Below are 69,950 nucleotides of genomic sequence, written 5' to 3' on the forward strand. Positions count from 1 at the left end.
TGATACAGTTAAAATGGGAGTCGGAGCTGCCGATAGCCGACATAATCGCCGATATATTTAGTGATGTAAAAATTCACTGTAAATCTTGAATTGTTTAAAAAACTTAGGTTTGGCTCTAGTGGATTTTAAATTGGGTTTATTTAGGCAACATTTATTGTTATTCTGCCTCTTTACGTCATATTTACAGACAGTAGGTCAGCCTAATGGCATTTTTGCATCACATTCTAGCTATTGGTGATCGATATTCGAGTTCTTTTTAGAGAACTGGCTCTTTTGGCTCAAATCACTAAAAGCATCTGGCTCTTTCGGCTCTTCAGATCGTTTTGTTGCAAGCAGGACTAAACCAGAACTGAACCAGGACTGAGTGTCTCTCCCTCTCTCGAGCCCAAGATTAGTCCTGGTTTTATTTTATGCTGAACTACAGCCAAATATGCAAGTTTTTTCTATCCTACGCACACGCATATTTCTGAAAGTTTCGTTTTCAGCCGCAGCCCGCTGTCAAACTACAGGTCTGCATGCGGCATGAAGAGAAAAAAAGTGAGAGAAATAGAGAGGGTGAAAGAGAAAATACAGCACCCAATAAGGAGCAGGCTCCCGTCGTTCACTTCAAAGAGCCGGCTCTAAGAGCCGACCCATCACTACTAGCCAGTAAAGAAAGTAAAGTAACGCTATTATTTAATTATATGCTAAATGTCATCATTCACACCTCTATCCACAGCTCATTTACATATCAATGCTGGTCCAGTAACAAATATATGGCCAATATAGTCACTTTACTATAGGCCAATAGAAAACAGCCTGTTTATGTGCGGGAGCTACAGCAGCTAATCGCTAACCCGTAACAAATAACCAAAACTAGCTTCAAAGTCGACATATTTCCAACACTCACCGCTCACACGGGCTCCTCCTCACATCACAAGTCTGCACTAATAAATTTCCTTTTAATCCAGACTCAAACCGATTGTCAGTAAAAAGAATATAATCTCAGTCTCTGGATCCGTGGCTGCGGGTGTAAACCTGTAAATCTGTAAACAAGAGCACGTGAGTGTCGTGACTCTGGGGGTGTGTTCAGGGACAGTACGGACACACACACAGACAAATGACTCCGCAGATAAATACTGATGCGGAGGCACATATTAGGACATTTATCTGTCTGTAAATTGGATTAAATTAACATAATGTAGAGAGTCTAAGCTTTATAACGACGTATCACATGCCCACATGAAATATCGGCCCATATCAGCAAATATATCGGCCCATCGGCGATATGCTTCCAGGTGCCCATATCGACCAATAATCTCGGACAACTGATATATCAGTCCGGCTGTAATTCATATATGTTTTTGAACTCATATTTGAGTATTATTTGACATAACACTGCTTACCTCTGACCTTTGCTCTCATAAAAGAGATCTGGGGTATTTTTTGACACCGAAATAAACAGAGAATAAGGGTAAATTTGCAAAATTGCTTGAGAGCACAACTATAACCCAAATAAATGTCAGGATGCATATTTATGTAGGAGGGTGCTCCTAGAGTTTCGCAGCTAAATTTGTTTTGTTAGTTTGGCCTTCCTGTGTTTGCATCTGTTACTTCTAGGTGGTCCAGTTTTGCACTTTCGCTGCTTTGTTAAAACACTTTGCTGCTTAAACAAAAGCCTGGGACATTTGCACTGAAGTCCCATTTGGTGCCTGCATAAACAGCCGAGAACTGCAAAAGCTGCTCTAAAGCTGACACAGCCAAGCCTTGACTATAGATAAACAAGGGTATTGCATCAGTAGTCTTTATGACACAAGACATGATAATTATAAATAAAATGTCTTTAGGTTTCCCATATGAGAGACTATTGCTCAAATCTAATGAAATATAGAGAAAGGAAGTAAGAAATTTTCATTATAAGACACATTTATTATAAAAAAAAATCTCTCTATTTTACAACAGATCTGCATAAATAACTTCATTAATGCATACAGCCGTCTAGTGGAAATATTTGAAAATAGCATTTAGTTTGAATTGCAATGTAAACTTATCAAACATGTATTAAAAGATTCTAGTGGATTCCAGAGACATTGCAAGAATACCTCTTCATTTCACAGATGTTTTTGTGGTCTTCTTTGACACTGGCCTTTTGTTCTTATTATTTTCCTGTTTTATAATTTTTCTTTGAATTGTTTCTTTATCAGTGTCTTCACATTTGATCTCTCGCTTCAGCTTCTTTGTGACTGGCTTCTGCTTCAGATTTTGAAATTTCTTGAGGTCAGAACAAAACAAGACCTAAAACAGTGTGAGAGCGTAATTATATGACCATGCAAAGCCAATCTATCTCTAGGCCAATAAAGCTGTTGTATTTACTTACTGACTGTGCCCATCCAGCATAAGGGCCCCACAGGTTTCGGAAGAAATCACCTGTATAGAATTACCAAAGTATTATTCATGTAAATGGTGTAAATAATGTTACAGATTATACATATTTAAAGCATACTGACCAATATCTCTGTGGAGTTTGTCTGTAATAGTTTTCTGACCATGACTGGAAACAAATTTATAATCACGTTTGGCAATCTGCCAGACATGTGTGTCAATAGGAACAGCTTCTGGCTTATCTAGAGACATCAGACACACACAGTCTGCCACCTACAGGTAAACACAAGCATTTTAAATTATATACAGAAACATCAGTAAACAAAGAACATTCTGTTTAATGCTTATACCTTAGTTCCCACTCCAGAAAGAGTGCGGAGAGCATCGCGTGCCTCACAATATGGAACATTTCTGAGACCACTGAGCCAGTTAGGTCCATGTGAGTCAAGAATTGTCTTAGCACTTTGTTGCAAGAACTTAGCTCGATATCCAAAACCAAGATCCCTTAAACACGTCTCAACATTGGATTCTGTAACAGAAGGTAGAAGCACATATGATCATTTAATTATCATATAATTGTTTTGACTATTTATAATTTCACAATTTAATGCTGGTAAGTTTTCAGAAGTAATAGATTTAAAATTACAAAGCTATATTAACAAATGCATAAACCACCTGCTAGAGTCGAGAGGGTGGGAAAGTCGTGATAAGAGGTTTCATCCAGTTGGCACAGCTTGGTGCCCAGTGTCTGGCACAGCCGCTCAACCATCCCTTGGATCCGAGAAATATGGTTGTTGGATGTACAGATGAAAGAGAAAAGGCATTCTGTTGGGTCCTGCCGGAGCATTCGCACACCTGGACATTTTAAAGGGTTCATATTACTCTATTTTCTGATCTATGTTATAATGATGTTTCCTAATCACATCCCTATCTGGAGTTGTGTTTTGTTTCTTTCACACAAACCCTGCATATTTGTGAGGTCAATGTGATAATACAGGAAGTGCTCCACTGTGTTTTTAAACTCCATACACCTTCACTAGAATCATTTGAATATTTTCAACCCTGGAACTGCCTATCTCTACTGACTTAAAGGTAAAAAGGTATTTGTAAACTTGAAATCTATGGCTTCATGACATCACAAGGTTGAACAGAGCATTTTGAGCTTTGGAAATGTAGACTGACAAACAATAAAGGATTACTCAAACATGTGGGAATGACACAGAAGTCCGGGTATGTTTTTGGGGAGGTAACAACATTATAACATGGCTTAAAGCTCACAAAAAATGCATATAAACTAACCTGAAAATGTATCAGCAAGCTTTTTAAAATGAGGATCTCTCTCTCCCCAGTCTTTGTATAACTCTTCAAAATTAACATTCAGCTGAAAATAGTCCCTCAACAGCTTCTCTTCCTCACTGTAGGCATGTCCTTCAGCCTTCACATCAACTTTATATTTAGTTTCAGGTTCACAGTCTTCTTCTGTCCACTTCTTATGAGCAGTGTCTTGTTGCTTTTCATAAACATAGTACCACAGTTGGTTTTTTAGTTGGGTTAATGTCCAAACCCGTCCACCCATCACTCCAGTCCAGTGGCCCTCAGCTGTTTCTCTCCAACTGTAAGGAAAAAACACCCAAAGATACATAGAGGTCAAGTAATTTTGTATGCACAACATTGGTCAAATAAAAACAGCAATAATAAAATAGTCTACATATGTGCATCACAACTACAGACTTATATATATATATATATATATATACACACTGGGTTCCCACTCTTTTTCACTAACAAAATTTCAAAACATTTCCATGACTTTTTCAAGACCTAAAGTGAATTTTCCATGACTTTATGGTACCTACATGTGTAGAATTAAACATACTACAGGACTAAATATGATTATTAACCCTTCCCACTCACCTTATGGTTTGGTTTTATAGTTTTTTAACATTCAAAATACTGTCAGTGCATTTATTACTGTGTCTTTTAAACAAAAGGCGCATACAGTCGGAAATAATCATAATAGCCTAATGATAACTTAACAGAACACTGTAGTTCCGTGAAAGAGATACTAAAATTCCATAACTTTTCCAGGCCTGGAGAATGACATTTTCAATTTTCATTAATTTTCCAGGATTTTCATGACCGTGGGAACCCATATAAACCAGTTTCGATTGGTTTATTAGGCTACTTTAAATTACACCTCAAAAGAGAAGTAAAAGTAAAACAAACATGTAGGGTGACCATAATTTCAAAATCAAAAAGTGGAACACACTCAGTTGGAGGGGTTGGTAATAATAAAATTGTGAAATGAATAATTAAGGAGAACTGTTCTACACTCGGCCCATTTATGACTAACGTGAGTCAGTGCAGTGACGTTTTCTTTGTGTTTTGGTCATTTTTAAGCAGCTTTTTTGTTTTCTTTTTCAAACCAAACTGGTCAAAAATAGGGACACCTGGGACATTTCTTGTGTAAAACTGGGACAAATCACTACTTTTGGATAAATCTGCAGGGACAGGGGACACAGGGCTCAAAACTGGGACTGTAGAGGGTAAATAGGGATGTGTGGTCACCCCACTCAAAAGAGAAGTAAAAACAAAAGTGCCCTCATTTAAGTTCATCATGTTGATTTACCAGTCTTTCTCAACTTACCGGAACGACTGTCCACAAGCGAGGGTGAGCTCCAGGCGCAGCTCGGCCGTCGCCAGCTCCAGAGATCTCCACATTTGTCTCCGTAAACTCAAATTGGCCATTGTAAGCTAGGCGTGCTAAGCTGCTGCTAAACTATCCAATATTATATAAACACATTTACAATTGACATAACAGAAAATAAAGCACGGCACTGCACTAATTACAACGTTATACCACATTGAGGAACAAGAAACCACACTAGCACGGCCACATGATTTTCACTGACTGAAGCTGTGCGTTTTGCTTCAGCTGTGCGCCGCGTGTTGGAAGTCGAAAACTTTCACGGAGTTTTTCTACACAGCTCACGTAAATAATTCAACGTAAAATGTAACGCATAAAAGTCCATGATCCAGTATATGCAACTGGTGCAATCTAAAACCTGGATTTAGTGAAAGCAAAACTGTGATCTATATACAAAAAAAAAAAAAAAAAAAAAATCTGATGCAATTTTACTCAAAAGCTCTGTAACCCGCCCCCAAGGATGTCAACACTAACGCTTATTGGCTATGTAGCTCAGTTCCCACTTTTGATTGGTCAACGCTGTTGCTATCCTCCACAATTGATTGGCTAGTTTTGATGTCTTTCATAAGTGTCAAATGTTTTACCGGAAGTCGCCCGTGCTCTTTCTCTCCGGTGAGATAAGTCGTGAGTGGTGGTGGCGTGTCTGGCACCGAGAAAGCCGGTAAATACGGTGGAAAATGGAAGACATTTTGACGCTTTTCACCTCTATTGGACTTACTGAGCAGAAGGCGAAAGAAACTGTGAAGAATGAAGCGCTGAGTGGTGCTCTCAAGGAAGCCATTGGTCAGGTAAAATAATCATGTCTAATGACAGAAGAAGTGGACGTGGACAGCTGTGACTAGGCGTGACTGACATCGAGGTTACCAGTGCCCCTTACTAATTTAGTGAACAAACATTTTCCATTTACATGTGTACTGCACTTCTGTCTTTAGTCTTGACTTGTCTAATAAAGTTATAGCAAGTTTTTGTATTACTATTGTAGATGAGGAGTTGTAAAGTTCATTAATGCTTGTGATCAAGTATTCCAATCTTTGTTTTATCATGATGATTTGTAACGGTAATGATCAATTAACAAAGAACATAAACCTCTAAACCTAAATAAAGAAAATATTTAGCAGCTTTCAAAATAAAACTAAATAATTTGTTTATTTTTTGTTGTTTTGTTCAGGCACAGCAAGTACATGGAGGGTCTGGGGTGGACAAAGCCATGGGCACCTTGCTCTACAGCATGGCTTCTCGCCTCAAAGATGGAAAACGCCTGTCATTCCTCACTGACATGATTGCCCATCGTAAAATCAACACAGAGTTGCAACTGGCAGGTAAGAGCTGACATTTCTGACAAGTCTCCACTGGTAATTTCATATTATGTTGATGATGGTGCAAAGCAGTGTTGACTAGACTATTTGACAAAAAGAAACTGTATTTTAAACCACAACTACCAGAGGAAGTGTCATGCATTCTTTAGAAGTGTACAAAAGCAAAAGGGGCCCTGTGAAATTCTGCAAACTTTTCTCATATTTGCAGCGGCCTTGGAGTATGTGAAGAGCCACCCCAATGATCCAATTAACCAGAAGGAGTTTGAAGATGACTGTGGAGTGGGCGTGGTCATAACACCAGAGCAAATTGAGGAAGCTGTATGTAAACTGGGTCTTTAAGTCACTTTAATTTATCTCTTTGCGGTATGGGATTTGCTTATGTACGTATTTACAGGTGGAGTCTGTTATTAAGAAGCACAAGGAAAAGCTTTTAAAGGAGAGGTACCGCTTCAATATGGGACTGCTGATGGGTAAACTTTATTTGCTTTTTATCAGCAAGTTATCATTTATTTAATTACTTTATTTACTTAAAATTAAATCTTTGAATATAGGATTTTGTTTGCTCAGTTGGTTGTCACTTTGCTTATTTGAGTGTAACCACACAATTCCATTGTCTTACGTTGTATTGTGTTGTGTGTTTCAGGGGCTGCTCGAGCTGCTCTTAAATGGGCAGATGGAAAAGTAATCAAAAATGAGGTTGACATGCAGGTTGGTTAAATACATATAAAATGTCAGTTTCACTATTTCACTGGCATTGTTCATAATCATAAACTGCGTTGTGTTCCTAAAGGTGCTCCATCTCCTGGGACCCAAGACAGAATCTGACCTTGAGAAGAAACCAAAGGTAAAAAAAAAAGAAAAAGAAGTCAATCCTAGTTATTTCACACATACTGAGTTTTGGGAGTCCTCTAATTGAAGAAACATTTTCTAGGCACCTAAAACTAAATCTGACAATGAGGTGAAAGTAAAGAAAGAGGAGGTTGCTGTAAATGGTAAGGAAGATATGGAGGTTAAGATTATAATAATCATGCACATTATATTGATTTTAAAATGTATGTTGATCAGGTGAAGCACCATATGAAGGCAAATCTCTCATGGAGCAGTTGAGAGGAGAAGCCCTCAAATTCCACAAACCAGGTAAACCTCCAGGTCTAAACCTATTCACAAATATTTACTTTGTTTATCTATTTTTCTAACTCCTAGCAATATTTTTTTTTACAGGCGAGAACTATACGACTGAAGGTTATGTGGTTACTCCTAATACAATGGCCCTTTTGAAAAAGCATCTGGAATATACAGGTGGACAGGTACATGGAGACAGTTTACAAATACTTATTCAAATAAAAATCATTTAAAAAAACAAAAAGCAAATGTACTATATGGCTAGGCATCTAGGCTAAAGATAATTCAGTAATATGCCGTAACTCCTTTTCTTTTTAGATTCGTACCCGCTTCCCACCAGAGCCCAATGGTATTCTTCATATTGGACATGCTAAAGCTATCAACTTTAACTTTGGGTATGCCAAGGTCAGTACGTTCCCTTTGTTTTACTATTAATCTGTTTAATTACAAAAACCCTGAAACTTATGACATATGTATCCCTTTCTTTGCAGGCCAACAATGGAATCTGCTTCTTAAGATATGATGATACAAATCCTGAAAAAGAAGAGGAAAAATACTTTACTGCCATAAAGGACATGGTTGAATGGCTAGGTATGTATATATCATTACTTTTTCAGTTACGTTTATGAACCAACTGTGACTGTTTATGTAAAATGTATTGTTTTGTGATGATAAATGGTACACTGTATTGATTTGTTATAAGTAATGACAACTGTATCACACAACAGTAAGTAGTTGAGGCTTTTTCTAAGTAATCCAAAGGTGTGTGGCTTGATCCCATCTTATGTGTGTCATAGTATACTGCCATTGTGTCCATGGGAAACACACCTCAACCTTTTGCCTTACCTGACACGGCAGGGAAGCTATGATACAGAGATGGCTTTACGGGTGTAACAGAGGAATGAATGCATAAAGCTGCAGCATCATATTGAAAAGTTTTTATGATGATTACTATTTTAAAACGTTTGTAATCCTTTTATATTGGTTTGCTCAGGGTACAAACCATATGAAGTGACGCATGCTTCTGACAACTTTCAGAAACTGTATGACCTTGCTGTGGAGCTTATTCGCAGGTTGGTATACTCATTACTCAAAGCTGTTACCTACACTATGCTCATGCCTAACTAAATCCATTATTATTACAGAGGCCATGCATACATTTGCCACCAGAAAGGTGAGGAGCTTAAGGGTCACAATCCTCCTCCATCTCCGTGGCGAGACCGTCCCATTGAGGAATCTCTGGTTTTGTTTGAGCGGATGAAGAAGGGGCTGTTTGCAGAGGGAGAGGCTACACTCAGAATGAAGATGGTGATGGAGGACGGAAAGATGGACCCAGTTGCCTACAGAATAAAATACACGCCACATCACAGAACCGGAGACGAATGGTAGGGGATATATATTTTTAGCTCATTATTTTGTGTAGTTCAATGTGTAATTAATGAATGAATTAGCTGCATAGTAATTCTTAAATTAATGACTATATTAACTAATTTCTTTCTCTCCTCCAGGTGCATCTATCCCACTTATGACTACACTCACTGTCTGTGTGATTCTATTGAAAATATTACACACTCTCTCTGTACCAAAGAGTTTCAAGCGAGGTGCGCATTATATGTTCCTAATATTGATATTTTTTCCTCAATTGACAAATAGACTAAAAATATGTTTAATTGTTTTTTCCAGACGTTCTTCGTATTACTGGCTATGTAATGCTCTGGATGTGTACTGCCCTGTGCAGTGGGAGTATGGCCGTCTAAACCTCACATACACTGTTGTGTCCAAGAGGAAAATTATTAAGCTGGTGGAAACTGGAGCAGTCAGGTGAAAGACTTACTCTGTGTATTTATGCCAAACAATATGAGGATTTATTTGTTTTTATTTGTGTATTAATGGTGCATTATTTTTTACCCATTCTTAGAGACTGGGATGATCCTCGTCTCTTCACTTTGACCGCTTTGAGGCGGAGAGGTTTCCCACCAGAAGCGATAAATAACTTCTGTGCGCGGGTATGTTGTTGTTGACAGTGATCAAATATGGCTTATCTATAATCATCTGTTAAAAACCTCAAATACTATATCTCTAACTAGTTCCTTGGTGTATTTATGCTTGACCTGTATATATTAAGAGACTACTGTATTTTTCTGTACATATTTTTGATTTATGGCCACTTTTGGTTTTACCAATAGGTTGGAGTAACTGTTTCTCAGACGACGACTGAGCCCCACCTGCTGGAGTCCTGTGTGCGTGATGTGTTAAATGAGACCGCACCACGAGCGATGGCTGTGCTTGAGCCTCTCAAAGTCACCATAACCAATCTGCCTGAAGATTTTAGGGTTTGTGGAAATATTCGCAGAAGTTGTAATATAGTAAAGATAATAAAGAGGCACTTGAATGGTTGATTACTTGTTTTTTATAGTTGGATGTGACTGTACCAGACTTTCCTGCAAATGAGGCCAAAGGCAGCCACAAAGTGCCCTTTACAAGAACGATCTACATCGAGCAGAGTGACTTTAGAGAGGTGATAGAAGGAAAAAAAAAATCTCAAAAGTTTATAAAAATGTAACAGCTTTTTGGCTTGGCTTATGTTATTAAACTCTATTACAGGTTATGGAGAAGGGTTATAAACGTTTAACACCGGACCAACCAGTAGGCCTAAGGCATGCAGGATACATCATATATGCTCAGAAGATCATCAAGGTAAGTCTTATTCTTATTTGCATTTTTATTTCTTATTCTAATTTGGAATGAATGAACTAAAGTTAACAAAGCATGCACTTGCATCAATGGTAATTTTTAAATGATTATATTGTGACACATGGTTATAGTAATTTGTAGCTAGTAGCTACATGTTACAGGTATTGTAACACTGTAATTAAACAGCTCTCACTTTATCATTTGTTGATTTTGTTCCCAGGATGCTCAGGGAAACATTGTTGAGCTGGAGGTGACCTGCTGCAGTTCGACCTCAGTGGAGGCAAATCAAAAACCCAAGGCTTTTATTCACTGGGTCAGTGAGCCCCTGGCGTGTGAAGTCCGCCTCTACGAGAGACTGTAAGTTCCCATTAACAATACTTAAACAATCATTGGCTGTGCTTATTTTGTTTGCATTGACATTTCAGGTTTTTACACAAACATCCAGAAGATAGTTCTGAGGTACCCGGTGGTTTCCTGAGTGATATAAACCCTGTGAGTATTATTTAAAACAAACTTTCTTTTTCAGCCATTTCTTTTTCAGCCATTTTTATTTTTATGTTGTTGTTTTTTTTTCCAGAACTCCCTGCAAACTATCAGCAGTGCCTTCATAGATACCTCGGTGAAGGGTGCAAAAGTATTTGACAAATTTCAATTTGAGAGAGTTGGGTATTTCTCGCTAGATCCTGACAGCACAGCCGACAAGGTACAGTAATGGCATCTTTTCATGCAGGTTTTCATTTACGATTATTTTGAACTGGTCTTGTTTTATTTGAAATTTGAACTAATAATACAAGATTATTCTTTATGCTGTGTTCGCCTTTGGGATTAAGTTTGACATAACCCAAGGCATTAAACAAAATAGTAGTTGTCTTGCTATTCTAACAGATAAAGCAAATTATCTTAGCTAGGCTAAATGTATCATCTTTAAAACTGTAATTTTTTGTGATCTTGTCATGTCTGTTGTGTGATCTATGTGGTCATATTGTTATGCTGAATAGAGTTACTTTCTTTTTTGCAGCTTGTCTTCAACAGAACAGTTACCCTTAAAGAAGACCCAGGAAAGATATGAATAACTGAGATGAAGCCATATACCACTGCCTTCCTCGAGCCTACGGTTAACATAGAGATTGCTACTAAATATGTAACATTGGACCACCATGTCTGAATAAGCATTTTTTAAATAAATAATGCTGTTAACTTTGAAAGCATTTCTGCCAATTTAAGTATGAAGCAAACTTTTATTTATATTAAACCCTTTCTGCTTCCTAAATGTTTAAATTGTTCCTATTATAAATCTCATGTAAAGAAATGACTTTTATATAATAATGTTAAAACAAAGATGTGGTTTAATGTCAATGGAGTTAAAAGAACTATATGTAGGCAGAGCATTTACTGGGTTAAAAAAGGACCTACAATCATTTGAATCTGGGTTGCAGGTACCTTAATTGCGTTTTTCAGATGCACAGTTTATGGACATGCTGTGTTTTGTGAAAGGTCAGAACCTCCAAAATTCACAAGTTTGTTCAGTTGCTTGAGGAGTATCTTTATGGAACGACCTTAAAAGAATCAGAAGTTGAGTGACCACTACGACAGCGTTTGCCCTGCAGAGCAGTGTTTTAAGGTAGACCGGCATCCTCCTCATTCGCTTCACTATCCGCGTGTAAACGTCGCCTTTAATGTGCCCCGTTCAGTAACAAATTATCGCGATATTTGCCTAAGAAGATCCCGCGACAACACAACAGAGTTACAGATCGTTCGCCTATTGGTCCATGGACACGGTTGTAAGATGGCGCCTAGCGAAATATGAGTGGCAGTGATCAAGAAAATGCATCTAGCGATCTAAAACAACGAATGGAAATACGCAAGAGACGCACTGAAAGCATACAGCACCGGGCTACGTAATTTCGGGAAAAGAAGCGCAATTCTGACGACAGAAAAGAGGTCGTGAAAGAAAAGAGGTAGCTAAGCTAAGAGTTATGCTAACCCTAGCACATCTGCATAAAAATGCATTGAATTACAGTTTGCATCTGTGTGCGTTTCAGCTGACATATTTAACATAGACTCCCCTGTTCAAATGCTATCAGTCGCTTGTTATTTAAAGCGATGGGTCTCAAACCGGTGTGTTTTAATGATGTATGTTTAAAACACGAGGCTAGTTAGCCTTCTAATGCAGCTAACTTCAGTAACGCGGATACATTTGAGTTATGGGCAAAACATTAATATTTTTTACTGTCTTAAATGTCATTTATTAAGATGTTTTTCGCCTTGCACCGCTGTTGGTGGCTGCTATGAGTAGTGTTAGTGATTTGGAAAGAGACCGCGCTTTGTCCCTGCTCGTACACACAGGACTGAGTTAACCCTTTCCTATTTCTACTTGCTGGAGCGCTGTACCTCCTGACATAATAACAAATCTATTTGATCACAACTTCAGGCGCTACACTACCTCTCCTAAAGGATTTGTCGGTTCTTTATTCCATTTTCAGAAGATTGCAAAGCAGTAATGAATAACTCTCTGGATGGTACGGGCTCCTACGAGGAGCTGGTCCGACAAAAGGCTCGTAGCATCCCTCAACATCGCATGAAAGAGTTCTTGGAGTCTTTGGCCAATAAGGGGCCTGATGCCCTGCAGGAGTTCACCCAACAGAGTGGAGATGTTGCTACTACCACTACCACTATGGTGTATCAACAAGAGGCCAACTGCATTTACACCGATAGTACAGAGGTTGCAGGATCACTCCTCGAATTGGCTTGTCCGGTAAATATCTAATCCCTAATATCCAACATCCAGTATGACATTTAAAATATAATTTGAGTGATGACATTTGTTTTTCAGGTGCAGGTTCAGGTCCAATCTCAGCAGCAACAGATACAAGAGGTAACTTCACAACAACAGACAGTCCAGGGCACAGAGCAGATTGTGCAGGTGTGTAAGAGAGCTTTGTTCGTTTAAAGGGTCTCAGATGACATAAACTCAAACTTTATAATCTATTGTTATTAGGTGCAGATTGGTCAACAACAAGGTCAGATGCTGGGTCAGGTTCTTCAGGTTCCTTCTGGTTCCCACCAACAGCTTCAAGGTGTGACAACAGCACAGCTAATTCAACCTGGGGATCTCACAGAGGAACAGCACCAACAGGTAGCTGGTGTCACTGGCATGTCCACTCAGTTCCATTTTGCATAGATCAAATCAGTAACTTAACCCAAATATCTATTTGTCAAGCTCCAAGCTCAGCTGGTGGCAGCGGTTGCAGGAGGGCAGCAGATTCAAATACAGACAGTTGGTGCACTGTCTCCAACCCAGCAGCAGGACAATGAACGGAGGGTGCTGGGGACAACTGTAGCCACATCCCAAGGAGCTGGTGTTTTACAGCCTGCCAAGAAGCGCAAGGTGGACATGCCGATCACAGTGTCTTATGCTCTGCCTGGCCAGCAGGTGGCCACAGTCTTGGCCATTCCCCAGGGCCAAGGTCAGCAGCAGAGTTATGTGTCTCTGCGGCCTGACCTCCTAACTGTGGACAGCTCCCATTTGTACAGTGCTACAGGAACCATCACTAGCCCCACAGGTGAAACTTGGACCATCCCGGTCTATTCGGCTCCCACTGGCACTGGCCGAGAGCAAGTCACACACATCGCCATTCCCCAAGAAGCTTATGGAGCAGTTCAAGTCGCTGGAGCTAATACTACAACAATGACAACAATGCCCACCCAAGTTACTGTTGAAAATGACAAACTGAAAAATAATGCAGTTCAGACTAGCACAGCTCAGGCTGTTTCCAGCATAACTAACTCTGTTGGGATGGGGGCACAAGAGGAAGTGGTGCACACACTTGCTACAAATACATTATTCCCTGCTCAGCTTATGAATGGGAACATCCACATCCCAGTTGCAGTACAGGGCTACTCCAACGCCACACAGTCCCTGATCTGGGACCCCCAGCAGCAAGTGCTGCATACACAAGGGCTGACAGGGCAGGAGGCTCAGCAGTTGCAGGTATTTGTAAGTCCTTTTCATACAGTATTCTATATATTTTTAGTATTTGGTTTGAAATAAACATTTGTTTGTGAAGGGCCAGACTGTGGCAGTAGCAGAAGTGGATGGCCAAGGCCAACAGCAGGTGCACGTTCAGGAGCTGCTGCTTCCAGCAACATTGAAGCCAGAAGAAGGGCTGGAGGTGTGGCGTCTGTGGGCCCAGAGAAAAAATGCTGATTTGGATAAATCTGATCAAAATAAATTGGCTCCTATTGGAAGTAAGTATATAGCATTTAAGTGGCTTTCTTTGTGCTATTGCTTTATTAATTCCTGCAAAATGTGCTCTCTTAAGGGCGCCAGGCCTTGCGCTTCCAGGAAGATTTAGTGTCTTGCGCAGTAGCTGAGCTCTGCTTGGGCCTGTGTTACATGACAACTGAAGCCCGTGGACTGGAAGGAGAGTCCTATGAGGCAGATGTCCTCTATTATATCTTCCTCTGCATGCAAAAAGTAAGCCCACTCACTATGGAGTTATATAATCAACTGAACTTTGTAATTGACTGCCTTTTGCTCTACAGTATCTTTTTGATAATGGTCGAGTGGATGACATTTTCTCAGATCAGTACTATACACGGTTTGCTCAAAGTTTGCACCAGATTTTGGAGCCATGGAGACCAAGTGTTCATCCGCTAGGTAAAGATTTTACATTACAAAACAAATGTATTTAAATACTGTCACCAAGTAATTTTACTGTGTGTATTTTTACACGCAGGTTATGTAATTCCCAGTCATGTGACTGAGGAGATGCTGTGGGAATGTAAACAGCTGGGAGCTCACTCACCCTCAACGTTACTTACAACGTTAATGTTCTTCAACACAAAGTAAGCAACACCATTAAACACTGCATTACCTGATGTTCAAATTCCATAAGGAGCAAATCTATTTAAATCTTAATCTCTTTTGTACATTGTTAATATTCACATGCATGAATTTCATGGCGGTCCAAAGGCCAGTCAAATCTAGGGCTGCTTGTGGCTCTACTTCCGGGTTAGTGGTTCATTATCACATACAGACAGCGTATAACGTTCTGACTCAATGAACTCAAAATAATTTTACAAGAGAAAAGATTAGTATCCCAGCTTTAAATTTGGCTTAATGTTAACCCTGCATAATTTGTAATGTAATAAAGCAAAATACTTCAAATTTAGTGATATCTGCTCACACATTATTTATCAGAATGATTCTATTATTGTGTTTTTTCAGGTATTTTCACCTTAAAACAATTGATCAACATTTAAAAGTGGCCTTTTCCAAAGTGCTGAGACACACACGAAAGAGTCCCAATAATCCTAAAGACAAAAGCACCAGCATTCGGTACCTGAAGGCCACAGAGCGGTTCATTGGGCAGAAGGGTACGTCTTCTGACTCTTTAAATGATCTGTGAAAAATTATCATAGAAATTCTGATCTTACTTTTGTCTCTTACTTAGTGACCGACGACATGTATTCAGAACAAGTGGAGGACCCTGACAATCCACTGAGATGTCCCATAAAGCTGTATGATTTCTACCTCTTTAAATGGTAAGTTAAATGTCAAAAAAGTAATTATCATTCATCATATTTCTGGTGTAAATGGTTTGCCATTAAAAACAAATAATGCTCTACTCTGTCCTACGGGCTGAAGGAACGTAAAAATTACAGTTGAAGTGGTTAATCTAATTATTTTGCAGTCACATTATGCTAGTACTTCCAAATGAGAAATAAATGAGTAGTAATTATGCATTAAAACCATGAATAACACAATCTGAATTCACTTGTCCTTGGCCTTAAACTGAAAGAACTTTACCTTTTCCTTTTTTTTTTCCTCCTTCCCCTCTATGGCTGATGCACATAAATGGCACAGCCTTGTCATAGTTAACTTGTTAGTCACTGTTGCTAGGAAACTACTAAGAAAAATGCCATTTTAAACTGGCTTTCTACTCAAAATTTGTGATTTCAATAAATGCCAAGTATCAGAACAATACTTTCAAACTACCCTTTTTTAAAATGTCATCAAGATGCTTTTATGGTATACTGTACAAGTAACAGTCAAATGTTCAGATGCAGTTCTCGCTGTAGAGCTCAAAATTGTGGTTCAGCTGTCTTTTTGCATTTCAGGTTCTTGATTTATGCCTACAGCCTTCAAAGCACAAGATTAATTTGGGATGTTTTGCTATAGTTTTTTAACTTTTAGTAACTACGCTTGTTGATGACAGACAGCCTTATTTAATATTATTAGTATATTAAATTTGTGGTGGTGGACAAATCCTGAACTTTTATCACCCTTTAATGATTGGCCAGTTCTTCTGAAAATTATTAAAGAGAATCTATGATTTACCACAGATTTGGATATCTAAGTTTTATTGGCTACACTTAAATTATTATTCCTCTTTACTTACCTATAATAATTTAAGTCCTGGCATGAACCCTATTTTCCATATTACACTATATTTTGATCTATGTTTAATGTTGTTTCCCTGTCGCAAACATACATGGATGATTCATTCACATACATTTAACACAAATCCTGCACATCTAGGCTTAGTTTTCTCAAACGGGAAACACTTTACATCACAAGGTGGAAATGTGGTAATACAGGAAGTGCTCCACTGTATTTTTAAACTGCATACATCTTCACTAGATTAATGTGGCAGTTCCAAGACTGAAATCATCCAATCTCTACTGAACTAAAGGTAAAAGGTAGCTGTTAATCTCAAAACTACCACTTCATGACATCACAAGGTGGAAGAGAGCATTTTGACCTTTAGAGAGCTAATAAACCAGGATTACTCAAATATTTGCGAATGAAACAAAACATGATTCCAGGTAAGTTTTTTGTGAGGTAACAGCAATATAACATGGCTAAAGGCTCACAAGAATAAATTTTGTATAATATAGGACCTTTAACCCTTAGTTTAATCTAGATATATTAATTCATTGGTCCTGATCTTTTTTCACACCCTTCTAATGTTTGAATATTTGTGTTCATTAGTCCACAGAGTGCTAAAGGGCGGAATGACACGTTCTACCTGACGCCAGAGCCTGTGGTGGCCCCCAACAGTCCCATCTGGTACTCCACACAGCCCATCCCAAAAGAACAGCTGGAGCAGATGCTGGCACGCATCCTAGTTGTACGAGAAATACAGGAAGCCATCACCTTATCAGAGAGCGTGCATTAATGGGACTAGAAGAGCACCGTATAAGGACTTCCTTTTCCTCTCCAGCCTTTGATGCTCAACTGTAGTAGATTTCGATCTTTTTTGGGCTCTTTAAGGGTGGTGTGTACATGTTTATATCTGTTTGTATATACACATTGACTGTACATACATATACTACTAAGAATGATTTGTATTGCTAAGGCAGTCTCTTAATCTTAACACTTTTTGGCCAAAGGTTGTAGTGTCTAATCTTACTCTTAATTTAAATGTTATTTTAGCTTTTCTCCTATTCTCTGCACCACTACTTTTGTTATGCTTTTATTTGTAATATATTTTATATATTCCTTTCCTGTCTTCATTGCTGTTTTGTCTCAGTACATTTATTTCTGGCAGCAATATGTTGCCTAAACTGCTTAATAGTTCTCATTCATGTTGCTTGAGCATTTTGGAATTTGGTTGTCTTTTGAAACTCATCATTGACAATTGTAAAGACTTGAATGCCATACAATGTCCCCATCTTTGACTGCAGTTTGAAGGACCTGCCACTAGACGGAGTCCTGGTTGGAAGTCTGCCAGAATGCATCTGTGTTCTCTGCCAGCCTGTTTCAAAATGTGTTTTGAGTTTGGCTGTGGGACAACGCAGTGACACTACATCATGTACTGATGTAAAGTTTCAGTCCCAGGGGGAGCTGCTGTGCCTGTGATTTTGAATCTTTTTGTACAAATTCTTATATGCCATGCCTCTGCCTTTCTTTTGTGGCTCTGTATCAAATGCACTTGTGAAAACAAATGGCCTGCAGTTTGTGACATACAAATGACACATGTTGTACTCCCAAACTGAAATAAAACTCCACACAAACTTTATTTAGACTCACAAAGCATAATCATACACCATATACATATACTTAGCTGCACAGGTTATCTTTAGTTTATAGAGGTGAGTCTTTATATACATGAAGGATTTGCTGACACCTCTTCATTCTCAGTCTTTCCAAAGCGAGTTAGTCCCGATTGGCAGGTTTTTGTCTGAACATAAGTACTTAGCTCAAGAGCATTAGTTGCATGTTGTCAGACCAGTTTGTCCCAGTATGACCTAAGATCAGACATTTTCTCACCTAGATGGTGAAGTAGGAGACATTTTTGAGCCTTTCTTAGGTAAGGTTGATGATGGCAGTAGCTTCCTTAAAAGGTTTGAAGGATGTAGGAAATGTGTTGTGCATTGTTCTTGATCTGATGTTGACTTTCTGCGTTGCCTGTGTTTTTTTCTCACTTTATTTCCTGTTGGTGCAGAGCTTTGAGGCTGGGACTGATTAGGGTTGAGACTGGGGCTCTGAAGTTGTAGCCTAGAAAGAGACAAACTCATTATTTCCACTATAGACTTCATGGTCATATCAGTTTTGTATGTTCTTACCATGCAGATCCTACTATTCTTGCATTAAGCCAATGGAGAAGGCACTGGTATACAAATATATACTGCTGCTGCAATTAAATTGAGAACAGAGAAAGATCTCTTGTAAATATGATATAATGACTTAATGCATGGGCATACTAGTTTGCAAAAGTAGATCAAATATTTTATACATTAAAGGGCCCATATTATGCTGATCTATGTTATAATATTGTTTCTTCATCAAAAATATGCTTGTGTTGTGTTTTGTTTCATTCATACATGTTTACCACACAAACCCTGCATATTTAAGAGTTCTTCTTTCAAACAGAACACTCTGTTCCACCTTCCACCTTGTCATGTGGTAATAGAGGAACTCCATACACCTTCACTAATATTAGGATAATTTCAGCCCTGGAATTGTCTATTTCTATTGAACTAATGGTAAAAGGTAGCTGTTAACTTGAAAACTACTGCTTCAGACATCACAGGGTGGAACACAGCATTTTGAGCCTTTGAAATTTGTAGTATAGGGCCTTTAAGATGTACTTACATCAAAATATATAATAGAAAAACATGACAGGTGAGATGTACAACTAATTACTTCTGGGCTCACTACTGCAACTAAGTATTTTTTTTAGAACAACAGTGTGAGTACTAGTACAACAGTGTAATATACTATCGTTATTTGTTACTAGGGTTTAAATAATAATTAAAATTCTGTTAAAAGTAAAGGTATTTTGTTTAACTCTAGCTGTGTCTCTCACCAGTTTTTGTACCATCCACATCCGATGCAGTCTGAGGTCCTCCACTGCAGCTCTGACATCAGGCCTGATCCCACGAGCACAGAGCTGCATGAGCCACAACAGAGCTACAAAGGTCCCTGAACGCCCCACACCTGCACTGGAGTCAAACAGAAACAACTATGAACCATATACACTGAAGAAAAAGCTAGTACAGTAGTGACAGTATATGGATAATAGTAGTAGTGTTGCATAATACTTGGATAATACTACCAATGTGATGGCAAATTTTCAATGTGGTTTTATTTAACAGACCAGTGCAGTAGTCCAATGAGATTCATTTGGTCTGCTGACATTTTATGTTATTAGGTTCTTTTTACAGACCAAGAGTTTGTTTTCATACTGGACAGTTTCGACTGCTCACTAGTAGTCTTCTTCAGAGTGGTCATGTGATGTTGCTGTGACGTGTCCAGCCAGCTGAGTTAAACAGGTTTTGGTGCTGTCTTCCTACCGGTGGAGGCGGGACAACAGCGCCATCTGCAGTCCGACTTCCTCAGGGCAGTATCCCAGGTGTGTGAGAGTAAAAAAGCCCCCTCATCCCGGTTTATAGTCCCGTAGGCACGTTTCCGTATTTCGATTGCCTCTTTAATCCAGCGTCGATGTTTGTTTTCCTTTGCTGACCGGACACGTCACAGCAACATCACGTGACCACTCTGAAGAAGACCGCTAGTAAGCAGTCGAAACTGTCATGTATGAAAAACTCTTGGTCTGTAAAAAGAGTGCAGTGCAGTGCAATGCAGTGCAGTGCAGTGTTTTCTATATTATTATCAGCACATGATCTCACAACTGCTATTACCTTTGCTGGCTCTACTGCACTTCTAATACTATTACTACTGGGGGAAAATGAGTAGAGATTTTTACTCTATAATCTACTTTCGTAAAGGTCGAAATAGTTAATCCCTCAGACAGATAGATAGATAATCCCTAAAATGATAGTATCTAGTAACATCCCATCTCTAGCTGTAGGTTTGTACTAATTTAAAAAGTAAAAGGTCAGAGGTCAAACCTGCAGTGCACCACCGTTGGCCCCAGGCGAGGAAGGGTCTCCAGGTGTTGACGCACATGCTCAGTGAAGGCGCAAAGCGACGCTGGTTCTTTTGGGATACCCAGATCAGGCCAGGATGAGTAATAGTAATGTGTGACTGTCCGATCAGTGGGAAAATCCCTCTGAAACAAAGATTTTAAAAATTATATTGGTATATTTAAACCTGGCTAGGGTGGAATTTGAACCACCAATTTCTCCCTTATAATGATACCACTTTTAGCCACTCAAGTACAATGACTGAAATATTGTGAATTTGTATCATCAAAAGTCTCACAATAAGATCATGGATTGTACCACAAGTTGCTTTGTTATATTCATTGTTATGGTGCAACAACAAACTAAAAAACAGCTAAAAAACAGAGAGAACTACATAGACCATGATCCTTTGCTCTGTTTCAGTGCCGACTACATTAAGAAAAGACATTATAAAGCACTTTCTTAATTCTGAATTATGACAAAGGCTTGTCAATATAAAAGGAAAAAAGAGCATATTCACAATTTTCTTAGCCTCCACAAAATATCGCAGTAAATATCATACCATGAGATTTGGATATCATTACATCTCTATAAAGTACACAAATGAGTGGAAGTATTCAGTGTACTAGTAGTCTGATTACAATGAGGAATAACGTTATATTCAGATCTAAAATGATGGCTACTACTAGAAATACCACTCCCAAAATGCTAGTACCATTGGCTTTATTACTGATTACCTGTTGTAATTTGAGTGTGGTGATGACACAGTCTGGGCCTTGCTTGCGGTTCATTGTGGTCACGTGTATTCGTCCATGTTGAGCTGTTCCTGGTTCAAGAGGCCAGTACTTCTCACACAGAATCTGAAAAGTCCAAATATTTACAGTATGTGTCTGTGATTCTCAAACTATGCACATTTTATACTCCTGATTTAAGTCTCTGTTACTCAGTGGCTGAGAAGTTTTTTTGTTATGAGTGTTGTACAGAGAATAGGGAGAGAGAGATGGGGTGGGAGAGTGGGATGGAAGAATTTAACAACTTCTTCCAAAAATAAAATGTAAATTACATCACATCCTTACACTACATACTGATTGACTGATACTCACTATGTCCTTGTGTCTCAAAGCCGTCACCATGACAATGATCTGGACATTCTGCTCCCACACCATCCTCCAAAAGTCCGCCACAGTGTGCGGCAGCGGGCCCTGGGTGCAGATGAAATCCCTCTCTGTCCCTCCACCCTAAACATATGCATGTGAAAAGGAAAATAATCATGAAGTTTATCCTGATCAAACAAAATTGCTTGCTGTTACAGAAAAAAATGGATAATAAGTATAAATTTAAGTAAATTACCGCCAGTATAAATTATAGTTAAATTATAGATAAATTCTATATAAATTATTAGCTTATTGTACTTAATTTACCACTAAACAACATCAAATAAAAAAAAAAAAAGAATGTTTTTTTCTCACAGGGACATAACTTGCGTTGATGTAGTCTGAATATGGATTTTGGTTTTGCACAGACAGCCTCACTCGACAATGATCATCTGCAACACAGTAAAAATATATTTTATAAACAGTGCTCAGTAGAGATGTATGCCACCCTCTAAGTGTTCATACTATGGAAATATTATTCCTTTGTGTGAAATGTCCCACAGTATGGCATGAAACTTATCTTATCTTGCATTTATTAAATAACAGGGGTTCATCAGTCTTTATTGTGAACGAGTTGCCTCTCCACAAATTTTTGTTGTTTTAGTGGCATCACCTGTTTGTATCCATGAAAATTGAATAGTTTAATGCTTTACTGTGGAACATATCAGGCAAAGCTATGGTGTCAATGATGGTGATAAGTAAGTAGTGGACCCTCCAGCTGAAAATCTGATCAGTACTCACATGGCACTATGTACGGGTATCTGTTTTTGTTCTGGTTGGCCTCAGTATTCCCAGCTCTGGAGGGTAAGTTCTGGCCAACCTCATCTAAATCCTTCAGCATCAAAGAATACATGTTTATCTGAAGCATTGTGGTAAAAAAAATAAAAAATAAATAGAATAATAATAAATAATTGAATTTACCTCAAATTCTAGTTTAAATCCGCGATTGTCATTTGCAGCAAGAGACTGGAATCGAAGAGTGAATTCCTCCAGAATCTGTGCTCTTGAAAATGTTTGGACCCTGCAATGAATATGCAACATCATTCAAATGAGGAAAACTGAACACGTCCAACATTAGATGGATAGTTATCATTCTTACCTCATGTCTCAACTCGCAGGTGACCCAAGAGCCAAAAGTGCTAATCTTCAGGGAAATAAACAAAACAATCAACACATTTTGTTCCAGTTTGGCTTATAGAATTTTTCTATATACGCCTCTGTCTTCAGAGTCAAATTATCCACATATGTCAAACAGATATAAGTGAATACTGTTGTTTGGCAATGATTGAGGAGGTATTCAAAAACTCTATTAATCAATAAGGACATAACTGAAAGGCACACTGTGTAACCTTGCTGGTGGAGGGTCCACCATCTGCTTATTTCATGGTGATGTCAATGCTTTGCGTGGGATGTTCCACAGTATGGCACAAATATATCTATATATTTATTCATTTACAGGTGTTTTTATTTCTCAAAACTACTACAAAGATTTGTACTCTTAATGTGAGCAGGCCCATATCTCCACAGATCTGAATCTCATTAACATCTACATGGAGTCAAGCGAGTGGCGGACCTTCTATCAGAAAAGTTACATCGTGTACCTTTAAATTACTTGACTAAAAATACTTAGTATTAGTTTAAAAAGAAAATTAATTATGCAGGTTGAGTGAACTTCTTGACTCAAAATGTGTTTTGCACCTCTCACTGTTAACTTACAAGCTGCCAGAACAAATGTGTAATGGACACATTGTATACTGCTTGTACACACCTATGTTCAACTGAGCTATGGTTGCCACATTTCTCTACTGTATTTCTTCTTGCAGACAATTACCTAACTAGGCAACTCAAAAACCTGTTTGAACAGGTCTCCAGAAACTGACAACAACTAGAACAATAGCACAAAAATAACACGATCGTAGTAAATCATAGTTAGTTTAGTTAGATCATTTAAAGATTACCTTGAAAGTGAAATCCAGTGATAGATCAGTTTTGTCATGAGCTTCAAATTGACCCAGATCTTAGTTCATGTGTAGTCTGATCGAATGCTCCTGTGTTTTGGTGGAGGTGTATGTATTACCTGTAGAAAGAGTAGGAGGAGACAGAGACCACAGGGAGGAGCAGCCAAATTAGAGGAAGGTATCAAAAACGAGCCACACCGGTTTTGTGCAAAAGAGTGTTCTGAGAAATACATTTTGTTCTTAGCAGGAAATGTGATGTTTTTAAAGATGACCTTGGATTATGATGGAGGTTGTGTTATAAAATATTATAAATTAATAATCATGTTCTACATCTTACACTCATCACAATAGAATAAAATATAATCGTAAAAGCTGAATGCAAAACTGTTATAATAGGCTTATTAGAGCTACAAATACTTAAGTAGGCCATTACAAAACTGTTGGCAATTATGCGACAGCTATGCTAAGGTCACCTTTGAGGGTACTATCACTGCTTCTAATATTTCCACTACAGTTAGGATGCACTTGAGTGTGATCACCTGCACAACATCACATCTGCAGAGAGGGGTTGAAAATTTGTCTCCTTGTTATTATTGTTATACAATAGCGACATATTAGAATATAAGGATTTTAGCATTTATAAGAATGTTACAGACTGTATTCTGTAGTCGCAAGACACTTAACCCATCTCACCCCACGTGTCTGCGTACACTGGTGTGTGAATGAATGAGTGCTTTGAGTGCCTAGAAGGTGGAAAAGTGCTATATAAAAATGTGACCATTTACCATTTTATTCTATATCATCAGACTAGTTTAACATTATTATTAGGCTATCAGTAAGAACAAGAAATGATCGTACCATTTTTACAGTTTCTATATGAAAATCATTTGAAGGGCTTGAGATAATTAGGCGTATTTTGCAAATATGTTACTGGCTAGTTTACTTTGAACGTGGGCTAGACAATCATCAAATCTGGCTCTCTGTCATGAGCTGCATACACTGTTTCACTGTCATCAGTGATCTGAAGCATATAGATATTCAGGAAAAGTGTGGTTAAGTCAGATATGGCAAATACACTGGTGGAAGAAGTACTCAGTAAAAGTACAGATAAGCCTACTGGAGAAAAATAAATAAATACATAAATAATATTCAAGCAAAAGTATTGCATGAAAAAATCTACCTAAATACACAAGTGGTACTTGGGTAGGGTAAAAAAGGGTAAAAAAGTAAATGTATTCAGTGCAGATTTTGAGGTCTCACAAGGTTCAAGAATGTAGTGGAATAGAAGGTACAGACACCTGCTCTTAAATGTAGTTAAGTAAAAGTAAAAAGTATCCACTTTAAAATGTATTAGATATCTAAAAATATGGCTTAAATACTGTACTTTACTACTTTTACTTCGTTACATTCCAGCATAGGCAAATTATATGTTGGCGTAAGGCTTGGTAAGATGAGCTGTGGTCAGTGTCTGGGCATGCGTGCAGTCTGTCTGATTTGTTTAGTTTGTGTTGATAGGAGCTGATTGGACAGCAGGCGACATGACAGGGGAAGTTATATTTCTCATATTTGCATAAACAGGCGTTTCGACGCCAGTGTTTTCATGTCAGTAAGAAAGAGTGTGTCGTGGTGCAGTTGTGAGGACAGGCGGCACATGGGCTTCTGCACTTCATACATTGTTAGATCATGTTCACTGTAAAGATTAAGCGTGTTTGACGGGGCCACGCGTTTCTTCCTGGTCTGGGACGGTGATAGGAGTGCACCGACGCACGGGGAAAGTAAAACTATCGTACGTGAGTTTAAAGGCTGAGATGGACCACAACTCCACACTGCACACGCCACAGAACAAGGTAAAAGCCTCTCCTCTGTTCTAGCAGGGTGAGGGCATGGGTGAGAGTCAGCAAAGTCAAAAAACTATCAAATGCATCGCATGTCACGTGGTTTGTAATCTGAAAGTGAAACTGACAGGGTACAGTTGTTTTGTCTATTTATTTACATATATATTTTAGAATACGACATATTCGACATGTTTTTGCTTTTACATTTTATCGTTATTAACCTAGCCTATTTGTTAGTGCAATTGTCCAGAATCAAAATCAGCTAAAGCTCATTTACAGTTTACTAGAGCAATAGAGTTCATCCAACCTTTGAACACATAATAGCATTTTGAAACATATTAAAATGTCATGATCCAATAGGACTAACTTCAACTTTCTTTTTCAGGTTGACAAAAGATTATCTGACATTTCAGAAACTTCAGATAAGGTCAGATCCTCTCATATACATGATTAGAGCGTAAAATAAATAAATACAGTAAATAAATGTCAGCATGAGCTTGCCTTAACAGCAGTAGTGGAAGGTAACAAAGTACAAAAATGAAAGTACAGTACTTAAGTACAAATTTTAGGTATTAGTGCTTTACTTAAGTACATTTTGCAGTGGATACTTTTTACTTTACTATGCTACATTTATGAGCAGGTATTTGTACTTTCTACTCCTCTACAGTTTAGCTCTGGACTGAAAAGTAAAAAGTACTCTTCTTTATGCTTTAAGACTTTAGTTTAGTACATTTAATTTGAGTTATTTCAGAAAATTATGAAATCTCTTAAATCACTTAAAATCATTAATTCATTCATCCTTTAATTGTTCTTAAAATCTCAGCAAAATACCTTTACTTTTTACTCTTTAAGTACATTTGATTTTTAAACAGATACTTTAATACTTTTACTTAAGTTTTTATTTCATGTAATACTTTTACTTGAGTAACTTTTGGCCCCTGTATCTATGCTTTTACTTAAGTAACAAAATAGAGTACTACATCCACTACTGCTTAACAAGTATACAAAGTTTAAAATGTAATGACAATTTCATGCATTTAAAATTTAAATTATTTTAGAGAAATATTTGAATGTTTGTACAGGTAGCAGAGAGGGCCATCAGAAGAGTCCGAAGTCCATCTAGACCAAGGGCGTGGCTTTCCCGTTCCTATAAACCCAAACTATCAGGGAAATTTCACAAGTGAGACCTGATCAGTCTATTCATAACCTATGTATTAAATTCTTTTCGATATCCTGTCTGATATTTTATTGTGTTTCAGGTTTGGCAGAGAGGATCATGCCGTCCATAAATCTGGTTTTGTGAATAATCAGAGATGGACAAAGTTCAAGTCCAAGTTTTATTTCAATCGCCGACCAAATTATAAACCACATGCTCCTGCAGACAGAGACCGGGAGGAGAGATATGAGGAGAGGAAGAGTGTGGAAGGCAACTCACCATCCAAACAGAATAGTAGGTGTAAAGTTGGCCTGTTATGATAACAAATTTTGAAGCACAATCTATACTGTGACAAACAATATTAAAACTACTTTATGCCATGGACACAATAACAATAATACAAAAGAATCCCAGTAAACCATTTTTAAATAGACAGTATCATCAAAAGGCATTAGCTGCAACCAATAATAAAACATAGAAGTAGGTTTCTCAACCCTCTGCAGCTCAAATGTTATGGTAAATGGTCACATTTTTCTGTAGCGCTTCTCCACCTTCAAGGCACTCAAAGCGCTTTACAACAAGGAACCACTCACCCATTCACGCACCAGTGTGCGCAGACACTGTGGGCAAGGTGGGTTAGTGTCTTGCCGAAGGACACAACGGCAGCATTCATCTGTGGGAGCTGGAATCACACCAGCCAACCTGTGGGTCAGTGGATCTGACCGCTCAACCTATGATGTTTATGTTGAGAGCGGGATTTGAACCGCCGACCTTCAGATCAGTGGGCTCTACCAACTGAGCTACTGCCGCCCCCATATTACAACAAATATACCTCAAATCTGTACTGAAAATGTACACACAATAAATAATGAACCCCAAAATATATTGTTCCAGCTTTAATATACTGAATGATAAGTTGATATACTTTTTATTGTGGCAGAAAAAACTACTGAAATTAGTTTTACGTTAAAGGGTGTGGAAGGCTAGAATGAAATGTAAAAATCCTTTCACTTTTCATTTCTCCTCATCACCTGTTATACTAGTCAGTGTGTTATTCTGGTACATGGCCTTTAGGTGGCGGTATAGACCATCAGTACACTTACCTTTAGCCGCACTTTGCTTCACAAATGTTTGGGGGGTGTTTGCACTCTCCTGCCTTTGTTGGAGGATACTAGTCACATTCTGGTACCAAGAAATCAATGTTACATAAGACTCAAAGCCGAACAGCTTTTCATGGACTGGATTATGTCATAGCTCTCAGCAGCAAATTCACAATACTCACAATACATAAAAATGTGTCATCACCTCTGCATAATCGGCAGTTATTTTTGTCCTGCAAATGTGAAGGTACAGTGGTAGGTGGACAATTGATTAAGTAGTTACTCAGACCAACCATAACATTATGATCACCTCTCTAATATGATGTCTGTACTGGGATGCCCAATGTAATCTGAACTATTTTTCTCTGTAACAGTGTTAAGGAATTTAAGATGCAGATTGTCTATAGTAAAAGAAAAGGAAGGTTTTGGTTTATGCCAGTTTTAGTCCTGACTTACCTTGATTTAGATCAGGTTTATGTACATTTTGAGTGTTAAGAAATTGTCTTTTTTTATCACAGCTTTGTTTATATTTTTTCATTGTGCTGTGCTGTTTCTTTGTTTGAACATATGGTATTTGATAGTGAGTGTTGTTATCTTCTCCTGCACTTCCTTGGCACACTGCAGCTCTGTGGAGGTGTGTTGTGTATGTGCCACTGTGAAGCAGGTTTTGTGAGTGCTCGAGTGATGGTGAGATGATAGTGACTCATCGCTGCCGTTTGTGTATTTAGATGTGAAAGAGAAGAATATTGTGAGGACACACAGGGGGGCTACCAGTATGTAACAGATCTGTACAATGACTTACATGACAACAGCTTATTGTTTTTATAGTCAAGTAATATCACAAGAAAAGCAAATTATGAAAATAAGATTTAGTTCCCAGTCTAAGTGATCATCCTATCTGGGTATTTCTCGATTAAAGGTCTCAAAATGGTCTCTTGTGAGTTTTAAGTCTTGTTAGAATGTTGCTACCTCCTCAAAAACAGACCTGGAGTTGTGTTTTGTTTCATTCACACTTGTTTGACTAACCCTTTATTATTACTCTGTCTACATCTCTAAAGCTCAAAATGCTCTGTTCTACCTTGTGATAACTTGAAGTGGTAGTTTTCAAGTGAACAGTTACCTTTTACCTTCTGTTCAGTAGAGATTGGCAATTCCAGGGCTGAAATTATCCAAATGACTTAAGTGAAAGTTTATGGAGTTTAAAAATACAGTAGAGCAGTTCCTGTATCACCGCATGACATCACAAGGTGGAACAGAGTATTTTCAGTTTGAGAGAAGAACTTTCAAGCCTATATACATGCAGGGTTCATGTGTTAAACGTATGAATGAAACAAAACACAACTCCAGGTACTGTATGTTTTAACATAGATGTTATAACATAGATCAGAAAATGGCATAGTACAAACCTGTTCAAAATTTATTTGAAATGAAAAAATGTATGTGGAAAATGGAAGATAGTGATGATCTAATGCAGTACTCTGTGATTCTCTCTTGTTCCAGGTACCAGAGCTTTCCAGCCAAGATCTAGTTCCAGCAGAGACAAAGATCAGCATTCTGTGAGTTCATTATCACAAAATCTAATTGTCTTACTTGTTGGTGTGTTTTCTTGGATATATAATGACCCGACAGTTGACTCCCATTTGTACTGTTGCTATGCCCTTGGGCACAACACCTTGCTCCAAACTGCCTGCATGAATGTTTTATATTAGAATGAGATAGATGGACAGTGTAGTGCAGATTGGCAGCTGAGTCTACAATGAAGCCTACCACTAGTTATGGAGAGAGAATGAATAATGCACCACTCGAAACCACTTTGTGAACATCTCAAACAGCTCGTCTTTTTTTAGCCATTTAAAATAAGCTCAGGTGCTGGTTTGAATAAGTAGCAACAAATATCTGTATTAGATTTTTCATGCCTGCCCACAATAATAAGCAGAGAACATGAGTTACTACTACTTTTATATGCTGTCATAATTGGGTAATCTGACTTTACCCTTCATCTAAATACATGGAAGTTTTTGGAGAAATCCACAAATTCCTGGCAGGGAGCAGATGATTTACTAGAGCTATGGAACAGAAAAGTCAAGTCATTAAATATGGCATAATATGAAGAGGATAATATGAAGTAGAATGTAATTTGTGTGTATGTAAGTGTGTAAGAAGAAGAAGAATTATTGGAGTTCATGTTCCAGTGTTGGCTGTCAATACACAGTAGGAAATCATACAGTCCGGTCACCTCTTGGTCATTAGCAGTTCAGTTGTGACTGGTCAGTTATGAAGACGTTAGCCAACTGTCACTGCACTGCCATCCAAAATGCATCGTGTCTCTGTTGTTTTCAGGGCTCAAAGAGTGACAAGAGCCAGAGTCGAGAGAGGGACCACAGAGCCAACAGAAGCAGAGATCCAGACACAGATCAGTCCTCTGTGAAGCAGGCTGCGGCGCGGGATAGAGCCATTCAGAAGAAGAGGAAAGAGATAGATGAGGTACATATGTTGTTAAAATGAGGAAATGCCCTGTAAAAGACTGTTCATTTAGTCACAAACTGGATGACAACAGAAATGTTAAAAAAAAGTATTCTACTCACTTGATAAACTAAGTACAGTTTATTTTTATTAAGTATTATTCAATCGCTCATCACTTGCGGTTCAATTTAAGAAGGAAGAATAGATAGAATTAGAAATGAGTACATCAGGGGGGAAATGTATGTAGCAGTTTCAAAGAAAAGGCTTCATAAATACAGGCAGTGATTCTCTTTCAGGTGTACTACCAGGAGTGTGAGATGTTTGGTTTGGTGGTGAAGATGCTGATTGCAAAGGACCCATCTCTGGAGGTCCCAATCCAGGCCTCGCTGCGGCAGAACCTGCGGGACATTGGTGCTCGCTGTGTGCAGGCCATGGAGAAGTTTATAGCAGACTACGACTCCAGGGAGCTGTCTCTCTAATAGGACATATAAGCTCCAGTTAAACGGCTGATTACTACTGTTTCCACTGATGAATTGTGAGGACTTTATGTACCCTTATTTCTTGCTTCTGAAAATGTTGCTTTCATTTCGAATGTAACTCAAAATGCACTGGCTGTATGCCTTTTATATGCAGATGATTCTTGTTGTTTGCAGTTGAATCTATATATTTTGTTTATTGTAAGTGAAATTATTGTTTATTCTTGTAAAATAAATGAAACTATACTGACTTTTTCCACTTCTTCAGTACATGGCATTATTCTTATTCTATTACCTGTTTGTTTGGTCAGAAGAGTGGATGTTAATCAACACACAGATGACACAAATTACTCTGGGCACTACACTGAGCCATCGCTGTACAATAGAAATCATCATTATCCAGGCATTGTACTCCATACTTTCTGACAATAAGGCTGTATGGGGCTGTATGGCCTGCTACTGCTATGTATTTTCCTTGTGCAAAATGTGTAACAGATATTAGCTCTATGAGAGTAGCACTTTGCAGTTTGGTTGAGTGAAATCGAGTGATGGATGTGATGTTAATTGAAGAACACTTTATTTCCAGTTTGAGACAACACCAACAAATCAACATGCAAGCCTTTGTATCCTGACGTCATGTAATACAAATAATGATTCTTTAGTTACAAAATATATAAATATTTAAGACCATATGTACAGAACATTTACATTACTACATCCATTATAAGTTGAGTGCTATATATACATTTAACATATATTCTTTTTAAGACTATAATTAATGGTGTTTTTGTTTAAGCTTCTTATTGTTATTATTCTTAGTTATCTATATCTAACTCTCAAAAAACAAAGCATGTTGCAGAAGAGAAACGGGACCATACCTGACGTTACTGTGCCTGAATGGGCGAGGGCCGAGGCTGTGGGCGCTCAGTCCTCGTTAAAGCATGGAGCTGGCTAATGTAGAGCACAATTCAACAGACAATTTGTACAAAGTGAAAACCAACATCATTTTAAGCAGCTTTACATCCCACAGAGGTAATCGTACTTTTTCACTATTTCAACATTAGTTCTTTGTCCGTAGAAGATTTTAAGAACTAAGATCACTGAATCAATAGTCCAATGTGATCTTCCCAAAGGTATAAGATTGCTCAGTCTTTCTCAGTCAAGAATGCACAAACATCACAGAAGTGTATTCAGTAGGCAGATCATCGACGCATCCAGGTAGATTGATGAGTAGATGTTCATAACAGTAAACATTGTGTTGTGTAAGTCAGTTGAGCTTCCTATTAGGATTAGATCATCCTGTGTAGGTGTACATAAACACTAGCCAGTGTAGAGTTGTATAAGCACAAAAAATAGGCCTTGTGTGTTTGACCCCACAGCACACACACTTCAAAGTTACGCTCTCCAGCCTCCTCCCATTCTGCCACAGCTCTTTACCTCTCATCCTCATCCCTCTGCCCATCTGCTCCTGTCTCTTCAAACAATGAGGAGAATCTAGGAGATGATACAGTTTTTGCTCTTCCTGCGCTGGCGAGTGTGCATTTGGCCATGTATCGGTCCATGCAGAGGTCCGTGATGTCCTGCGATCCCAGATGGGCTGTAGCGGTGGCGTAGTTCCTCATTGTTGATGTAGCAGAGTTGCACAGGGCGGGGGATGGGCTCTCCCATGAAGTAACCCTCATCTTCCTCAGACTCAGAAGAGGAGGAGCAACTGGAACACCAGGGGTCTGCCGCCTCCATGTAACCCTCTCCCCAGCACGGCCCGGCTGGGCCCATAGGAGGCCAGCCCGCATTGTGCAGAGTCAGGTCAGAGGTGGTTCGGGGACAGGGCCTCTGCTGCCTGTAGCCTGCAGAGTCCAGACTGAACAGCTCTCTGTGTCCTGGTGGGAAGCGGTCATAGTCCTCTTGCACCCTGCGGTATGGGGGCTCCACTTGGTGAGTGGGGCGGTCCGCCACCAGGTGCAGGGCGTTGTCTGAGCGAGAACGCCGTGAGCGCTTGTGCCGCCCGCTGCGGTGCTGCCCGTTTCCTCTGTGGTGTTTGCGGCGCCGCGGTGGAGGCTGCTGCTGAGACACTGAGTCCTGAGTGGTCAGACGCCGCCGGGGCATTCGGTCACTCAGTGGAGGCATGCGCAGGTTCCCACTGCTGCCCATCACGCCAACACGACCTTTACTCTCAAAACTGAGGGGCTGTGGGCCATCCCAGTACCCCAAAGGGTAACCCACTCTGAGAGGAGTGTACATGTTATTATTACTGAAAGGCCGAGTGGATGACAGGGACTCTGTGCTGTGAAACTGGACTGAAGAGCTGAGGGTGCCCATGTTGCTCTTCTCGGATACGTTCACTCCAGAGTCCTTACTCAGATCTGGCATAGAGAACCGGGACAAATGCTCCTGACGCTTACTGCCCCCATCTAGAGAGTTACCTACAAACAAAACTCACTGTTATATTTCCATTAAGTAGGGGGTATACAAGAGTATTTACTGTATTTATTGGTCTTACCTGCAGTATTGGACATAGTAATTGAGTCCATTGATCCTCGTGGCGTCTGCTCCAGAGGAGTGAGCGGCTCATTGAAGCTCATAGCTGTGATGTGGTTCCTTCGGGTCAGTGGGGGCCTGCCATCCCTCTGGAAGCCCAGGCTGATGCTCCTTTTGTCAGAGAAGCCCTGGTTCTGACTGGACGCTTCATTGAAGCTCATCTGTGTGCGGAGTTTGTTGGGCCTAAACTCATCCTGGCTGTGGTGCATCCAGTTTTCATTAAAGGAATGTCCCCTCAGTGCTGCCATAGGCGTCCTTTTGGCATTGCCCTGCTCCTTGCCCCATGAGTCTGGCCTCTTGCCTGGGTTCCCTGGACTCTGAGCTGGGGGGTGGGCATTGGTGTTTGGGTTGTAGCCTTGTCTGGGTCCCAGCATATGAATGGGTGCGGGTGTAGGCGAGGGGTCTCTTTGAGGGCCCTCATAGGCTGAAGGCACATACGGATCATCGCGACTCATCCACACCTGGTTCAGACTCGGGGCGCGGCTTGGGGTGCGGTTGGGGGTGCGGGTGGGTGTCCTGCTGGGAGTTTGACTGGAGGAGACACTCAATCGGTCCATCTGCACAGACAGTGGGTCGATCTCGGCAGAGAGACGGTCGGGCATCGGAGGAGCAGACTGCCGACCCTCGCCGCTCCTGCGCTCCTGCTCTGCGTTACGGCGTTCCTTTTTACCGACTTTAGTGCTGTGACGGGACTCACGAGACCGGGCACTCTGGAAGGCTGAGTCTGAGGAATCGGACTCATCTGGATCCTATCGAAAGAAATTCATTACTCAACATGACTAAACACACATGCTTTGTAAAAGTGTGACATTTGACAGTTTTAAAGTACATTATATCATTAGGTTACATACTTGTCCAGCGCTGCAAGACCGTGAGCAGTAGATTTGACCCTGTTTGGGCAAAAAGGGACGTCCCAACAAGGAGCGCTTACAGTGTGCACAACAGAAACACTCTTCGGTAGCATGCCAGTGCTGCCCATCGTAAGTCATCTGGCCCTGGTCAATTCCTTGAAAAAAACCCAAAACATTAGGAATACAGTAAATTTAGAGTAAAATGACTTTCAGTGCTCAGTTTTTATGTAACCACAATGTTCATGTTATAAAATATATGTCTCCATTATGGGTGTCCAAAAACATCCAAAAATGTATATATCATATCGCTTAATGTGCTGATTTTTTGGTATCTTATACTAATTATGTTTAAATAATTTTGTTACAAAGCTACAGTTTTGTTGTTTGTTCAGAAGAAGGAAACTCATTCATGCAACACATTTGACATTTTCACTGTTTTGATTAAAATGTTTGTTTCATATGAACAAAGACTTTTAGTATCACAGCCATGATTTAGCCATTATTTTTTATTGAATCGTATCGAATCAAAAGCTCACTGTATCGAGATATGTATTGTATCATAACCTATGTATCGAGGTATGTATCGTATCAGCAACTTCTTAATAATACCCAGCCTTAGTCTCCATACAGACAGGGAACCACAATAATCATTTCTCTCTTGCTCTGCTTATATTATGTGAATATGCAGCAAACATGGAACAAGGCCATCTAGAAAAAAGTTATACACAGTGTAAATATACCTATGTGCTCTCCGCAGGCATCACAGTACTCTGCGTAAAGGGACTCAAAGCAGTTGCAGCAGTGTGGTCGGCCATCCTTCATAATATAGCGCTGTCCCCCCAGCGTAGTCTCACATTCATAACAGCAAAAGTGTCTCATGTGCCAGTGCCTGCCCTCCGCCTCGGTGCATTCATCAGCAAAGATTATCTGTAAAACCAGACAATGGATGCATGAGCACACTTTCTTCCTATAGCCTCTGCTGTCTATATGATGGTTTGAACAGAGTAAGAGCGGATATTTGATTACCCTGTGGTAAAAAGAGCAATGACTATATATGGCTATTATCGACTATTCACCTGTTTCAGACATAATGTTATGACTTTATAGAAAATGTCTACTCTGGAACCTCTTGTTACAATTACAAAATATTAGATACATCTTCCCTAGAACATTAACCTGCCATAATCTTACACCTTATTGGTATGTGATTGATGATGTCTCTTATTTAAAAAAAAAATGCACACATCAAAGTATGGTATTTTCTTTGACTCCTGACCACAAATTATTTTTAAATCAGTAAACAAATCAAAGTTAACACTGACAGCTTGGTCTCATTCCTATTTATTATTTCTATTCCCATCTTTCCGTATATTACAATGGAAAACACGCTGCCTGAGAGACATGGCAGGAATACAGAGACATCTTTTCACGCCAGATTTGCCTCATGTTTATCCAAATTCCAAAGCTTTCACTGTTTTCCAGAGGCACCTCATCACAGGCACAGCAGCGGGGCTTGAGTCTCTCGGCGTGGTGTCTGCCGCAGTAGATCTTGCCATCCTGATGGAAGTAGATGAGATCGACCAGTAGTTCCTCACACATGCTGCACACAAAGCACTGGGGATGCCAACACTTCCCATGGCCGGCTCGAGCAGCGAAAACAACTATGTCCCCTCCGTTTATCTGACCGCCACACTGCAGGAGAGGGGAATATATTGGTACATAAAAATAAACTGCTATGAAAGGATAATCTGTTCTCAAGGAGCACTGCATGACTTTTGTAGTTGAGGGTCTCTCACCTGCTTTTCTCCATAAACATGTTATTGTGTTGCATGTAATGTTTTACAATATGGCATTAAAATTATGTATTTCCATGGAGATAAGCAGATGGTGCCATCAAGCCAAGTTACAGTTTAGTGGAGAGTTTCCCACCTGCTTCTCTCTATAAAGATGTTATTGCATTGTGTGGAATGTTTTACAATATGGCATTAAAGTTATCTATTTCCATGGAGACAAGCAGGTACAGCCATCAGGCCAAGATACAGTTTAGATCTGGGGAGAAGTGAGGCGTCCTTATAGTAAAAATGAATGTTGTATATAACTGTACATCAGTTGAATAAATGCAAGAGCTTAATGCAATACTATGGAACATTCAAGACATGGGAATAACAAGGAAACAGACCCCTACCAGGAACCAGTAATAAAAATATTGAAATATTGATATATTGTATCGTAACAGTATTGATATCGTGGGTTGCTGTATATTGCCAAGAGTATTTTTTGGTATATTTTACAAAATTATTTTGTTACAGTGCTATAGTTTTGTTGCTTGTTTAGAGGAAGGAAACTTTTTTATGTAACACATTTAACCCTTTCACTGTTTTGATGATTAAAATGGGTGTGTTTCATATTCACTTTGCAGAAGAAATGGTTTAACAAAGACTAATTTGAAATATATCGTATTGAATCGTATCAAATCGAAACCTTACTGTATCGAGGTATGTATCGTATCAGTAACTTCTAAATGATACCCAGCCCTACTGTGCACCTTTAAGCCCATGTGGTCACACAATAAAAACAAAACATTTTGGATCATTAGGATAATAAAACATTCTCCAATAACAAGTTAGCTTTAACAATACAGTTAATTGTTGCAAATTTCCAGGAACTATAATCAGTGAGATAAATGAAAACAAGTGGTTGGTACCAAAACACTGGCTTCAAAAAAGCTAACGATGTCTAGTTGCTCTTTGTTTAACTTCCTGATAAGAGTTTAAGGTAAAGCAGCTGTAGTCTCTTGTCTGATAATTATACATACTGAGTTATTCTGCTGTTGTTGTACCTTATCACAAATAGCCCCATTGATGGTGAGAGGAAAGGGGCGTGCGTTGCCTCTGCCTAAGTTATCCTTCTTCCGTTGGTTGCTGAAGATCTTTAGTTCACGTTTCTCTTCCTCGTCTAAACCATTACAATAGCGCACCTACAACAAAAACATGAACTTTATAAATGCAGTCTATCTATGCACACAAATGCAAATTAAATCAATGAAACATGTAAATGTCTGTCCTATGTCCAAATTATATAATGTTGGTAATATAATGTTGGTATTATTATTGTCTAAGTCTAAGTAAGTCTATGTCAGTATCCTTTTTATTATTGCAATATGATGACAGTTAACAGTTACTCACTGTCTTCACATGTAAGTAGTCCAAACGGTTTTATGTAAAATGCAAAAGAAAGTTCATTATGTTCAATTAGAAGATGGGGGTGGGATTAAGCACATTTTTTCTTGCAACTCCTTTTTGGGCAATTTTGCTGTTGTTCTTGTTTCTGTTGATACGACGGCACTGATGTCAACATGGAGGTTTTGTTCCATCAAAAGAAGGTAAAATGTTTACTTTCCCAAAATGAATAAATACAAATTTATGTTAATAAAATACTAAAAATTATCAAATTGTCAAATTATCAAACCCAAAGATTTTGCAGTTCAAAGGAAATAGATCTTTAAATTCAGTCACAAAATGCATCTCACAATACAAAAACAACAAAATAACATGGTAGTGGTTCATTACCAACCATCTTATTAATTAATCTTTTTAAGTAATCTTTACAAATGGCAAAGCTTAATTTAGTCTATATTTTAGTCAAGTGGCTCCAGTATAGAACAAAGTGTGTCATGTATTTGGTCTCACCTCATTGTCATGCGGAGGCAGCTGGTGGAGCAGTTGCTTGATGCGATACTTCTCTCCAGGGCTGTTTATATAGGGGACCTTTTCCTCGGGTAAACAGTTATAATATTGATGCACCTGAAACACAGAAAATCTATAAGTCAAAGGCCAAAGAGATCACACTGTACAGTAGATTTAGGAGAAGACTTAAGGCATGATCTGACAATGATAGACTCATTTGAAGAAAACACAATGGCCTTAATAAAGCATGAACAAAGACTTAATTCATAATGAACTAATAGTTTACAAGAATGATCCAGGATTAGTAAGTACTTGCGTAATACCTTAAACCCTAACCTTTAAATAAAGTACAAAGTTGAAAAAGTTTTTCAGCTTTGTATTTGAGACTGATCCCTATACTGAAGTAGCCTGATTCATCAGTTAGTTTCACTTCTTGGAAACCGTCTGACCTTGTGGCATTAGAATTCGTTCGCTCAACAGTAGGCGGGTACTTTTTTTATTTAACCAATCGCTGCTATTTGGTCGTGACGCATGTAACGGGGCTAACTGGTATATTAAGCTTTTCCCAAATCCCGTAGGAAGAAGGGCAATAATGTCTTTCCCCTTGATAAAATTCACCAAACATTCTCTTTGTTCTGGCTTTAAATCCTTGATCTCGGGAATCGTTGCCAACACAGAATGTATGGGTCTTCGCTGATTGGCTGGTGCCCGAACTCGTACTTCTGGGGTTTTTGTGAACAATCTAGTGTATTCCGATTCCTGACCTAGTCGCTGGAGAGAAATGAAATTGAACGGAGGCACTAGGTGGCACCAGCCTAACTAATGCTGACGAGCAAAAAGACAATTTTTCTCAATTTCCACACATCCAAGAAGCACTCCTGCCCCCTAAAGCTTCAAATAAAGTAGTTACTTCTTAGAATCATTCTGCTGTTTGTTCATTATGAATTAAGACTTATTTCATTCTTTATTAAGAAGTACCTAAATAAAATTTGAAGTAGTAACTGGAGTTTAGATGTATAGCAAGGCATTGACACTATCTTTCAAGTGAATATAGAAAGCCCCAATTTTATTCTTCAAGGATGAAAGCTCAAAAAATCCATCAATGACAACAGTAAAAGTCAGAAGTTATGTTAATATCTACTCAAAATTGACTCTTGTGCGATCTAAGCCATGTTATAATGTGGTCACCTCCTCTAAACCATTCACACGTTTGAGTAACCTTTTATTATTAGTTTACATCTCCAAAGCTCAAAATCCTCTATTCCACCTTGTGATGTCATGAAGTGGTAATTTTTACATTTTCAAACTACCTTTTCACCTTCAGTTTAGTAGAAACTGGATTATTTCAGCTCTAGAAATGCCAAATGATTCTAGTAGGAAAAAATTCATCTTAAATATGTAAGGTTTGTCTGTTCAGGTACGTTTTAGATGAGGAATTAACATTATAACATAGATCAGAAAATAGTGTAATATGGGACCTTTAAGGAAGATAAAAATACATAATACAATATTTGCTGTTCAGGGTATGTATAAGGAGGCACAGCAGCTGACCCAACCTTCAACATGATGCAACTATTACGTTTTCATCACCTTTTTTCTGGTAATAGGTAAAAGAAATAACAATCTCCACAGCACTAGGGCCATTCGTATTCATGCTGCAGAGGAGCGTAATAGCCATGGCCAGAATCAACTCGAATATTTCCATGTGAATGTGGTAAATAGAAAGAGTTTGATTGCAGATGAAGATGCTGAAGCACTTATCAAGAGCTATTGTAGGCTTGTCATTACTGCCTCATTTCACAGCATTTTAGAAAAAGAGTAGAAAAGAGAAAAAGAAGAGTTTGATAGTTTAAGTTTTACACGTCCATGACCCTGTAGAACCTTTCAGATTGTCTTTGAAACACCTCTAGTCTGTTTTTATTGCATTGAAAACATAAATACAGTAGACACAAAGGAAAGCAGACTAACTTCATTTTAAAAGAAACCCACAAGATAACCTATATAACACCAAGCACGGCTGTAGAAAACCAGCAGAAACCAAACCAAACAATTAGGAATTATTACTTAAGAAAAAAAAATCTGTGTATCATTCATTCATTCGTTTTTCAAAATAAAATAAAAAATAAGGGGTCAGATCGGGACCAGAACCGGGGCCAGGACCAGGACTGAGACCGGGATTGAGACTGGGACCAGACTGGGACCCAACCAGAACTGCGAACGGGACCAGACCAGAACTCAAACCAGGACCAGGACTGAGACCGGAACTGAGACCAGAACCAGACCAGGACAAGACCAGGACTGAGACCAAGACTGAGACCGGGACCAGACCGGGACTGAGAGCAGGGCTGAGACTGGGACCAGACCAGAACTGAAACCAGGACTAAGACTGGGACCAGGACCAGGACTGAGACTGGGACTGAGACTGGAACCAGACCGGGACAATACCAGGACTGAGACCAGAACTGAGATCAGGACTGAGACGGGGACTAGGACCAGGACTGAGACCGGGACTGAGACTGGAACCAGACCAGGACAAAATCAGGACTGAGATAGGGACCAGGACCAGACCGGGACCAGACCAGGACTGAGACCAGGACATACACATTAAACACATTTTTGTTTTCTTATTTTTGGTTTTATTTTGAAAAATGAATGAATGAATGATCGATACGCGGATTGAAAAACCTAAGCTTCATTTCACTGGCCGAAAGCTAAGGGTGACGTCATATTCCCTAATTAGTCCACTTCTTTGTACAGTCTATGGTACCATTAGATCTATACCAGATCTATAACAGCTATATAATAGGTCTAATGTAGCGATAAACCATAACAAGCATAGTTCTACACTAAACAATAATATCTGCTTAAAAACAGAATGTGAATAAAATTAAAGGATGATTACAGAGGACCCTACACAGTACCCGTGGGACCAGCGCCACAAAGAACAACTGTACAATGATTCTTAGATTAGATCAGATAATGACACTGCTGCAGAAAATAAGATCTGTGTTGCTTTAATGATGCAGAGAGATCTCACAAGAGGCGTCAAGAAGTCATTACATTGAAGTGCATTAAATGGCAACAGGCAGACAGTGACACTTCTCCCCCTTCTGTTGGATCAGAGTGACTGCAGCCTCCTGTCAAGATGGCTGACTACTGGAGAAAATCACAGTTATCAGCGCGGCCCCGTCATCTGCTCTGAGCGCGGGAGCCTGCTGCTTCAGAGATGCACATGCTAAATAAAGACTCCAGGGTTTACACAGCAACCTGCTCATTCAATCACACAACAAAACACACAAACACAAGACAAATTAAAATTACATGTGTAAAACAGGCTTCTCTGATGTTGGCTGAGTGAGGGAAAAGACGCAATTAAACAAGTCTAGCGCATGAAAACAACAGTCACATTGAAAACATTTTTGCGTCTGTGCATTCTAATCCAGGGGTCCCCAACCACGGATCCAGGGCCTAACAAGACAGACAAAAATATTTTTTACTATTTTTAAGTACAACTCCTTGTAGTCTACCGCCATATTTACTCTGAAAATATACAGCAAATTAACCTAAACAGCAAGAGTTAAGAGTTATACGCATTTTGTGCTGTGATTACCGGCCCCGCCCCTTCCATCCGTCTCTGAAAAATAAATTTATTTATTACTGATCCTTATGAGAGAAAAAGCTGGGGACTGCTAATCCATATAACAATGCATGGAGAAACAGAAGGAAAGGCATTTAAGTGTCTTGCTTAAGGACACAACACCAGGTAGCACTGATGGCATCCTGCAACATCAAGTTTCGGTCCATTCATTTTAATACTGTTATCAATTATTCAATAAGATTATATAATAAGATTCAATATTATTCAATAGTTGTAGGTCTGTTTAAAGTTTTTGTAGTATTTGCAGTAGTCCTATGGTCTTTATCAGGTATTTAAGGTAGATATGGTATTTTACAAACACATTAAAAGTGTTTTCTTTCTTTATTTGTTACACAGTTGTCATCTTGTTCGGCTCTGATCTCAGCTCCAGCACAGTTAACGCCGACAGCTGAAAAACGTCCTTACAATTATTCTACCACAAAAGGCCTGACAGCAGTAATTTGTACATCACCCCTGCCCTTTCCTCCAGCGCTCCCACAAAAGACAGAAAAAACACCATGAAGGAGCTTTAAAAACAGCACAGAGCCATGGTCTTGTTTTGGTATGCATGAATTTTCCATCAGAGAAAAATGGAAAATGCCACACATAATTCATTGTCCAAATAATTTAATTTGTCTGACCGTTGGGGTTCAATTTGACACAGTCTGGCTGCCCGGGACAGAAAACACAGTATGAGAACCAGATGATATCTCACACTCCTCAACTGTCTGAAATTTATGTTAAATAATACGTGATAATAAGGAATATATTGAAATGCTGGATGATTAGAAGTTTGCATGTTCACACTGTGTTACTCAGAGTCCACTCATGGTTCAAGAAGTGCACCTGGCAGCAGTTTTCAAGACTTTTCCAAGAGTTCCACCACTAGAAATTTAACCACAGCTCATGGGAGGAAATCTGGGAATGAATTGAAGCGAGTTAGGTTATTAATTTATTTTTTTCACCCTGGATGCCCTCCCTGTGGCAACTCATCATTACACTATGATTGGAGGAGGCTATTAAGCTGATGTGTCTTTCCAGGTGCAAGTTTAAATCAGTCTTTCTGAATCAGTGGAAAAGTAAAAATGTGAAATCTGAAAGTTACATTAATATCAACCCTATGCACTGTATGAGGTCTACCTGCTAAAACCCCATACTTGCAGTTTGCATGTAACATAGACTGTATATGTAAACGGACATAGCTTCTGGCGCTTCTGGCTCTATCAACTCCAATTGACTTTATATTGAAAACTTATCACCCTTCTGTCTGTAACTTCTGCAGTGAGTCTCTTCATTTTGGTCTTAAAATGTTCATATTAACCTGCTCTACACGATCCTGGTGGGTTTTTAATTATTATTTTTTTATTATTATTATTGAAAACAACAGAATATGACATTTAACATTTAACAAAATACAATAATCCAGAACAAAAACTGACACAAATTTAATTTAGTGCAGCATAACCACACTGCTAGGCTCCCTAATATGGATATTCACAATACTTAACTAATATTATTTTCACCATCATTATTTCCTTTCATCATCTTTTACTATGGATGGAACGATATCCAAATCTCTCTATATGATATTATCACGATATGCATCTCACAGTACGATATTTATTGTGATATTTTGGAGAGGCTGATATAATTGTAGATCCCCCCCCCCTCATTTGATTGGAGCCGATGGGTGACGTCACACTCGCTTAGTCCTCTTCTTTCTACAGTCTATGGCGTGTAAACATAATGAGTGTTACCTGCTCAGGACTGAGGCCAGGAGGCACCCACACGTACTCCTCCAGGGCGCAGCCAGAGTCGTCATCAGACGTAGAGTTCCTCTGGAAATCGTACATAATTTTGGTGATGGTCTTCTCCATCTCTAACGACATGGTGGTCACAACATGCTCCTCCACACAGACAGAAGAAAGGGCCACAGGTTTCCCTGGAGACAAGAGCACAAAGAACACTCAAAGATCTATAGAGACAAACCTGCATTAGGCTTATAGCATTTGCTCAATGTGACAAAACCTTCCACATTTATCCAGACTGGGAAAATGTGCACATACAAAAATTACTTAGTTCATTGTTTCAAATCTATCCTAAAATTGATCAGCGCTGTAATCTCTGTTGAATGTATGTGATTTTCTGATCTGATGCCTATATGACATGGATAAATTGACGGTGTTTTCTTTCACGTCTCCTCCTTTTTTGTCAGAGGCCAGAACAGCTGTGCTCATGAATAATTTACAGCGGTGGGTATTAAGCCAAAAGTTCCCAATGAAATGCAAGTCAAATTACTGCAAGTGGAGTATTTATAACATTTACCTCATGAGTGGATCCGGTTTTAGTGATGAATATTAGCAGACAATTAGAAAAGTGTTCAGCGTGGTGGTTTTAATTGATTTGGTTCACAGTTCATGCTGAGTCACATTAGAAAAAAAGATGATTAGTGATGGTATGATGCTTTTAATCAGGGATGGTGGGCCCATCACAATAACACATTTTGCAGTATGATATATTGCTGAAGAAAATATAGATGATAAACAATAATACTGAAACTAATTTATGCCACTGACACAAGAACTGTAAAGCAGGTTTATCCCCAAAAACAATTCTAAATGTACAATACAGATAAAAAAATACACACAAAAAAACATGAAAGTATGAGCAGAGTACGAGACAGAGTAAAAGTAAATGTACAAGACAATAGTTCTACTACAACAATATACTACAATACATCATGATACAATGTCTTTCACTTCCCTCTCTGCCTTTGAAGTTCAACAGCCCTTTCTATTCAGCTTTTATTTTTCAACTCCAAATTACTGTTTCGCTGGCAGTTTCGTCTATTTCTAGCGGCTAAAATAATCCACAGTGCTGCAGCCATACCAGACCTGAACCCTGTTTATCTGCACGAGATGGGAGCAGATGATTGGTTTGTGAGAGGAGATAGCTGGTGTAACCCTGAGCCTCGGGCCGGCCTCAGGCACCCCATCATTATAAAGTATAGAGCCAAGACACGAGCAGCATTCTGAAGCAACATGAAACACTGTGAATTTAAAACAAAACACAGCAACATATTGTACGCGCACAACACATTTTGAGCATGTTGTTTTTGTAATGTGACAGCTGCACACCTTTTTGTAAACACAATTCAATTAAAGATATGTAAATTATAGTAGAAAATTAAAGCTATGTAAATAGTTGATGTTGGATGATTATTTGGTGAAGGGTGTGCTGCTTCTTCTCTCCTTGCAGATATTATTGCTTTGGCAGGGATGCTCTCCAGTACAGTATACAGTAAACTATTTTGCATTTATTAAACTAAACTAAGCAAATCTTACTTGTAACTTCTCCCTGGGTCATCTGCTTGTTTCTACGGAAACAGATACATATAATGCTATACTGTGGTATATTCTAGGCCAAGGGCCTCCAACCTGTAGCTCGGGAGCTACCTGTAGCTCTCCACCTCCTTTCAAGTAGCTCACCAAGAGATTTCTGAATTGCATGCACTGTCCTCAAAAACTCAAATATGATTAACTAAATGCCTATTATTATTGTAAATCTATAATTTTGATGAGTGATGATTTTGATGCCTGACTTTGTGCACTCATAAATAAATTATGTTTTATGTTTTATCTAACTGTACCCCATCTATGTCTTGCCATGGCTCTTATGTATAGTTTTATTTCCTGTGACTGCTAAAATTAGTAGCTCTCTGGAATTTTTGTTTTGTAAAGGTAACTCACCCAAGGAAAACGACTGGAGACCCCTGTTCTAGGCAAATCAATAGCATATTCTTGGAGATACGCAGGTAGCAAACCCTTGACCAAAAAAGTTACACCTTTAAAACTTTATTTTAACTTACTTAAGAGATAAAGTGTTTGTTGGTTTTAGTCCGTTATATAAGCCATAAAGTAATGAAGTATTGAATATGATGAAAAATTCAATACTCAGTGCTGCATCCACAAGATTTCAGAATGTGAATGTGAATGTAAATGTAAAACCTGCTTTTACTCAGGGATGCTGTATAGTGAGGATTGCACTGGTCTCTGGAGAGCTGCTAGTTAAGTGTTTGTGGATTAAACAGCAGGTTTTGATGAGTAAGAGCCGCACCTTGGGATTGTGTGAACAATGGCCAATGTTGTTCTTTTAAAAAACGTGGTGTTTCTTCACACTAAACAGTGGAAAAAAGACATATAATCTGCCACTATACGATGAATAAACAAACCACTCTTACTGGACAGCACAACATGATGAAATGCAAAATGTGTATTAAGCAGAGAGAAAAAACCTAGAAAACTCATTGATTTGCAGATTGATTTGGCATGGGTATTTACGTCAGATGCCCTTCCCAACCCTCCATCTGGCAGGAAAATGCACAACCCTTACAGAATAAACAATATTGTTATTTCAATTCAAGACTACTAACAAATACTAGTATTCACACTAGAACAACCATACAAATGTCTGGTTTTGGACACCCTTTGCACATTGTATTACAAAAATACAAAACAACTTGCACAACAGCCTAGTATCTGCTCTTACTTTTGAAATAAGAAGCAATTTGAGTCAAGTTAACTTCACAAATCTCTGCTTAAGTACAAAAGATTAATCTCATAATTTACCTATAGTGAACTGGCCACATAAAATTCACTTTAACCAAACTGAAAATGAAAACTGAGAGAAGACGTGATCAAATGCATGAATATGTAGTGCATATTGTTACAGGCACCGATCCAAAATAAATCAAGTCTGTGAGAAGTGGATGCTCTTTGGACAGCTAGAGAAGGCCACTGATGACTGAGGGACTTTTTGACGTACGGCGGAAGTGTTGAGGCAGCATTAGTCAGAACGCAACACACAGACACAAAACGCTCGGTTCTCCCCGGCAACTGCTGAAAACTGTGAACTTAAGCATCATGGAGGAGGACAAGCCATGCATCATAAAATATATATGTATTTAGATCAATTATTATCTATAACATTATGCCAGTGTATGATTTATTTTTAAAAAACATTTTCATGAATATTTAAGAATCTTTGTTCTGGCTTGATGTGGAGAAAAAGTAAAATAATGGCTTTATAAAGAATTATTTGTTTTATTTTATTTTTCCAGTTTTGATGCTCCCTCTATGCAACTGTGATGTAGGGCTCCATCTACAGGTAGCAGGAAGAATTACCATGGGGAAAAAAATAGTCTTAGCTAATACTGAACATGCTCAGTCATGTTGATGTAAACATGCAGTAGTGATTAGGGCTGGGTATCATTAAGAAGTTGCTGATACAATACATATCTCAATACACAGGCCACTATACGATACATATTTATATATTTCAAATCGATTTAATATGGTTCAGTAAAAAATAATGGCTAAATTGTGGTTGTGATCTTTGTTAGTCTTTGTTAAACCACTTCTTGAGCAAAGTTCATATAAAACACTATTCGCTTGGCAGTAGGCGGGTTCTTTTTTTATTTAACCAATAGCTGCTCTTTGGTCGTAACATATGTAAAGCGCTGCTAATGGGGCTAACTTGTATAGTAAGCTTTTCCCAAATCCCGTAGGAAGAAGGGAAATAGCATCTTTCCTCTCGATAAAATTCACCAAACATTCTCATTGTTCTGGATTTAAATCCTCGATCTCGGGAATCGTTTCCAACATAGAATGTATGGCTCTTCGCTGATTGGCTGGTGCCTGAACTCACACTTCTGGGGCTTTTGCGAACCTTCTAGTGTATTCCAATTCCTGACCTAATCGCTAGAGAGAAATGAAAATGGGGCGAGGCACTAGGTGGCGCCAGCCTGGCTAATAAAACAAGCCCAGTTTACAGTGAATATGTTAAATGTGTCACATAAAGAAGTTTCCTTCCTCTAAACAAACAACAAAACTGGAGCGTCATAACAAAATAATGTAATAAAATATATAAAAAAATACTTTTGCCAATATATCAATACAGCAGCTCATGATATCAATACTGTATCATCACATTAAACGATGCGATATATCAATGGATATGGTTTGACAGCAGAAACGTTAAAAAAATCTGGCACGAATTTATTAACTTAAAATTATTATTTTCTCCAAATTATGTATGTATGTTCAAATGTTTCTATAGGCAGCAGGTCACCCCAAACTAAAAAATGGCCTCTGCTGGAGACTGAAGTCCGATAGCCAAAGTCCTTCTATCTCCAATTCTCACCCACTCCTCTTGGTGGTTTCTATACATACTTCTCTGAGTGAGTGAGTGAGTGAGTGACAGGCTGTTTTAAACAATCTTAGTCAAGTGCAATCTATCATAACAGGCAAACTGTTTTAGTTATAACTCAAAGGCAATAAAAAGTTACCTTGGGGACTAGGAGGCTCTAAGAAAATCGGTATACATTTTTTACGACACTGCCACAGCTCACCCCTATTTCAAGCCCATGGTCAGCACATAAAACACGCAATCAGATTGAGGCAGGTTACACAGATTGGCTGCTATTTTTACCTTCAGTCAATACAAGTTCATCTATTTCAGGAAGTAATCAGTGCGAGGTTTGACCAGTAACTGATTAGCTACCATAAAACCACTCACTCACTTCCCAAAAACATAGTCTATTATTATTGCACACGCCTTTACTTTCTGACCTTTGGAGCGTAATAAGATCATGATTACCACCATTGACACTGAATTGTAAATCCAGTTAAGTCTGTAATTTGTCTCTAGAGGGATGGAAGAAGATAAGATGTAACAGATCAGGATTTGATGATTTCATCTGGGATTTGATTGCAAGATAGAGATGATAACACTTGAAATCTGTAAAACATCTTCAGAATATGGAGAAAAAGATGCTAAAGTTTCATTCTTTTCAAGCATTACACTCTGATTGACCACGCAGACACAACCCCGGCTAACCAACTGATTTTTGCCATGAATTCCATAGACAAAGACACTCTAATTGTGTTTCCATTTAATGTCATTATATCATCTTAACTATGGATCATGTCTCTGCATTAATGTCCCTACTAAAGAGTCATTAAATTAAAAAAATGAATGAATAATAAAGAGGAACTTGGCAGTTATGAGTACTATGAGACTACGAGTTGTAATCATTACTTAAGGGTCCACTATACTTTTTTGGTTGGGTGTGCCTCACTTGCATGTTTCTATGGAGATGTCATTGCCCTAGAATGTTCCACAGTATGGCATTAAACAGCTCTACCTCACATTTATTAAATTACAGATGGTTTTATAGCTTAAAAATCCCTAAAAAAACCAGACATTCTGACAGTGAGTGGGCTTGTCTCTCCACAGAGCTGACCTGCAACTTGGTCTGGTTTGGTCTCCATGACAATAAAAAGCTGTGAAACACTCCAGACAAAGCAATAAAATCTGTACAGAAAAGTTACGCAAAGTACCTTTAATATCTTTAGAGAAATTCTGACATCTGATCCTGGACTTGATGCCACCTCCATGTTGATTGGTCAAGTGAGAATGCACTGAAAAGAAATCAAGCCTTTATGCAGGACACAACAGACTTCCTCTGTACAGAATACAGCGAGGAAGTCATATATGGTCTGACCAACAAAAAGAAGGGGTAGATTATAAATATTTATAAGGCAAGATGCTATGAAGAGTCAATGCAGGATGCCAGGATGCACAATGCCTGAATACTGAGAGCAGACTGGCTCATGGATACAGGAAGTGAGAGGAGTGAAGGGTGTGAGGAAACAGGGGGACGGGGGTACAGGGAGATGACTGGTCCAGATATTTTATTTACAGTTATCTAATCATAACTGTGATGTACATAAACTATGCCACAGAACAACAAATGATATACTTTTCTCTTTTACTCTAATACATAGGGTTGTTATATTTGTTCACTCTTTTTTTTTCTAATCGTATGATACATTGAGTTCAGTTTAGGGCCTGATCAATATGGATTTTTTGTGCTGATAGGATATCAATAAAACGGGAGATGAAGGTGCCGATAGCCGATATAAAAGACGACATATTTAGTGATGTAAAAATTCACTTTAAATCTTCAGTTGATTATAAATCTTAGGTCTGGCTCTACTGGATTTTAAATCGGTTTTGTTTAGGTGATATTTATTGTATTCTGACCCTTTTCAGTCATATTTAAAGACAGTAGGTTGGCTTGATGACATTTTTGCATGGCATTCTAACCAGTAAAAAAAGTAAGTAGTCTAAACTACCGCTATCAGCCTTTAGCTGTAAATGCCGCACGCTGCGGTAATTAATTATATGCGTAAATGCGGATCATTCACACCTCGATTCACAACTCATTTACATATCAATATGTGTTCAGTAATGTGTGTACAGCCACTTTACACTGGGCCACTGTAAGAAACAACAGACTATTTATGTGTGGCAGCTACAGCAGCTAAGAGCTAATCAATGACAAAGAACCAAAAGTAGCTCTAAAACTGACACTGTAACACTCACTGCTCACACAGGCACCTCTCAGATCACAAGTCTTCACAAATACATGTCCTTTTAATCCTGACTCAAAACATTTGTCTGCAAAAATAATATAATCTAGCACGTTGCAGCAGCTGTGTGTGTCCTCTGTCTATGCGACAGTCCTCTCTTCTCCGCACTCACACTTTGGTAAAAAAAAACAGTAGTTTTTTTTTGTCCTAAACTTCACTTCAAAAAAGTTCACATTTATTGATCATCAGTATAGTGGATCAGACACAAGATCTTTTAAAGCAGCAACTCAGTGTAGTGCACGTGGATCTACGGCTGCACACGGGTGTAAACAAAGGCACATGACCCATGTGACTCTGGGGGTGCGTTCAGGGGCAGTGCCGTGACAGACACAGACAAATTACTTGGCAGATAAATATTGATGCTGCACCACATATTAGGACATTTATTTGTCTGTAAATTGGATTAAATGGACATAATATAGAGAGTCTAAGCTTTATAATGAGGTACCATAGCCCATGTGGACCATCAGCCCATATCATCAAGATTTTGGCCAATGGCCGATATGTCTCCAAGTGCCCATATCTCCAACAGATATATCGGTCGGGCCCTAGTTCAGTTATCGCAAAAAATCCAAATAGAATTCACTAGGACATCTGGATAGCATTGACTGATAGTTGTTAAAACTACTTTATCTACAGCTAGCATTGATTATTTTGATAATATAAGTCATCTCTTAATGCAAAATAACAATACACACAAAGTGAATAGTGCAGCCCTGGTGATTGGCAATAGTCTGTTAAAAATTATGGGAATAGTCTAATGCTGAAACAGAAGTAGTTATTTTGAGTTGGATGGTGTGAGGAGAGAACTCATGCAAAGTGCACCTCAGCAGTAGACTCAGGTCCGCTGAAAAGCTCTGCAAGTTACCGTGGCAACCGGTAAGTGTGCAGGCGAGAACAACACTTTGACTTACTAAGATAATATCTGCAGCATGCAACCTTCAACATTCATTATGTTTTTACCTACAGTTTTACATTTGGACAATTAAAAATTATATTTTTTCCATACACCAACCACAAAAATACAAAATGGTTCAATGTTTCTAGACAGGAGTTGTAGGTCTACTTAAAGTCCCCACATCTAGTACATTTAAAAACAAAGCAAAAGTTTCAAAGGGAGGCATATGGAGAATTAACAAAACCTCTTGGATGAAAGCTTCATCTTATAAATCTAGTCCAAAATCTTCTTTTGAATCCCCTTTCTTCTTACTGGGATGAATGGGGAAAAATCTAAATAACATGTTATAGAATTTGACAATTAAGATGCCAAACTTTATACCACACATTTGCACACAGATCTGAGATAAGATCACTAAGAACTTTAGTAGCTTTAATTTTTTATTGTGCACTGACGACTGATTGAGTGTACTATGCTGTATATATAAGTATTTCTTGATGGATCAAACTTTGACGATACAGTAATTACCAAATGTTGGTGTAATATTTCGATTTGACTCAAGGGAAGATTCATCTTCTCTGTCTTCTTACAATAACGTTGGCTTATATAATGGATAATAATACTCGCTGTAGGCATATCATGTTTTACAGATCATAAATCATCACCAAGGCTGGGTTCGCTTTGAGCACACGTCCTCTCTTTCCTCCCCCCTCGCTAGATCCAATTAACAACATCTTGATTTAAACAGAAATTAGCAGAGATTAATCAAGAGAGCCGGGGGAGAGGAGAGAGCAGATCTTCCCAACAAATCGCCTCATTTTCTAGAACAAAGCCCTTAGAAATTCACAATAGCTCTAGTGATTCGAGTCAACGGGGGGAAGAGAGGACTGTCTTTATCTCGAGACAGAGAGAGAATAAAACAATAAAATGTGGAGCTGTGGATGTAGCCGTTCCTTTCTGTTTCACGTGTCATGCTGCACCCACCTTCCTCCTCCTCCCCTCGGCCTCGTGTGACAGGCGCTGAGTGGGTGTGCATGAGAGCGAGGGAGAAGAGGAGAGAGAGGGAGAGAAAGAGAGAAGAGAGAGAAAAGAGATGAGAGGGAGAGAGAAGAGAGAGAAGAGTGGGTGTGCATAAGAGCAAGGGAGAAGAGGAGAGAGAGGGAGAGAGAGGGAGGAGAGCGAGAGAGGGAGTGAAAAAGAGAGACAGGGAGAGAAGAGAAAGAGAAGAGCGGGTGCTCATGAGAGCAGGAGAGGAGAGAGAAAAGAGAGCAAGAAAGGAGAGAGAAAGGGAGAGAAGAGAGAGGTGAGATAGAGAAGAGAGAGAGGGCAAAAAGAGGAGAGAAGAGTGAGAGAAAGAGACATAGGAGAGTAGAGGGAATAAAAGACAGAGGAGAGAAGCGAGTGAGAGAAGGAGAGAGAAAAAAGAGAGAGGAGAGAGAGAGGAGAAAAGAGGAGAGAAAAGAAGAGAGGGGAGAGGAAAGAAGAGGGGAGAGAAGAGAGGAAAGAGAGAGAGAGAGAGGAGAAAAGAGAGAGAGGAGAGAGGCATAGGACTGGTGAAAAAGCTCTTACTTATGTAAAATCAGAGATAAGAGGCCGTAACAGAGCTACTGTTCTTATAATTCAAATGTGCTAGAAATAAAAAAGTTAAAGTACACATATATGGCATTGAAAGACAGTCAGGCTACTTAGTTTTGTTATATTTCATTTGCTATCACTATTCAAACTCAATTATTGGTTTCTACTAAATTATCTTGAGTCTGATTTCCATAATAATTAAAAGATTCTGCTTATCAGCCACCAGAACAAACAATGAGGATCTCAGTGTTTGGTTTGAATGTACTTAATTCTTTAAAATCTAAATTTACTTATGCTTATACTTATTAATTCTCTGGTTATTTTGTGTCACAATATCCAGCGTATAGAACATTTTAGTTGAAGATAATTAAATGATATTGCAAATGAACATACAAATGATGACATGTGTGCAGATTGATCATGTGTGGTGGTGCTTCGCTACTGCGTCAGTGTTTCAGAGAGCGTAATTGAGTTGGTTGTTGACAGATCTCATGTTGCTTGATTATTTCACTGTAAACAAACAGCGAGGAGAGAGTCATTGATAATGTTTTGTCTGATTTGGACTCAGCTGTGATAATGTGGAGCTCAGAGCTAATGTCAGTGTTACTGCAGTAAAGTAGTAGTCATAGTGACAATAGTGAAGTTATGAGAATTGAAAAAATAAGTTGTTTTATTTATTAGATAACCTCATATTAGTATCATGTATTTTACTGAATGTTATTTAGTTGTAGTAATAGTCCTTATTTAACATTGTACAAATTATAAATTTTATGTGAAGTGAGTGACAATACTTTTGTATGTATTGCAAATAATGATGTTTGGATATTAAAGAAATGCATCTTGTAGCCATTTTTCCTGAACATTAGTGTGTTATTTTGCATAGAGCCCAGAGCTTTTCCCTCTTCTGAAAAAAACATCACATATTTCAACTCCTCCTCCCAAGATAAAGACGAAAACCAAACAAATAAATTATGAAACTTTGAGGCCGATTCGGGAATAAAATTTAAATGCAAATACTGTACAGGCAGTTTTGATAGTCAGAGAGAAAGAGAGAAAGAGAGAGAGAGAAAGAGAGAGGAGAGAGAGAGACAGAGATAAAGGCAGAGAGGGAGACAGAGAGAAAGAAGGAAATGAGAGAGAGAGGGGGACAGAGAGAAAGAGAGAGGAGAGTGAGAGAGAGACAGGAGAGCGAGAGAGAAAGAGAGAAAGGAGAGTGAAGGGGGGGGAAAGAACAGGAGGGAAAGGGAGAGATACAGAAAGAAAAGAGAGAGGGAAAGGAGAGAGACAGAGGGAGAAAGGGAGAAAGAGAGAGAGGGTGGGGAGAAGAGATAAAGAGAGGGAAAGGGAGAGAAGCAGAGAGAAAGAGAGAGAGAGAGAGAGAGAGAGAGAAGCAAAAGAAAGAAAAGAGAGAGAGAAGCGAGGGGGGGGGGGGGGGGGGCAGGGGGAGAAAGAGAGGGAGAGAGAGAGAAAGTTTTCTGCAGGGACTGGTTTGTTTGTGCATGCAGCTGAGGCATTATCCACTAACACACACTGACTGTGTGAATAAGGTGACGCAGTACAGAACCAATGCACTGGTGTAATTAGTGGAGAGGATTGCCATAATCATCAGGGCAAACAAATACAACAGTTTGTAGGAAGAGCAGACTCAAAAGCATTAGCAAAAACGAAGAATACACATCTCTGGGACAACAGTCTGGCATTTATTCAACAGATAATAGACTAATCAGAATAAGTGAATAAAGTTGTCCCAAAATCCAGCTCATCAAAGCTCTGAATAGTTATATCTGAACTATGCATGGCAATTTAAAACATTTAAATATTGACATTTGGTATTATCTATGGTTTTGATTTGTTAACTTTGGCTTGACTGTGGAAATCTTTGAGAATCTAAACCAATGTCATTCTTGTGTCTTGTCTGAACTTGGTCCTAGCTGCATTTCTTATGATCGATATAATGATATAACAACAGATGGGTGAGATGCCGTATCATCCGCGCACCTACTGTTTTCCTGATGCTAACAGCTCAGCAGGAGCAGCTCAGAGTGACATTCAGGGCTTAGCAGGTTCAATAACATTCCCAGACATTGGCAGAGGCTAACATCTTTACAAGAGACAAGAGAAAGTGCCAAAGAAGTGTCCAAAACAGAAGGATATTTGTGGGTTAAATCCTCCTTTAGTGTTCAGTGTCCAGTGGTGCTTTTACTACCAATTCGGGTATTGTTAATTATTATTCTGTATGGTTTGCAATTAGAAATGGTATCTTTCAGCCAAGGTTCACTCCTGTATTAGACTGGGAAAAAATTTGTTCATTTATTTGGTGAATCGTACTTGTCCTAAATAATTGTTTTCAACTGTGTTTAAACTCTCCCTGAATAATACTTGCTGAGCTCTTGTTTAACTCTGCTCTAGTCGTGTTTTAGTTATTTTGCTGTTTAGTTTTATTTTATCCTGGTTTGGTTCTGACTCTGAGGTGCATATTCTTCACTGTGACGCACATTGCACTGAAACACTAACCTAGTGCTCCACTGACTTTAGCCTCCCCCTTGTCTTCCATTGGCTCAAAATGTCAACTCCTTGTCCCTCCTTCTGTGTCGTTGAGGATGATTAATAAAGACTTAAAGACTCTTACACTGCCTACACACTCCTACACTAAACTTGGTGCCTTTTCAGTCATCGCTGGAGGGAGAATTATACTTCACAGCTGTGAAAAAAGAAAGAAAAAAACCTTACAGGCTAATGTATAGCCAAATACATTCAATACACTTCATACTGACCAATAACGAGGATACAAATGCACAAATAAAATGGGCAGATGTAAATGTTGCTGGAACAAACACCCGATTTATGACGGTTTAATCTTTGGTTCTGGTGTGTTTCTGGTTCTGTGTTAGTTCTGGTATAGATTTTGTTTTCTTTTTTTTTTTTTTTTTGTCTAACATAATCCGGAACTTAGTGTCGTGGTACTCGAGACCGTTTTTTTGCGAACTTGCAACTTTGGATTCGGTCTTGTCTCTGTCTTGAAGGCGCTTGGTCTTGGTCTTGTCTCGGTCTCGAGGTCTAACACTGGACAAGTGATAAAATGGAAACAGATAAAAAATATATATATATTTGTGCCAAAATAACTGTAAAATACAAATCAATGTTGAAAATTACAAAGATGTTCTCGATTTGGTCTGGATGGGCCATGGTTTTCGTCTTGTCTCAGTCTCGGCCTTTGAAAGTCTCAGTCTTGTCTCGGTCTCAACCCTCAGAGGTCTTGGTCTTGTTCTGGTCTCGGGACCCTGTGGTCCCGGACTGGTCTCGGTCTTGATCAGAGCTGTCTTGACTACAACACTACCTACTGTCCAGTAATTAAAACTTAGCACTGTTTTTTCAATTCAAAACAAATATTCTGTCTTTTGAATGGGCAAAAGTACCCAAAATGGCGCCTAAAAACAAGAAGCAGAATCCCATGATTAGAACAAATGCTGCGTTCCAAGCAAGTTACGAGTCATGACTTAAGAGAGTTCCAGCTGAAATAACTTATATGTAAAAGAAAACAGATAATGCTAAATCATAGGCTAAAGAATGTCTCCATGTCCAGTATTGTGACTGTTTGTCCAGGGTCATCCCATTCATTTATTCTGTGCTGTACATGTGTTGGTCCCTATTCAAATAAATCAATCAATAAATACATAAATAAATAATCAAAATGTTCAACAAATATTTACATTGTTTGTGCTCACTCAGTTTACTCATATGTGAAGTGAGTGTTCATCTTCAAGTTCACCAGTAGAAATTACCCATTTGAGCAATATTCCAGGCAATTATTTCCACATTTTTTGTTAGATACCATCAGCCACTACTTGACCACAACTAGACCATGGATTCAAACAGGACTAAGAATACACCAGGATTAAACCAGAGCTTCACATGCACTACTGTCAGAGCCACTCATCTCTCTGCTCATATAGGTCGATCCGCTGTGTGCGTTTCCATTTTAGAGCGCCACTCTTGTGTGAAGCCCCTCTGCTCCTCTTGCTTCGCTTGTCAAAATACCTAATCACACCTGTCCATTGCCTAAAACTCACACATGGAGAGCTCATGAATAGTTGGGGCCCCTACCGCAACCATTTTCCCTGGCTGAAATATAGAGATGCTGAGGAGAGGAGAGCGATTTGCCTGTTGAAACACTGCTATTCTATTTCAGACCATCCCACACACAGTTGGAGAGAAGCCGCAATGTGACACCCTTTAATTACACAGTTTCAGGCCCTTGTGAAAATTGGCGCATCCCTACATCTAACATAGATTTGGGGACTTGAGGATGCAGCGTTAGCATTAAGGATATACAATATTTTAAATAGAAAAGTGTGTAATATGGTTACAAAATGGTCTTCCCAACAAATGGTTTAGTTGTGAAAAAAAGTCTTTGATTCAGTTTCAGGACTGTGTCAAAAATAAACCAGGACTGAACCAGAGACTATGCAGCTTTTCTGGTGTTTCTGTGAGGGGGGGGGGGTCATTGCTTTGCCTGGAATGTTCCCCAGAATGGCATTAAGCAGGTGGCATCATTGTTGCAGGTCAGATCTGTGGAGAGGCCAGCCTGCTAATAGTAAGAATGCAGGTATTTGTAAACAATGAGTCTCTAATCTCTAGTCTCTAGGTAAATAAATGTTTGATACACAAGTGTGATGCAATGCAGGTAAGACAATAACATCTCCATGGAAACAAGCAGGTGACAGGCCCTCCACCAGAAACGATATAGGACAGAACTAAAAATTACAAAATAAACAAAGAACAGTCATTTTGTTATGAAAGACCTTGAATATCATGTGTTCCCTTCCAACTTTTGATGATCCTATGTCCAGAAGGTTTACTGGAGTATTTCATGTTCCCAGTTTATCACCAGTGTCGCCTCTCTGAGCCATTTCTCTGGCTGTGCTGCTGCTGCCACCAAACGGCTGTTTTATTCCTATAGGGTCAAACCTTTTTCAATTAATTTCTTGTTAGGCCTGATCCAAATAAGCTGCAGTAAGAATTTAATCCTCGTAACTGGATTACGGACTGATTGGAGCTACAAAGGAGGAGCATGCCATTCAAATGTTACATAAAATTGGGCCAGACTTCAGCAGACAACCAGCTCTGATTTTTTCAGCAAAAGATTTGATTTAGTAATGTATTGGGGTGATTGTACATGACGTAGTTCTGATATTTTCTAACCGTGTGCAAGTCCATTTTGTGTGCATAAAATTAATACACTGCAAAAAAATCTAATCTAGCCAAGTTAAGATGATTTGAATTAAGAAAGTTTCTTCAATTTCACTTGACAAGTAAAATTATCTGCCAGTGGAACAAGACTTTTTATACTTAAAATATGAAAATACATCTTGTTACACTTAAAGTAAGAAAAACACCAACCCTTTGCACTTAAAATATGAAAATCTTACTTGAATTAAGAAAAACAAACTTATTCCATTGGTAGATAATTTTACTTATCAAGTTGAATCTACTCAAATCAAGTCACATGTTCTTAATTTAAGTCATTTTTAATTTGGCTAGATATTGTTTTTTCCAGTGTAATTATGAAATGAAACTGGTTAAATTGTCTTGTTTAAAGGTGCACTGCGTAACATTTCTAGTAGAGGGTTTGCCACTTACTTGTCTCCATGGAAATGTGACTACATTATTTAGAATGTTCCACAGTATAGATTAAACCTATCTATCATGAGGGAGACAAGCAGGTTACAGCACTACGCTACATTACAGTTCAGATCTGTGGAGAGTCACCCCTATTCACAGAAAGAGTATTGTAATTTTGAGCAATAGAGACTCCCATAATGAATACATGCTAGATGTATATATTTAATGTCATACCATGGAACATTTCAGGGACAGCAATAACATCTGCATGGAGGCAAGCAGGTTCAATCCACCCTCCACCAGAAAAGTTGCGCAGTGCACCTTTAATCTTGACGTAGTCCTGGTTCACTCTGGGTTTAGTCCATAACAATGTAACAGCCTAAAATGGAAACTTGCACAGCCTCTTGTGTGACCTGAGCGATGAGTGGATCTGGGTGGGCAGAAGGAGAGCAAGCTTTTCCCATTCAAACCGATGTGGATGATTCACAAATGGAGACTAATTCCTGTTGTTTGATGGCGTTTGCATCACTACCCAAAGGCTGTAATCTGTAAAACAGGCCCATTATTATTCCACAGAGCCTATGGTGTGTGCTATATCAGTCCATGCTTGTACTTATTTGTCTTTGAGAGTGTGAGAGAGTGAGAACGGTAGAGTCTGTTGCTATGCATTTTTACACGTCCTCCCACTGGTCTCTTCACTTCACATGAAACAGCATCGCACTTGGAGTTTGAACACACCGTTTCTTTTAACACTTAGAAAGCATTGAAAGCTTCTAGTTCAGGTTTATCTCTGTTTAGAAAAGTGCACTATGGAACTTTTCAGGTAGAGGGCCTGCCAGTTGCTTGTCTTCATGGATATGTTATTGCTTTGCTTGCAATGTTCCAAAGTATGGCATTAAACTTATCAGTCTCCATAGAGACAAGCAGAAGATGCCAACAGGCCAATTTACTGGTGAGAGAGAGAGGTATTTTTAGCAATAAAACATGATTGAATAAATGCATCTTATACAGGTTTAATGCCACATTGTGGAATATTACAGGCAAAACAAGAGCATCTCCCCCAACCTGAAAAGTTACGCAGTGCACCTTTAAGCCTGGTTTACTCTTGGTATTAATTTCTGGGTTAGTCCCAGTTAATGCAGGTTTAGACATACTGTTAATCTTTTTTCTTTTAATGTTAATTTTATGATGATTATTTATGTTTTGATTTGTTTGTATTGTTTAATCTCTAAGCACTCTGAATAACTTAAATTGTGATACAAATAAACTTATTTTGCCTTTTTTGGTCCTCATTAGGTTCTGAATTAGAAGTGATACTAGTCTCCCTCTGCTCACTAAAAAGTTTGGCATCTTAGACTTAGACATAGACAAACATCTTTCAATCACTTCTTTCATCACTTTTTTCAAATCTTTCAGATGTTTAGTTTGTCTATAGCTTTAGTTGAGCCATCAAGAAATCCCAGTTCATGCCTCAGTTTAGGAGCAACATTTTAATATTCTGTGTCTGTTTTTAGCTGTGGATATCTTGTCTTATTTAGTTTTACTATAATTTTTGAACAATTGACACTGCAATGGTCCATCTACTAAGAAACACTTGTATCGTTTGAGGTCAAACTTTCTTTCTAGCAATGCAACACCTAAAATGTAAAAAGCATTGACAACAGGGGCATAGAATTACAGGTCAGACATGGCTTAGAGCAGAGCTAAAAGGGCCCAAACAGTTTTAAATTGCTTGCTGTTCCACCATATTGCTCCATTACTTTGATGGATTCTGGGTCAAAGTTATGGTTCAGTAGCGGGAAGCGACTATATAGTGGATAGTAAAGCCAGTTACTTGTATCCTGTGTTTACCGTGTCATGGCTGTCATGTATGGTACATGGAAGGTTATATATAAAGAGCACATACAGTGCACAGTGTATGGACATAAATGGACACTATGAAACAAAAATGAGAGATGAAAACATAATAATGTGTGTACGGTATTTTTTGGACTATAAGTCACACTTTTTTTCACGGTTTGAGTGGTCTTGCGACTTATACTCCGGTGCAACTTATATATTTAAATTTTCACACTGACAGTCGTGAGAGGCTCTAGGCTTGTGTGTCAGTATCTGCTGCTCCTATTACTCCTGTACCACTGTCACTTCGCTCTAATTCGCATGTCTCCTGCAGAAAGAATATTTGGAGTGAGCGAGAAGCAAGAAACTTATGAGAGACTGGCGGAAAGCGGGGATAGATAACGAAGCTTCACGGCAACATGCATGCATCATGCATCTTTCCTGGAAGTCACTGGAAGGATCGACAAATCCTGGACTTCAGTGACACCCCAAACCATCCAGTCGGAATTCAGAAAGCCCGGAATAATTCTAACTGGAACTGATGTTGATCTGACGACAGCTACGCAAAAGAGGAAGCGGCGCTCCGTTTACCTCATGGATCTATGGTTTACCTCGCGTCATGAAGATGCTCAGAAATGACACAGAGGATGAAGAATTCAATGGATTTAGTGATTTGGAGTGAGCTGGAGAGTTTGGTTGCTTGTTCTGTTCTGTTGTTTATGCTATAGTTATCTGAAGAACTGTTCATATGTTATGTTAACATACCAGATGCCTATTCAGCCTGTTGTTCTCTTATTCTGTTATTACTACAATTTGCCTTTCAAGATGAAATTTTGGTTCCTGGTCTCTGATTTTATAAAATAAATTTCCCCCCTCTTCTTCATTATGCATTTCACTGGTATGACTTATAGTCCAAAAAAATATGGTAATACCAGGCTAGCAAGTAGTTTTCAGCTGCCATTAATTAAGCAAAAAGGTATAAGTACAATTTTCTTTTCGATATTATGGATCTAAATTGACATACTTTTTGTTTTTTGATGAATGTCAATATTAACCATTATTAATAAAGACTCAATGTGATAAATCTGAAATTTTATGCATGTGTTGTTGGTAATAATTTGATTTGTTTAGTCCTGACTTACCTGTGGTTTTGTTCTAGTTAAGGCCAATTTAGAGCAGCTCTTGTGTAACTGATGCTGGCTCTGTTGTATTTTTTGGCCTAGATTAAGCTGTGGTCCTGTTTGAAAGTGTTAAATAAACCTCTTGTGGAAGGGTAAATGCGTGGATGGTGTTGTGTTGAGACGGAGATGAGTCGTCGAAGCCCTTTACAGAGTCTGTCTGTCAGGAGGAACTGCCATTAACGCTGACATTCAACTGAGTGCAGTCAGTCTCACACAAAACCCAAAGATCGAGGAGATTTTTGATTATTTGATTTAGAAAGTTGTGGTATAAGTTTTATGTTTTATAGTTTATAGTTGTGATGACAGTAATCTCAGTTAGTGTGTATGTTTGTGTGTGGGGAGGGGGATCATATATAAATTAACTCAAACTTCTTCAACTACGTCAAGCCTAGAATTTTTAGCCACTTTACTACAATGCAAAATGCATTTGATTTTTTTTTTTTAAGAATACTTAAAGCTATTATGTAAAATCAACTTTCTAACCATATTATCGTTATTTCCTCTCACCATTTACACTATCGAAGTTGTATTTGGAGTGCTTTGTGCATATTTGATCAATCTTTAATCACTTATTTTCAAGACACCATTTCGCTCATCAGCTCCTGTTTTCACCACCACCGACATACACCCATTGCTCTTTACCTACTTTGTTCTCTAATTTTATTTTCTTAATCAGTGATATGTGTAGGATTCACCAGTCATGTAGCCATGTTGGTACAACTGAAAAAAATCTACTGCGAGGTAACATGATGTGCAACTATCCATTGGAGGTGCCGACAGCTACACAGCTCTTTGTTGAGATGATGTTTATGGTGACATCAGATCCCACTGGCCACCACAGTTTTCTAACGGACCAGTTTCTTTTATTAACCCTTCCAGATCGATAGTATCGTATATGATATCGGTAGACATGTTTTATATAATCAATGATAACTTTCCAACCATAAAAGACAGAAACGTACTTTTTTTCCTTGAAAAGCTGACAGTTGCAGCTTATCCTACGTCAAACACTGTGTGATGATGTTGGGAAAATGAGTGTCCAATAGGAACTTTGTTTTCCACCAAACACATGCGCTCCATCCATTTTGATTGGTCAAAACTTTGCCAAAGAGTGTAGTGAATCAAAAAGGTCGACTGCTCTGAGCGTCTGTGTTCAGAACAATTGAAAAAGTCACTCTAAGTGCAGTTATTTCTCAAATAAATGGCAAATTACGCATCTTGGTCGGCATAATTGTGCATCTCTTGCTGTTTTTATTTGAAAGGTTTATTTCACGCAAAATGTACAAATACAAATGTAATAAAAACCATGGAAATGCAGGAAGTGAGGTGGCTCTGTGCCCTGGACCTGACACAAGCTGTTTCTATGACTGACACCAGGAAAGTTATGGGGCCATTGTACTTTTTTTTTAGTTTTGAGGGCAATAAGTATATTTATATAAAAAATGTTTTATGTCAGGAAAGTTGTTTATACTGTGTGTTTTGTATGAAAGAGTGAATTTTATTTTCAGGTTTTTTGTTTTTTTTTTCATTTGTATTTCTGGTCCTTAAGCTTTAGTTACAGCTATATGACACAACTACAGCATGCAGATTGTGAAGTAACAGGTTGTACTGAAAAAAGGATGTATAACACTTCATTAGAGGGTAAAAGGGGGAGTTTAGTAGCAGAATTAAAGTCTGGGAAGGTTAAGTCATAGTTTAAAATGTCCAGATTCTAACATAATGCTCCATGGATGTCATAAATAAGAACTATATAACAGACACAGGCACAATAGGGCTTCTTTGAAATAGTAATAGTTAGGATAGTTCTCCTTTGGGACTCTTTGCTAGAAAAAAATACTAACTGCATGTATTTATTATAGCAGAAGGCAGATTGAGTACAGTTCCATCTTTGAAGGTTAGCCAGCAAAGGCATGATTCATTTGACTCCCTCTGATGATGTTGTGGCGTTTTCTAAAAGCCATGGCTCTTGCACAGAATCAAAAACAACAATGAACATGTAATGAGTCACACAGTTGTTCCACAGTGAACAAAGAAACCAAATGGGCTACAGTGGTACAAAAAGAGCAGACAAAAACATGGCACAAATCGATAGGATCTCAGAGGAATAAGTTAAAAGGTGACATTGATTGTGTGGATATGTGTAAGTGACAGTGATGCCGCTCCGCCAGTGAAATCAGTCTATGTCTATGAGAGGAAGTGGGCTTTACATGCTGAGTGCAGGAGGACGGCAAAAACTGAGCTAGAGCGGTGATTACATGTGCTGCAGTGGGCACAACCATTATCTGCGATCAACCTCTTTCCATTGACCTTTGACCCCATTTATACTTCAATGAGACACCGGCGCTGCAGCAAAAGTTCCCACAAGGCCGCAAAGACACGACACAAAATGACAGAAATAGCCTGATGTGACATAATAGGTGGCCATGGCAATTAAAGCAAGAATGCATTTTGGGTTGTGCAAAAGGTGACAACAAAAGGCTATTCTCTGAGATGCACATAATCATAAGACATTATTAACTAATGAGTGAAAGTAGAGGTCATTAGGCGTGAGTCACTGTGTAAGAACAAGATGTCGTACATAAGCAGAGTGGAGGAAGAGGCAGCCACAAAGCACAGATAACAGGTAGGGTTGCGCAATTTAAGGTCTTACATTACACAAAATGGACTCATGTTAAAATGTTGTTACCTCATCAAAAACATGCCATGAGACATATTTTGTTTCATTCTTGTATGTTTGAGTAATCCTTTATTATTAGTCTAAGCTCAAAATGCTCTGTTCTACCTTGTAATGTCATGAAGTGGTAGTTTTCAAGTTTGCATCTACCTTTTACCTTTTGTTGAGTAGAGATTGACAATTCAGGGCTAAAATATCTAAAGATATTTGAAAGAAGAAGCCTAACTATGCATGATTTGTGATGTGTGACTGAAACAGTACAAAACTCCAGTATGTTTTTGATGAGGAAATAACAATAACAACATAAATCTTAATAGCTTAATATGGGCCCTTAAACAGAAATTTAAGTGGAATTGAGAGTGTCATAACGTAAAAGTGAGGTACAGTTACATTCTAAAATCTAATAAATTGTAAACTATTTGACAAAAAGACTCAACAGGCCAATTTGAAAATAAAGAATATGCAGTACACCCTTTATTATGCTATCCAACACTAACTGTGCAGTTTGTATTGTGACTTATTTTAAAATGTCAAGCACTAGAATATCCCTGGACATCCATCTACAGTGCATCAGAAGAGTATGGATGATGCAGTACCACCAAAGACATAATTCATAATGAACAAATTACTGATTAAAAATTATTTAGGCTTTGTAATTGCTTCATTAACAGGTTATGGCTATTACAATTTTTATTAAGTCGGTACTAGGCTTGGTTCATTCTTTATATATTTATTATGAATGAAGTTCATAGTTTTTTAGAAGTCTTAGTTTTTGCCTTAGATCAAGCTCGCATTTGCAGGAGCTCCCCATTAGAGAAAAATGCAGGGTATATTTTGGGTTACACCAGTAGGCTAGGTGTCATGCACAGACTCCACTCTGGCACGTGATGCGTAAAGACAAAGGAAAAGTGTTGGAGCTGTGTTTAGTACCAGTGTTTCATTAAACCAACGCGTCGCTCCTGTTTTCCATTTGAGGGAATAGTTTTCTCTCCAGTCTGCTCAGTGCCAATTCAACACAGATTGGGGCCAGGTGAGACACCCCCCCCCCCCCGCCCCCCTGGGTCCGCTTGTTATTTCATCCTCTCTGTGTCAAAGACATAGACTTTGATCTATAGGAGAATGACCTTCACCCAGAGCATGTGGTTTCAAATGATTGAATTAATATTGTCAAAAAAATTGTGGAATAAACAGTTCTTCTTCGTGTTATGCCTCAAACTGTCTTCACTTCTGCTCCTCTCCACAAGTGTCGCTTTTTCCCTGTGTCTCCAGACTTTGCGCAAATTGTACGGCAGGGTCCTAGCTGCAGTAGGGAAAGTAAAGTGCCTCGCTTAGTAGGAGGTTTATAAATCCCACGGTTATTGTAGACATTGCACTTTATATTGCCTTTGTACAGCACTTTGGGCAGTTGTGGTTGATTTTAAATGTGCTTTATAAATAAACTCGACTAAATAGGAGTCCACAAGTAATATTAAGAGTATTAAAAGAACAGGAAGTACTTAGCCTCTCCTTAGTCATTAATGAATGATTTAGCCCCTGCTTAAGTGATATCGAGCTATGACCATGCATATCACAATGAGCTCCACACAAAGAAGGGCCCAGCAGCTGCAGAAATGATTGTCTCTAAAAAGCTCAAATTCAATTAGTAGCTCCCTACGGGCCTCTGGAGGAGCCCAAATCACTGTCTCGCTCCTAATCATGCCTCCAGATGAAAGGCAAGGCACCGAGAAAAACACAATCACAAACGCCCAGAGAAATAATTACAGGGAGTGGAGAGGTAAAAATAAATGAATTACTTTAAGCAAAAGCTCTGAGGTACAGGTGTGTTAATGTACTGGCTGAAGTAGGTGTTTGAGAGCTTTTGAAAACATCTGCGCCATATCTGAAGGTACACGCATTTATTTATAAGTTTGTGATAATGGTGGTGCCATGTTTTTGAAATTTTTTTTTTATATGTTGGAAAAAATACATAATTTAGTTTTTGTTTCATTCTTTTAGTCATTGAATATTGTTTTAAATGTACACTATGTCTCCACGGAGATATCAATATGCCTGTCATTATAATTAATATATCAATTTACCATTCAATATATAAAAGCTTGAACACTATATCTTAGAGCTCAATATTTACCATGTGATATTTTTTTTGTAAAGTGGAGAGATTTGGAATATTTTTATTGTAATACAGTAAGAGTTGAGCTGTAGAGCATTGAAAAGTTACTTTTATGGCTAATTATTGGTTCATTCTATTATTTATTTGATGAAGCTCATGCCTTTTGAATGATATTGTCTATTTCAAAATGGTTTTGCATGCTTTTTTTATTTCATCAGTGGCATAAAGTAGTAAAGTTTATCACAATAACTCACTGTAGCAATATATCGTACTTCATTTGTTACCGTGACAGGCCTAGAAATAAATGTTTTGTCTTGATTGTGCCACAGTATGGCACATATGCATATGCTGCATTTTAAAAATATTTGTTATTACATAGATTTAAGTGCCGGCTTGCCTCTCCACAGACCAGAACTGTAATCTGATCTGGTGGGGTTATTGTACTTGCTTGTCTTCATGGAGATAGATGAGTTTCATGACATAGGTGATGCATTGTTTCCCATGGATTTTGTTAAGATAACCGCACAAATAATTATTACAAATGATTTGTAATGATGAGGTTCATTCAATATAAATTATGAAAATACAATGAGCAACAAAGTCTACTTTTGTTATACCAGTATAGTCCAGGTTGTTTTTAGGGGCCATCCTAATCTCCTGTATTCATTTGAAACACTGTCTGATACATTTAAGGAATATAACATCTCAATAACATCTCCATGGAGACAAGCAGGTGGGTTATCTAACCCAGAAAATCTACAATAAGTGCATCTTTAAAAAAAAACAACTAAATACTACCACCAACTACACCTATTTCAGAGTTGCAAGTAGCAGTGGCCTAGTTTTAAAGGTGTACCAAAAACAAGCTTTAAAAATAAAAGGGTAGCAGGTAGAGAGTTGAAGAGGAAAATCACATGTGTAGTACAAGAGCTTCTCCTCTGCACCGGCTTCTCCCAGGGGAACAGTGTGTGTTTCAGTGAGGTCTCTATGTGCCCTGCTCCAGACCAAGACCACAGTTTAATACAGACCTAGCACTGTTGATGGAGTGTGTGCATGGTTTTCACAAATGAGGTGTAATGGTTAACAGCTTTGCCCGCATCACATTTTGATCTTGTCAAAGTCATTTAGAGGAATGCCAAGCTCATAAGGAAACCAAAGACTGCAGTGTAAGTCATTTCAGCAAAGCCTCATGGGAACAGTGGAGTTAACGATGCACACATAAGTTGAAGGCTTTCCATTTCATCACATGAGCTTCTTATACTTCTCCTGTTTAGACATTAGATTAAATCAATTTAGTACATATCAGTAGAACATGTTGGAGAGTTTATATAGTGTGAGAAGATGAATGGGGGGAGACAGTGTGAGATGCTAATATAAGAGTCTATTAAATAAGTTAATTCATTTTTGTCCAGACTTTGTTCCCTGATTGCTTATGGTATATTAGATTTATGGCTTCTAATAAATTATTAAAATAAAGACATTGAGTGCAGCCTTTTGAGAATGAGCTTGTGCTTCTTTTATTCCCTTTTTAATTATCTTGTCCAGATGAAATACTAGAAGAGGCACTGTTGGAGTTTTTTCACCTTTGCCAGAGTCGATATTGGCCTGTCAAGTTGTAATATCAGTATATAACATATATGGTCAATGGTAATCAACATATTGTAAAACAGATAGACCTGGTCAGCAAAGTGGGAGTCCCAAATTTAGACCCTGCTTGGCTGTAGTAGCATAGATAGAGTACTAAAAGTAAAAGTACTTACATGGATTAAAATGTTCTCAAGTTCAAGTAAAGTACTGCTATCAAAATTGTACTTAAGTAAAGGTACAGTATGAAAAATACTACTCAAGGAATTAGTTATTTTTTACGCAGTGTTAGTAGCATCTTAGGTCAGTCTTTTATAAAAGACTTGATCAATTAATCTGTGTAAATTTGAACTATGTTGTTTTATTCCTGGCTCAAGCGGCACAAGTGTATTGCGGAAGTGCTGAGGTTGTCTGGTGTCAATTTTGACTAGATGCTGCAGCCCTCTGGAGGCTTTTTCCTAAATAAAAGATTAGTTATTGCATGAACACACAAGATAGTGTACCTTTTAAAGGTTGTGACTGCAACAACCACCAGCACCTTTCTTCATGTGAGGGTCACAGTGTAACAAAGCTGGTCCAACAGCAGTTGCGGCTGCACTGGGTCCAGTCTGAAGGAGACATTAAACCAAATCTGCTTATTCTTTAAGATCTGACTAATCAGCACACGAGATATTGACAGGGATTGTAGGTTTAGAAAGAAGCAGATAGTGGTAAGACAGCTGTGCAATAGCACAACTGGGACTTGTACAGTACACATTTTAATCTGTTAAAGAGTACGAAGTACTAATACTGTTAAGTGAATTTACTTCCACTCCTGGTAGCAGTTAGTACTTTACTTTCCCAAGCTCACAAAAGAGCACAAATATCACCTTTTTCCCCTATAATGGTTTAAGTTTTTTGTGACCATGTACATGTACATCTAATCTTCAAAACAACAGCTGCAGTCTAATCAACTTTTTCACTATTGTCCCCCTTCTAATCCTCCACCATATTAAGCCCTTTTGGTTTCTCCATGTGCGCCCCTTTCCTCTATACCTCCTTCATGTGGTGCGTATTTGAACACGTTTGGACTTAGCTGTGGAAGAACGCTGCTTCAAAAGTCTCTGTAATGATGCTATTAGTATGAGTCCAGACTGAGCCCAGGCCTGAGGGCACAGCTGCAGCACAGATGATTACCCTGGAGTTAACTGCTCCTGTATCATCCGTCACAGAGGCCAGAGCTGCACTAGCCAGTGCCCCAAGCACAAACCCTGAGAGCGGACCATTTACATCACCCTGTCACTTCACCAGGGCCGTAATCCATACACCTGCCCGGGACCAGTGCCTCCCTCCGCAGCCACTTCCTCTGCCTCCTGTCTCGCGATGGTACTGTTAGATTTAAGTGAGACAGCCTTGCTCTGACTAAGCACAAACGCGATATTATTCTCTTAAGATCCCCACGGTATCGCCCCAGTCAGCATATTAAGGCAGAGAGATGGAAACTGCTGAGACCCACACAGCCAAAAGAGAAAGTGGTGATAGATTTTTAAGCCAAGTCTTTTATTCTTTATGAATCCGCAGTGCTCTGTCATTATCAATTACGGTAATGTAATATTAAGTTAGATCTCATGTAATAAAGATTTGAATTAGAAAATTAACCTAGATTTTTTGGGAAAGTAAAAGTAGAAAAGTAGCTATGGTTTGCATTTTCAAATTACTATAGACATACATTCTGGACATGTTCATTCTTGTTGATGGAAAAGCTTTTTTCTCTTAGATTTCTAGTTAATTTGTTCCACAAAATTCAGAGACTTAGACAATGATCTTGGACCAAAGCTATGTTCTTATGACATAAAAGCATTCCTAAAAGCCCATCATTTAACATTTGGGTGAAGGGCAGGTCAGAATTCTATGATATAATTTGCTGTTGGTGCAAATTGGTGCACTGTGTAACTTTTCTGGTCAGTCATCTGCTTGCTTTGCCTAGCATGTTCCACATTATGGCATTAAACAAATAAATCTTGTTTTAATTCATTTACAGGTGTTTTTATTTCTCAAAACATTCTTATTGTGAGCAGGCCGACTTCTCCAGTAATCTGAGCTGTAACTTTTGCTGGCCATGTTATTATCTCCATGGAGATAGTTAAATTAAATGCCGTACTGTAGTGTATTCCAGGAAAATCAATGACATCTACATGAAATCAAGTAGGTAACAGATCCTCTATCAGAAAAGTTACATAGTGCACCTTTAATTGTCAAAGTGATGAGGTTTTGTTCTGGCTTATACACATCAAACAAAAACTAGCAAAAACTAAGTTGTCGTTTTCAGTGGTTTGACTAATTTGAGCTTTATCTGTCCCTTCCTCTTGCTCCTATCATCCTGGTTCCTATATTAAACCCAAGGCCTCACAACTGTTGTCAGCGAAACTGGCCCATAGGGGAGCAGATGGCAGGAGAGCAGCTACAGATGGGACTCTTTGGCCAGGACATTTAAGTTAGCGCAGAAACACCCTGACACTAAGTGACGACGAATCTTTAAAGAACCGGGTGAGTCAGGACCTGGCG

At 38.7% G+C, this 69,950-nt stretch overlaps 6 protein-coding genes across 10 annotated transcripts; 3 read left to right on the forward strand and 3 right to left on the reverse strand.

The window, feature by feature from the left end:
* Positions 1 to 1,893: 1,893 nt before the first annotated feature.
* Positions 1,894 to 5,523, reverse strand: ogg1 (8-oxoguanine DNA glycosylase). The gene is made up of 7 exons (XM_020922432.2): positions 5,009 to 5,523; positions 3,661 to 3,974; positions 3,037 to 3,216; positions 2,712 to 2,890; positions 2,487 to 2,634; positions 2,357 to 2,406; positions 1,894 to 2,274 (listed from the first exon to the last, which is right to left on the reverse strand). Exons 1-7 carry the CDS (start codon positions 5,107 to 5,109, stop codon positions 2,086 to 2,088), a joined length of 1,161 nt encoding a protein of 386 aa, XP_020778091.2. The 5' UTR covers positions 5,110 to 5,523; the 3' UTR covers positions 1,894 to 2,085.
* A 136-nt stretch (positions 5,524 to 5,659) lies between these two features.
* On the forward strand, positions 5,660 to 11,405 carry qars1 (glutaminyl-tRNA synthetase 1). Its single transcript, XM_020922336.2, has 23 exons — positions 5,660 to 5,856; positions 6,237 to 6,387; positions 6,593 to 6,702; positions 6,779 to 6,854; positions 7,028 to 7,092; positions 7,175 to 7,228; positions 7,316 to 7,376; positions 7,450 to 7,521; positions 7,606 to 7,691; positions 7,825 to 7,911; positions 7,998 to 8,097; positions 8,501 to 8,579; positions 8,652 to 8,891; positions 9,015 to 9,107; positions 9,190 to 9,327; positions 9,425 to 9,512; positions 9,693 to 9,839; positions 9,923 to 10,024; positions 10,111 to 10,203; positions 10,421 to 10,557; positions 10,626 to 10,692; positions 10,778 to 10,903; positions 11,219 to 11,405. The coding sequence occupies exons 1-23, from the start codon at positions 5,746 to 5,748 to the stop codon at positions 11,267 to 11,269; spliced, it is 2,334 nt and encodes a 777-aa protein (XP_020777995.1). The 5' UTR covers positions 5,660 to 5,745; the 3' UTR covers positions 11,270 to 11,405.
* A 127-nt stretch (positions 11,406 to 11,532) lies between these two features.
* Positions 11,533 to 18,227, forward strand: LOC110157980 (transcriptional regulator QRICH1-like). Of its 4 annotated transcripts, none has more exons than XM_055165740.1 (12): positions 11,533 to 11,821; positions 12,684 to 12,955; positions 13,034 to 13,123; positions 13,199 to 13,336; positions 13,421 to 14,197; positions 14,268 to 14,448; positions 14,523 to 14,677; positions 14,746 to 14,860; positions 14,940 to 15,048; positions 15,431 to 15,579; positions 15,657 to 15,747; positions 17,198 to 18,227. In XM_055165740.1, the coding sequence occupies exons 2-12, from the start codon at positions 12,701 to 12,703 to the stop codon at positions 17,382 to 17,384; spliced, it is 2,247 nt and encodes a 748-aa protein (XP_055021715.1). In that variant the 5' UTR covers positions 11,533 to 11,821; positions 12,684 to 12,700; the 3' UTR covers positions 17,385 to 18,227. The 4 variants fall into 4 exon arrangements, with proteins under 4 accessions (XP_055021715.1, XP_055021714.1, XP_055021713.1 ...); XM_055165739.1 differs by lacking the exon at positions 11,533 to 11,821 and adding an exon at positions 11,884 to 12,141; XM_055165738.1 differs by lacking the exon at positions 11,533 to 11,821 and adding an exon at positions 11,886 to 12,158.
* On the reverse strand, positions 18,202 to 23,805 carry LOC110157981 (receptor-type tyrosine-protein phosphatase beta-like). 2 transcript variants are annotated; one of them, XM_020922394.2, is made up of 11 exons: positions 23,687 to 23,805; positions 22,828 to 22,872; positions 22,650 to 22,749; positions 22,470 to 22,560; positions 22,044 to 22,120; positions 21,678 to 21,812; positions 21,312 to 21,434; positions 20,560 to 20,720; positions 19,518 to 19,653; positions 18,775 to 18,839; positions 18,202 to 18,706 (listed from the first exon to the last, which is right to left on the reverse strand). In XM_020922394.2, the coding sequence occupies exons 2-11, from the start codon at positions 22,830 to 22,832 to the stop codon at positions 18,475 to 18,477; spliced, it is 1,125 nt and encodes a 374-aa protein (XP_020778053.2). In that variant the 5' UTR covers positions 22,833 to 22,872; positions 23,687 to 23,805; the 3' UTR covers positions 18,202 to 18,474. The 2 variants fall into 2 exon arrangements, with proteins under 2 accessions (XP_020778053.2, XP_020778052.2); XM_020922393.2 differs by having other exon boundaries at positions 18,775 to 18,842.
* Positions 23,806 to 25,215: 1,410 nt separating this feature from the next.
* On the forward strand, positions 25,216 to 30,971 carry LOC110157992 (periphilin-1). The gene is made up of 7 exons (XM_020922408.2): positions 25,216 to 25,533; positions 25,907 to 25,948; positions 26,604 to 26,701; positions 26,781 to 26,971; positions 29,278 to 29,333; positions 30,118 to 30,261; positions 30,537 to 30,971. Exons 1-7 carry the CDS (start codon positions 25,495 to 25,497, stop codon positions 30,717 to 30,719), a joined length of 753 nt encoding a protein of 250 aa, XP_020778067.1. The 5' UTR covers positions 25,216 to 25,494; the 3' UTR covers positions 30,720 to 30,971.
* Positions 30,972 to 32,210: 1,239 nt separating this feature from the next.
* prickle2a (prickle homolog 2a) lies at positions 32,211 to 43,338 on the reverse strand. The gene is made up of 8 exons (XM_020922444.2): positions 43,186 to 43,338; positions 37,795 to 37,908; positions 36,945 to 37,082; positions 35,594 to 35,797; positions 34,846 to 35,032; positions 34,106 to 34,260; positions 33,217 to 34,003; positions 32,211 to 33,139 (listed from the first exon to the last, which is right to left on the reverse strand). The coding sequence occupies exons 1-8, from the start codon at positions 43,315 to 43,317 to the stop codon at positions 32,211 to 32,213; spliced, it is 2,646 nt and encodes an 881-aa protein (XP_020778103.1). The 5' UTR covers positions 43,318 to 43,338.
* Positions 43,339 to 69,950: the final 26,612 nt, after the last annotated feature.

The sequence above is a fragment of the Boleophthalmus pectinirostris genome, unplaced genomic scaffold, assembly GCF_026225935.1.
Source record: "Boleophthalmus pectinirostris isolate CB_2022bp ecotype Guang Dong unplaced genomic scaffold, ASM2622593v1 HiC_scaffold_8, whole genome shotgun sequence".
In the NCBI taxonomy this organism is placed as follows: domain Eukaryota; kingdom Metazoa; phylum Chordata; class Actinopteri; order Gobiiformes; family Gobiidae; genus Boleophthalmus; species Boleophthalmus pectinirostris.

What these genes read in the sequence shown, in the direction of transcription:
- ogg1 (XM_020922432.2), bottom strand. Translation starts at nt 5,109, where the DNA reads ATGGCCAATTTGAGTTTACGGAGACAAATGTGGAGATCTCTGGAGCTG. An exon ending in GCTTGCTGATACATTTTCAG is followed by an intron (nt 3,217 to 3,660) that starts GTTAGTTTATAT and finishes TAAAATGTCCAG; the next exon opens with GTGTGCGAATGCTCCGGCAG. An exon ending in CAAACTCCACAGAGATATTG is followed by an intron (nt 2,407 to 2,486) that starts GTCAGTATGCTT and finishes AATTCTATACAG; the next exon opens with GTGATTTCTTCCGAAACCTG.
- qars1 (XM_020922336.2), top strand. Translation starts at nt 5,746, where the DNA reads ATGGAAGACATTTTGACGCTTTTCACCTCTATTGGACTTACTGAGCAG. An exon ending in ACCTTGAGAAGAAACCAAAG is followed by an intron (nt 7,229 to 7,315) that starts GTAAAAAAAAAA and finishes AACATTTTCTAG; the next exon opens with GCACCTAAAACTAAATCTGA. An exon ending in AGAGGAGGTTGCTGTAAATG is followed by an intron (nt 7,377 to 7,449) that starts GTAAGGAAGATA and finishes TATGTTGATCAG; the next exon opens with GTGAAGCACCATATGAAGGC.
- LOC110157980 (XM_055165740.1), top strand. Translation starts at nt 12,701, where the DNA reads ATGAATAACTCTCTGGATGGTACGGGCTCCTACGAGGAGCTGGTCCGA. An exon ending in CTCAGCAGTTGCAGGTATTT is followed by an intron (nt 14,198 to 14,267) that starts GTAAGTCCTTTT and finishes TTGTTTGTGAAG; the next exon opens with GGCCAGACTGTGGCAGTAGC. An exon ending in TCTTCCTCTGCATGCAAAAA is followed by an intron (nt 14,678 to 14,745) that starts GTAAGCCCACTC and finishes TTTGCTCTACAG; the next exon opens with TATCTTTTTGATAATGGTCG.
- LOC110157981 (XM_020922393.2), bottom strand. An exon ending in CCAACGGTGGTGCACTGCAG is followed by an intron (nt 19,654 to 20,559) that starts GTTTGACCTCTG and finishes GTTTGACTCCAG; the next exon opens with TGCAGGTGTGGGGCGTTCAG. An exon ending in AGAATAGTAGGATCTGCATG is followed by an intron (nt 18,707 to 18,774) that starts GTAAGAACATAC and finishes GTCTCTTTCTAG; the next exon opens with GCTACAACTTCAGAGCCCCA.
- LOC110157992 (XM_020922408.2), top strand. Translation starts at nt 25,495, where the DNA reads ATGGACCACAACTCCACACTGCACACGCCACAGAACAAG. An exon ending in CTATCAGGGAAATTTCACAA is followed by an intron (nt 26,702 to 26,780) that starts GTGAGACCTGAT and finishes ATTGTGTTTCAG; the next exon opens with GTTTGGCAGAGAGGATCATG. An exon ending in AGAGGAAAGAGATAGATGAG is followed by an intron (nt 30,262 to 30,536) that starts GTACATATGTTG and finishes ATTCTCTTTCAG; the next exon opens with GTGTACTACCAGGAGTGTGA.
- prickle2a (XM_020922444.2), bottom strand. Translation starts at nt 43,317, where the DNA reads ATGTCGTTAGAGATGGAGAAGACCATCACCAAAATTATGTACGATTTC. An exon ending in GCTGCTGTGCCTGTGATGAG is followed by an intron (nt 35,033 to 35,593) that starts GTGCCTCTGGAA and finishes CTGGTTTTACAG; the next exon opens with ATAATCTTTGCTGATGAATG. An exon ending in TGCCTGCGGAGAGCACATAG is followed by an intron (nt 34,261 to 34,845) that starts GTATATTTACAC and finishes GTTTTTTTCAAG; the next exon opens with GAATTGACCAGGGCCAGATG.